The sequence below is a fragment of the Nomascus leucogenys genome, chromosome 17 (genome assembly GCF_006542625.1).
Source record: "Nomascus leucogenys isolate Asia chromosome 17, Asia_NLE_v1, whole genome shotgun sequence".
Classification (NCBI taxonomy): domain Eukaryota; kingdom Metazoa; phylum Chordata; class Mammalia; order Primates; family Hylobatidae; genus Nomascus; species Nomascus leucogenys.
In genome coordinates, this window is record NC_044397.1 from 47,549,372 (window position 1) to 47,621,128 (window position 71,757).

The window sequence follows — 71,757 nt, forward strand, 5'->3', positions numbered from 1 at the left end:
TCTTATTCAAATGGGGTGAGGGTGGAAGATTACGGAGCCAACATGTTTGAGCATCCATCATAGCCAACAGGTTTCTAAAATGCTGAGTCATAATTGAAACCATACACATCAGAGGTAGAACACTTGCACTCCAACATTTTTAACCCTGAGGATACTTCAGTGTCCATGATCCATAGAACTGTGAAAATAATGCACAGAAAAGAAAACTGATAATAATTAAAATTAAAGATGATACAATGTATTATTGCCTAAAAATTGATATGAGGAAAATATTCTCAAAAACATTTGAGTATCCACAATTTGACCCAGAAAAATTGGCTGGGTAGAAATAATGGTCCATATAGAAAAAATTTTAGCAGCAGAATCTATAATTATGATGTGAAAAGGTCAAGTAATTTTTATTTAAATGTATTGATCCTGATAAAAATAATTCAATTGAATTAAAAATTAGAACATATTAACTTGAATTACTTATGTTTTACAAAATATAAATAAAGGAGTTTAAATGTCACATGTAAGTTTGCTCTGGAAAACCCATTCTCAAATAAATAAAATCTGATTTTATTTGATTATTTGACAGTTTGATTTTATCTGTTTATAAATCCGTAATAAAATTATTTTGTGTGGTTCAAGTTCTCTAACATAACATAGTATGGTCAAAATGGAAGGGTAAAAATTGCAAGACCAACTTAACATTTGTCATCTTAAATGTACTATAAGAATGCCTTTTAAATTAATTCAGCGATTAGGTTTTTAAGTGCATGGTTTAGGTTATACTGAAGTGTCAAATACCACCCCACCCTAATTTGCAGTAGATTAACAGCATATTTTAACACACATAACAGTGCTGTTGGGAGACCAAGTTGAAAAGGAACCTCCTCTCCACGTGGCCATTTGGGAACTCAGGAACTCCTGCCTTCATAGAATTTAATATCCCATTTGTCTCAGTGTAGCCAGTGCCAAGAGTCATTTGCAGAGAGATTTCAAGTGCTTGAGAGAGACTGGCCTGTAAACTAAAAAGAGATCTCTGTCTGTACACAGGTGGAACTGTAAAACATTCACTCTGGGCCAGGCGTGGTGGCTCACACCTGTAATCCCAGAACTTTGGGACGCTGAGGAGGGCAGATCACAAGGTTAGCAGTTCGATACCATCCGAGTTAACACGATGGAACCTCGTCTCTACTAAAAATACAAAAAAATTAGCCAGGTGTGATGGTGGGTGCCTGTAGTCCCAGCTACTCGGGAGGCTGAGGCAGGAGAATGGCGTGAAACTGGGAGGCAGAGCTTGCAGTGAGCCGAGATCGCACCACGGCACTCCAGCCTGGGTGACAGAGCGAGACTCCATCTAAAAAAAAACAAAAACAAAGAGCTAATATCCAGAATCTACAATGAACTCAAACAAATTTACAAGAAAAAAACAAACAGCCCCATCAAAAAGTGGGCAAAGGACATGAACAGACACTTCTCAAAAGAAGACATTTATGCAGCCAAAAACACATGAGAAAACGCTCATCATCACTGGCCATCAGAGAAATGCAAATGAAAACCACAATGAGATACCATCTCACACCAGTTAGAATGGCCATCATTAAAAAGTCAGGAAACAACAGGTGCTGGAGAGGATGTGGAGAAATAGGAACACTTTTACACTGTTGGTGGGACTGTAAACTAGTTCAACCATTGTGGAAGTCAGTGTGGCAATTCCTCAGGGATCTCGAACTAGAAATACCATTTGACTCAACCATCCCATTACTGGGTATATACCCAAAGGACTATAAATCATGCTGCTATAAAGACACATGCACACGTATGTTTATTGCGGCACTATTCACAATAGCAAAGACTTGGAACCAACCCAAATGTCCAACAACGATAGACTGGATTAAGAAAATGTGGCACATATACACCATGGAATACTATGCAGCCATAAAAAATGATGAGTTTATGTCCTTTGTAGGGACATGGATGAAACTGGAAAACATCATTCTCAGTAAACTATCGCAAGGACAAAAAACCAAACACCGCATGTTCTCACTTATAGGTGGGAATTGAACAATGAGAACTCATGGACACAAGAAGGGGAACATCAGACTCTGGGGACTATTGTGGGGTGGGGGGGAGTGGGGAGGGTCAGCATTAGGAGATATACCTAATGCTAAATGATGAGTAAATGGGTGCAGCACACCAACATGGTACATGGATACATATATAACAAACCTGAACATTGTGCACATGTACCCTAAAACCTAAAGAATAATAATAAAATAAAAATAAAAAATAAAAAAATAAAAAAATAAAAACAAGCCTGGTCAATTGTGAAACCCCATCTCTACTAAAAATACAAAAATTAGCTGGGCATGGTGGTGCACACCTGTAGTCCCAGCTACTCAGGAGACTGAGGCAGAAGAATCGCTTGAACCTGGGAGGCATAGGTTGCAGGGAGGTGGAGGTTGAGGTGAGCTGAGATTGAGCCACTGCACTCCAGCCCGGGTGACAAAGACCCTATGTCAAAAAAAAAAAAAATCACTGTGTCCCCAGTTTATTGTCACAGAATTCTTCATATCTGTTTCTGCAAGGAAAGAAGACAAGATGAAAACTACATTACCTCTGTGAACAAAATGGAGATGCTGTCTTTACTAACGTTGCAGGTGAAAGAGCTGATCAACATCACCAAAGATAACATTATTTTACCTCCACTGTGTGGAATCATGAGAGTAATATCTGTACCTGGTGGCAAGTGCACACCTGTAGTCAGTATTGCTGCTAGTCTTGGTGCAACTTGGCCGAAATTATCTTCCTGATAGATAAATGTGTTCCAGCTCATTTATGCTTCCCTGGGTTCACTAGAAATATAAATAGATCAGGACCCAGGCCATATTTTGTAAACTTATTTAATATTAAATTAAAATTTGAACATGTTCTAAGAATTTTTTTCAATAACCTGTTTATTTTTTATGCCTATAGGAAGAATTGAAATGAACAATTAATTTCAAATTTGGACAAAATAAAACACCAAACACTGTTTTTTCATTAAAGTAGTAAAGAAAGTTTGTTTATATCTTTCAAACTTTGTCTTAAATTCACTTTTATCTTAAAATGGAAGCTTTCTTGGAAAATTACATATTCTAGTAATAGGCTTTCTGCCCACGGATGGAAAGTTATTAACTATTCCCCAGTAAGGAAGGATCTTCTAAAATGGGGCTAAAATACATGAAATAAGTGGTTTCCAATAGCTCCTGAAGCTTTGCCAAGTCCATGTCAAAAAATTACATGTATGGATTTATTTCCTGACCCTTAATTATATTCCATTAATGTGTATGTATTGATCTTGTATCCTACAACTTTGCAGAATTTGATTATTAGTGTTAACAGTTTTATGATTATTACTTAGGATTTTAATTATATGTACGAAATTATAACATCTGTATATAAAAATAAGATTTTTCTTTTCCAATTGAAGTGTTTCTTTTTTTGTATTGCCCAATTATTCTGGCCTGATTTCTGTTACAATATTGATCGGAAGTGCTGAATGCAGGTATCCTTGTCTCATTCCTGATCTTAGGGAGAAAGCATTTAGTCTTTCATCATTGCATATAGTGGTAGTTTTGAGTTTTTTACATGTACCTTTTATTATGTTGAGGAAGTATTAGTCTATATCTAGTTTACTAAGTGCTCTTATCATAACAGACTTTTGGATTATCTCAAATTTTTTCTCTATCAATTGAGATAATTGTGTTTTTCTAAAATTAATTCTATTGAGTTGGTATATTGCATTGATTGATTGCAATTTTTAAAGAGTTTCAGAAAAATTGGAGTTACAGCTTTTAATGTTTAAAACAATTTATCAGTGAAGCCATCTGGTTCTGGACTTTGTTAGTGTGTTTTTTATTACTTATGCAGTCTTTTACTTGTTACAGTTTGCATTCAAGTTATTCAGAGAAATAGAAGCAACAGAATAAATATCTACATCTATATCTTGGTATGTTTGTTCATCTATGTATATATGTTAATATATGGGACAGAGTCCTTAAGAGTTGCCATGGTGGTGTCTGGGCAGGGGACCCTCATCAGCCATCTCTGGGCTGATTTGGAAAACCCTCTGCTTCTCCATTCACCTCATTTCAATGCTGGCCCTTGTTGGCAGCAGCAAGCTTCTTCCCCTCACCAAAGGAAACAGATGGTTATCCCATTAACACCTTTTTGCCAATCTTCTGTGTGGAGCTCTGCAAAGACAGTAACTGGCAGACAGACCTGGAAGCCTCAGAGCTATTCCTGGCCATCACTGCTGCTCCTTATACCCCATGCAGCCTTCTGCTCCCCAGATCAAGCATAGACTTATGTCTTCACAGACCTTCAGCCTTGGAAGGCACCAGATAACAGCTCTAGGGCTCAGAACAATCATTGGGGTAGATGGGTACCACACCAGCACTTGCCTCCCTACTTTGCCAGCCATGACCTCATGTGTAAACATCATGAACCACCAGGACTCTAACCTCCCAACAATCTGTTCCTGCTCAGAATGGGCCAGCCCCATATGACATTCCCCTACACACAAAATTTGACGTTATATATGTATCCTTTTTTATTTTGCTTATTTTTATAATGTCTTCAAGGTTCATCCATGTTGCAGCATGTATCAGCATTGCTTTTTTTTTTTTTGAGATGGAGTCTCACTCAGGGTGGAATGCACAGCAATGCAATCATGACTCACAACTGCCTCAAACTGTCCAGGCTCAGGTGATTCTTCAGGCTTAAATGATCCTCCCCCACAGCTAGGACTACAGGCACACACCATCAAGCCCGGCAAATTTTTGTACTTTCTGTAGAGATGAGATTTTGCTATGTTGCCCAGGCGGGTTTGAAACTCCTAGGCTTAAGAGATCCTCTCATCTTTGCCTCCCAAATTTCTGGGATTATAAGCATGAGCCACTGCACTCATCAGCATTGTACTTATTTTAAGGCTAAATAATACTACATTGTGTGTATATATCATATTTTCTTTATCTGTTTATTTCTTAGAAGATGTCTGGGTTTGTTTTTACATTTTGTACTGTAAATGATGCTTCCATAAAAATTGATGTGAAAGTATCAGTGCATAAGAGAATAAAATTTAAAACCTGAACACATCTCTGCATACAGTTCTTAGATTGAATAACAGGCCAGCCATGGTGTCTCACGCCTGTAATCCCAGAATTTTGGGAGGCTGGGGCAGGCAGATCACTTAAGCTCAGGAGTTTGAGACCAGCCTAGGCAACATGGCAAAACCCTGTCTCTACTAAAAATACCAAAATTCACCAGGTGTAGTGGTGCATGCCTGTAGTCCCAGCTATTTGGGAGACTGAGGCACAAGAATTGCTTAAACCCTGGAGGCAGAGGTTGCAGCTTAAGTCCCTGCTTTTAATTATTTTGGATATACACCTGTAATGGAGTTGCTGGAACATATGGTAATTCTACATAGAACTTTCTGATAAACTGCCAGGCTATTTTTCATAGTCAATAAATCATTTTATATTCTCACCAGCAATGCACCAGGGTTCCACTTCCTCCACATCCTAGTCAATACTTGTTTTCATTTTTGTTTTATTTTGTATATGGCCACTCCAGTGGTGTAAAGTGATATCTCTTTGTGGTTTTGCATCCTAAGGGGGCAAGCTACTTGATCATGATGGATTATCTTTTTGATGTGCTGCTGAATTCGGTTTGCAAGTATTTTGTTGAGAATTTTTGCATTGATGTTCATCAAGTGGCCTAGTTTTCTATTTTTGTTGTGTCTTTGCCAGGTTTTAGTGTCAAGATGATGCTGGCCTCATAGAATGAGCTGGGGAGGAGACTCTCCTCAATTTTTTGGTATAGTTTCTGTAGGAATTGTACCAGTGCTTTGTACATTCGGTAGAATGTGGCTGTAAATCTATAAGGTCTGGGACTTTTTTTGATTGGTGAGCTATTTATTACTGATTCAATTTCAAAACTTGTTATTGGCCTGTTCAGGGAACCAATGTCTTCCTGGCTCAGTCTTGGGAGGGCTTGCGTGTCCAGGAATGTATCTATCTCTTCTAAATTTTCCAGTTTTCGTGTATAGAGGTGTTCATGAGTAGTAATACTGACCCCACAGAAATAAAACAACCATCAGAAACCACTAAAGTTTTAACACTTATTTTTATGTCTGGAATGATTTTTATTTGGTTTTTGTACATGGAATGTGATAAAAATTCAACTTTTTTTTTTTGAGATGGAGTTTTGCATCACCCAGGCTGGAGTGCAATGGTGCAATCTTGGCTCACTTCAACCTCCACCTCTGTGGTTCAAGCTATCTCCTCCTTCAACGTCCCAAGTAGCTGTGATTGCAGATGCCTGCCACCACGCACAGCTATTTTTTGTATTCTTAGTAGAGATAGGATTTCACTGTGTTGGCCAACCTCAGGTTTCACCTAACCTCAGGTGATCTGCCTGCCTCAGCCTCCCAGAGTGCTGAGATTACAAGCGTGAGCCACCATGCCCAGCCAACTTTACTGTTTTAAATGTGGACTTGTTTTCCCAGTATCACTTGTTGAACAAACTGTCCTTTCCTTTACATAATGGTTTAGGCATGCTTATCAAAAAGCAATTAGTAATTTATGCAAGGGTTTTTTCTGGGTTATCTATTCTGGGGTTTTTTTGGTCTTTATACTTGTTCTTCTGCCAGTATCAAACTGTTTTAATTATAATAGCTTTGTGTGTTCTGAAATTTAAAATTGTGAGCCCCTAACTTTTTTCTTTTTTTTAAGATTATTTCAGCATTCAGGGTACCTTCAAATTCCATATGACTTTTAGAATGGGCTATTCTGTTTATAGAGAAAAAATAGTTGGAAAAAAATAAAAATTGGGATTACATTACATCTGTACACTACTTTGGGTAGTATTGTCATCTTAACATGATTAAGTCTTCCAGTCCATGAACATGGAATTCCTTGCCACTTATTTAAGTCTTTTTCAGTTTATTTCAGAAATATTCTGATCCTGTAGTTTTCATTGCACAGTTTTTTTACCTCCTTATTAAATTTATTGCTAGACATTATATTTTTAAGATTGTTGCAAACAACTGTTTTCCTAATTTCCTTTCAAATTGCTCATTGTTGGTATATGGAAATGCAGTTGATGTTGTAGAAATAATTATTTTGTCTTTCAAATCTAGATTAGCAATTCATTCAGAATAAATATGCTGTATAAATTGGTAGTCATTTAAATTGTTCCAATAAGCTAACCAATTTCAGCATGTTCTTAATATGTAAAAACTTTAAATTGTGTTTTATTTTCACTAACTCTCACCTGTCATTCACTCACCCAGAATTACATTACTCCACACATAGAACTTCCATTTCTGTAAAGTCCCTGGTAATTCTATTTCTCCCTGTATCTTTCAATCTTTAGCAATCCCACAACACAAAACAACCAAAGTTAGTCTTCATGTCAAAAATCTTCAATGGATCTTTTTCATCAAAGGATTGTTTAGTGCAACATTTAATGGAAAAGATGCATGCTGCTGAGATATAATTCTCCAAAAGTCTCTTAGAGTTGTTGTTTTGTTATTTATTACATGACATATCTGTCCTATCCCAGGTTATTTTTCAAAGATTTTTGTACACAAATAGCCTGGAAAGAAGGGTAGTCATTTTTATCTTCAGGTAAATGACAGATAAATTACTCAACTAATGCAATAAAGACAATTTTTCTCTGTAAGGCAAAAGTTGGACAGGTTTGCATGTAACCTACTTTAAAAAGATTGGGGTTTCTTAATATTAAGATTGCTCAGCTGTGACACAAGTCTTTCCCATGTGCAATGACCTTTTTGAAATCCCTCTAAAAAAATGTAGTATGGACAAATACAAATATGAAGCTTTGGCCTTCAGTTATATAGTAAATAGTAGGGATTTTTCTCATACTTCACTGTCTCATGCCTTCTACCAGCATCCACAAAACTGGAAGGTTAAGGTGGTTTGGAGCCAAGATGGCCAAATAAGAACAGCTTCAGTCTTCAGCTCCCAGCATAAGCGATGCAGAAGATGGGTGACTTCTGCATTTCCAACTGAGGTACCGGGTTCATCTCACTGGGGAGTGTCAGACAGTGGGTGCAGTGCACCGAGAATGAGCCAAAGCAGGGTGAGGCATTGCCTTACATGGGAAGTGCAAGGGGTCAGGGAATTCCCTTTCCTAGTCAAAGAAACGGGTGACAGATTGCACCTGGAAAATCGGGTCACTCCCACCCTAATACTGCACTTTTCCAATGATCTTAGCAAACGGCACACCAGGAGATTATATCCTGTGCCTGGCTCGGAGAGTCCTATGCCCACAGAGCCTCGCTTATTGCTAGCACATCAGTCTGAGATCCAACTGCAAGGCGGTAGGGAGGCTGGCAGAGGGGCGACCACCATTGCTGAGGCTTGAGTAGGTTAACAAAGCAGCCAGGAAGCTCAAACTGGGTGGAGCCCACTGCAGCTCAAGGAGGCCTGCCTGCCTCTGTAGACTCCACCTCTGGGGGCAGGGCATAGCCAAACAAAAGGCAGCAGAAACCTCTGCAGACTTAAATGTCTCTCTCTGACAGCTTTGAAGAGAGTAGTGGTTCTCCCAGCACACAGCTTGAGATCTGAGAACAGGCAGACTGCCTCCTCAAGTGGGTCCCTGAGCTCCGAGTAGCCTAACTGGGAGGCAACCCCCAGTAGGGGCAGACTGACACCTCACACAGCCGGGTATTCCTCTGAGACAAAACTTCCAGAGGAATGATCAGGCAGCAGCATTTGCAGTTCACCAGTATCCGCTGTTCTGCAGCCACTGCTGCTGATACCCAGGAAAACAGCATCTGGAGTGGACCTCCAGCAAACTCCAACAGACCTGCAACTGAGGGTCCTGACAGAGGGAAAACTAACAAACAGAAAGGACATCCTCACCAAAGCCCCATCTGTACATCACCATCATATCTTGAAGAACAGAATCATATCCTGAAGGATCAAAGACAAAAGAATATATTAAAGTAATGCAGGTTGCATACTAAAATGAGCAGAGCAGTAGGTCATCTGCAGATCACAAGACCCTGATCTGAGAATGGGAAAACTTAGAGAGGTCCTTTGACAGTGCCTGGCCAAATAAGTGAGGACTGTATCAATATCCCTGTGGCAACACCATCCATGTTAACTGGGTTGTTTGGCCAGAGGGATCTTCGAAAACAAATAGTTATTGAGGGTCAGGATGTAATGGTATACAGAAAAACGCATCCTTTAGATCTAATACTGAGAACCATTTAGTTCCCTCAGGTATAGGGATTAGGTACCACTGCATGGATTGGAACTCCAGCTTCATTAATGAGGCAAGGTGCTGAACTAGCCTTCATTCCCTCTAGGTTTTTGCTCTCCTAATATTGGGGTGTTGCAGGAGCTGTTACAGGGTTTGAGGTGGCCCCACATTGTCAGGTTATTAATAATGGCTTCTAGCCATTTCCTATCTTCTGGCTTTAGGGGCTATTGTCTCTGTTAGGAAAAGAAGTGGGATCCTTAAGATGGATCCAAACTGGCCAGTTATAGCTTGACCAATTCTTCATTGCGTTGCCCACACTTTTGGATTAATATTAGCTTCCACCAGGAGGAGATGAAGAGTTTGTCCTGGGGCTATAAAGATGCTGGCCCCCATGTGAGCTAAAATATCTCTACCTAATAAAGGAATAGGACTTTCAGCCATGATTAAAAAGGCATGTATAAATAATAGGCCCCCCAAACTACAACTAATAAGTTGAGAAAAATATCAGGTTAGCACCTTTCCTGAGACACCCATCATGGTTATGCTACAAGGACAGGGGAGGCCTGGACTAGAGAGGAGAAGAGAAAGGCTACCTCCAGTGCCTATGAGGTCCACCCTCCTTTCTTCAATCACCTGGGGTTCTTATGCAGAAATGGCATTTTGAGCCACTGGAGCCAGGAATTTGATCCCCAGGAGCTGTCAGTCCTGTTGGACTGTGAGACTGGTTCTGAATCCAGTGACTTCCATCTCTGGGGGCAGTCCAATCTCCAGTGATTCCCACCACAAGCTGCACAAGGTCAAGATGGCTTCTTCTTGCTGCCTGGGCACTCTTCCCTAAAGTGCCCTGAGTTGCCACACCAGTAGCAACTAGTAGATGCACCTTGGGGATCCTGGGCTTTGCAAGTCTGAAACGCAGCTATATCCTTCTCTTGTGCTTTTTCTCTTTCTCTTGAGCCTTCTCCTTGTCCCTATTAGAAAAGACTGAGGTGGCTATCCTCAGGAGGTTTTCCAAGGTGCTATCTTGTCCTACAGCTTGTTTTTGCAGTTTTCTTCTAATATTGGGAACTGCCAGTGTAATAAACTTGCCCTTTAGGATAAGGATGAGCTCTGAACTGAATTAGGGGATAAGGAGGTATGTTTTATTAGTGAGTCTCTCAGCCTTTCCATAAAGCCTGAGGGATTCTCATCTGGCTTTTGGTCTATCACAAACAGTTTAGAGTGATTCAGAAGTTTGGCCCTAGTTCTTTGTAGGCTCTCCAATATGCACATTACAAAATGTTTTCTTTTCCATTCATCTATGGAGTCATTGGAGTTCCAATCAGGGTTATAAAGAGGTACTGCCTTTCTATTGGAAATGATGGTTCCCCTAACTCTTCACCTTTCCTATTTTCTCTTTTTCTTTTTGGACTACTACAGCAGGCACATTGCTCATCTCCAAAATTCTCTGCTACCTGAAGAGCTATTTTTCAGCTGTGGCTAGGGTTTGGCTTAGGCACAGCATAACCTCCCTTCGTGAGAGGTCATACACCTGAGTTAAATTTTGGAAAGCTTCAATATACCTATCGGGGTCATCAGAAAATTGGCCTAAGTCTCCCTTTATTTGCCTAAGGTCCTGGTCCTGCAATGTGAAAGGAGCTTGAATCCTAATGGCATCACCTCCATTGGGCAGTTTCTGTAAGGATAAGATTGAAGCTGGGGGAGTGGGGAGTTTTGGAAATGGTGGAGCTGGAGGAGCTGATGGTGTAGTTGGAGGGGGCCCAAAATGATGGGAACAAGAAGGGCCCAGACACTCTATAGCTGCCTCAGATGATTCCCCTGGAAGTTTATTCTCTAGTTTTGGGCCATCTCTTTTTTTGGCCTGCCTGATATGACTGCTAAAAGTGCTGAGTTGATTGTTCAATGTTTGCAAAGGTCTAGGTTGTCTTGCTGGGAAAAGAACACCTGTACATAGGGCATCTTGGACCATTTCCCCTCCCATCTACAGGAAAGATCTAACTGTTAGGTGGTATTAAAACCAAGGCTTCCCTCCATGGGCCAGGCTGGTCCAAGATGGTAAGAAGGCCAAACCCTTGCACAAAACAAAATCAGCTGGTTTAAAAACAAAAAAAAAACTCTTTGGGTCAAAGGCATCCCAATGCTTCAGAATGCACTCCAGAGTAGTGCAGATCGAGGATGATCTGTTACCCATCTAGAAAGATAAGCGAGAAAAAGTCTTCTTTTTAGTCTCCTTTCTTTTCTTTGGAATGGCCAAGTGTGGAGGGGAAGACAGTGGGGTGTCCCCCAAACTGTTTGTCCTCGTTGGTCCCCTGAGCCAAAGCACTTGATAAAGGATGCAGGTGTGACACTCAGCCATGGATCCAGAGGAACTGAGCAATGGGGTATGTCATGCTTACCCATACTATTATAGCCGTTTATTGGTGGTTTGCCTTTGACTTCCTTGGTTTATGTGATCTGTGTGGCTCCCCAATAGATAAATCTCAGGAAAGACTAGGTACCAGTTGTATTTGGGCAAGGCTCCTTTAATGGAGGAAATGTACTGGATTGAACTCTATATTCTGCTATTATGGCCTGGACTATGGTATTTATTCTTAGGCAGTGACTCTGGTTAAACTTCTGGACATAAAATCCCCTATTTAAGTACAATTTTTTTTTTTTTGAGATGGAGTCTGCTCTGTTGCCCTGGCTGGAGTGCAGTGGTGCAATCTCGGCTCACTGCAAGCTCCGTCTCCCAGGTTTATGCCATTCTGCTGCCTCAGCCTCCTGAGTAGCTGGGACTACAGGCACCCGCCACCATGCCCGGCTAAATTTTTGTATTTTTCTTAAGTAGAGACAGGGTTTCACCATGTTAGCTAGGATGGTCTCAATCTCCTGACCTCGTGATCCGCCCGCCTCGGCCTCCCAAAGTGCTAGGATTATAGGCGTGAGCCACTGTGCCCGGCCTTTAATCTCTCTTGAGTTATATTTTTTATATGGTGAGAGGTAGGGGTCCAGTTTTCTTCTTCTGAATATGACTAACCAGTTTTCCCCTGTACCATTTATTGGATAGGGGATTATTTCCCTTGGTTTATTTCTGTTGACTTTGTCACAAATATGTTGATTGTAGAAGTGTAGCTTTTTTTTCTGGGCTCTCTCCTCTGTTTCATTGGCCTATATGTATATTTTTGTACCAGAACCATGCTGTATTGGTTACTGTAGCTTGTGGTACAATCTGAAGTTAGGTAATGTGAGCCCTCCAGGATTATTGTTTTTGTTTAAACTTGCTGTGGTTATTTGGGCTCTTTTATTATTCCATATGAATTTTAAAACAGTTTACTTCTTCTAAACCTATAAAATATGGCATTGAAGGCTGAGCACAGTGGCTCATGCATGTAATCCCAGTGTTTTTGGAGGCTGAGTTGGGCAGATCACTTAAGATCAGGAGTTCAAGACCAGACCCTAGCCAACATGGTGAAACCCCATCCGTACTAAAAATACAAAAAATTAGCTAGGTGTAATAGTGTGTGCCTGTAGACTCAGCTACTCCAGAGGCTGAGACAGAAGAATTGCTTGAACCTGGGAGGTGAGAGGTTGCAATGAGCCAAGACAGAGTGTACTGTTACACAGCAAGCACTGTCATGTTTGTTTGCTGCACTTATATATAAAAACATCATCCTGGCCAGGTGCAGTGGCTCACGCATGTAATCCCAGCACTTTGGGAGGCCAAGGGGGGCAGATCACAAGGTCAGGAGTTTGAGACCAGCCTGGCCAACATAGTGAAACCCCATCTCTACTAAAAATACAAAAAAAATTAGCTGGGCTTGGTGGTGGGTGCCTGTAATCCCAGCTACTTGGGAGGCTGAGGCAGGAGAATCGCTTGAACCTGGGAGGCAGAGGTTGCAGTGAGCCGAGATCATGCCACTGCACTCCAGCCTAGGCAACAGTGCGAGACTCTGTCTCAAAAAAAAAAAAAAATCCTGACTTATGAAGCCTCCCTAGTACATACCCGAACAAACTGGCTCAACACATGAATTTACTTATGTCAATTAAAAAATCTGAAAGCAGCTGGGCACAGTGGCTCACGTCTGTAATTCCAGCATTTTGGGAGGCTGAGGCAGGTGGATCACGAGGTCAGGAGTTCGAAACCATCCTGGCCAACAAGGCAAAACCCCGTCTCTACTAAAAATACAAAAATTAGCAGGGTGTGGTGGTGGGCACCTGTAATCCCAGCTACTCAGGAGGCTGAGGTAGGAGAATTGCTTGAACCCAGGAGGTGGAGGTTACAATGAGCCAAGATCATGCCATTGCACTACAGCCTGGGTGACAAGAACAAGCCTACATCACAAAAAAAAAAAAAATCTAAAAGCAGCAATAACTAAATACAAGTAGGCTTACAGCCCAGTGCAGTGGCTCACACCTGTAATCCCAGCACTTTGGGAGACCAAGGCAGGCAAATCACCTGAGGTCGGGAGTTCGAGGCAACCTGACCAACATGAAGAAACCCTGTCTCTACTAATACAAAGTTAGACAGGCCTGGTGGCACATGCCTGTAATCCCAGCTACTCGGGAGGCTGAGGCAGGAGAATCACTTGAACCCAGGAGGCGGAGGCTGCGGTGAGCCGAGATCATGCCATTGCACTCCATCCTGGGCAACAAGAGCGAAATTCCATCTCAAAAGTTGGCTTATATAGGGTTCTCCAAGTAAAATAACAAAATGGGATGTTCTAACTAAATAAAATACACTAATTGTGCAATTACATGTAAAAATTTTGTGTGCACTAAATTTTATAAAAATAATTCTTATAATCCCTGATGAGCTCACATAATGAATACTTCAAAAGCTATAAAACAAAATAATTATAAGAAAAAAAAGCCTTCCCACCTTCCTTCCTTCCTTCCTTCCTTCCTTCCTTCCTTCCTTCCTTCCTCCCTCCCTCCCTCCCTCCCTCCTTTCTTTCTTTCTTTTTCTTCTTTTTCTTTTCTTCCCTCTGTGGCCCAGGCTGGAGTACACTCGGCTCGCTGCAGACTCCCTGCGTCCGGCTCCCGTGATTCTCCTGCCCTGGCCTGTGGGCTGCCTGGGATTGCCAGTGCGCGCCACCACCCCTCCCTGGTTTTTCTCCTTTGGCTGGAGGCACGGTTTCATCATGTCAGCCAGGCTGGTCTCCAGCTCCTGACCTCCAGTGGTCTGCCCGCCTTGGCCTCTAGAGGTGCTGGACTGCAGACAGAGGTCGCTCACTCGGTGCTCGGTGTTGCCCGGGCTGCAGTGCGGTGGCGTGGTCTTGGCTCACTGCAGCCTCCACCTCACAGCCGCCTGCCTTGGCCTCTCAGGGTGCTGGGATTGCAGCCTCTGCCCAGCCGCCGCCCCGTCTGGGAGGTGGAGAGCGTCTCTGCCTGGCCACCCATTGTCTGAGTTATGAGGAGCTCCTCTGCCCAGCCACCCCGTCTGGGAGGTGAGGAGCGCCTCTGCCCAGCCGCCACCCCGTCTAGGAAGTGAGGAACGTCTCTGCCTGGCTGCCTATCATGTGGGATGTGAGGAGCGCCTCTGCCCGGCCGCCCATCGTCTGGGATGTGAGGAGCGCCTCTCCCCGGCCGCCCATTGTCTGGGATGTGAGGAGCAATTCTGCCCGGCCGCCACCACGTCTGGGAAGTGAGGAGCGCATCTGCCCGGCCGCCCCATCTGGGAAGTGAGGAGCGCCTCTGCCCGGCCGCCCCGTCTGGGAAGAAGTGAGGAGTGCCTCTGCCCGGCCACCCATCATCTGGGAAGTGAGGAGCGCCTCTGCCCGGCCACCCATCGTCTGGGAAGTGAGGAGCGCCTCTGCCTGGCCACCCATCATCTGGGATGTGATGAGCGCCTCTGCCCGGCCACCCATCATCTGGGATGTGAGGATCGCCTCTGCCCAGCCGCCACCCCATCCGGGAAGTGAGGAGTGTCTCTGCCCGGCCGCCCCGTCTGGGAAGAAGTGAGCGCCTCTGCCCGGCCGCCCCATCTGGGAAGTGAGGAGCGCCTCTGCCCGGCCACCCCGTCTGGGAAGTGAGGAGCGCCTCTGTGCGGCCACCCCTTCTGGGAAGTGAGGAGCGCCTCTGCCCGGCCACCCATTGTCTGGGATGTGAGGAGCGCCTCTGGCCAGCTGCCCCGTCTGGGAAGAAGTGAGGAGAACCTCTGCCCGGCCGCCCCATCTGGGAAGAAGTGAGGAGCTCCTCTGCCCGGCTGCCCTGTCTGGGAAGAAGTGAGGAGCGCCTCTGCCCGGCCACCCCGTCTGGGAAGTGAGGAGCGCCTCTGCCCAGCCGCCCCGTCTGGGAAGAAGTGAGGAGCACCTCTTCCTGGCCGCCCCGTCTGGGAAGAAGTGAGGAGCGCCTCTGCGTGGCCGCCCCTTCTGGGAAGTGAGGAGCGCCTCTGCCCGGCCGCCCCGTCTGGGAAGTAGGAGCGCCTCTGCCCGGCCACCCCATCTGGGAAGTGAGGAGCGCCTCTGCCCGGCCGCCCCGTCTGGGAAGAAGTGAGGAGCGCCTCTGCCCGGCCACCCATCGTCTGGGAAGTGAGGAGCGCCTCTGCCTGGCCACCCATCATCTGGGATGTGATGAGCGCCTCTGTCCGGCCACCCATCGTCTGGGATGTGAGGAGCGCCTCTGCCCGGCTGCCACCCCATCCGGGAAGTGAGAAGCGTCTATGCCCGGCCGCCCCGTCTGGGAAGAAGTGAGGAGTGCCTCTGCCCGGCTGCCCCGTCTGGGAAGAAGTGAGGAGTGCCTCTGCCCGGCTGCCCCATCTGGGAAGTGAGGAGCGCCTCTGCCTGGCCGCCCCGTCTGGGAAGTGAGGAGCGCCTCTGCCCGGCCACCCATTGTCTGGGATGTGAGGAGCGCCTCTGCCCGGCTGCCACCCCATCCGAGAAGTGAGAAGCGTCTATGCCCGGCCGCCCCGTCTGGGAAGAAGTGAGGAGTGCCTCTGCCCGGCCGCCCCGTCTGGGAAGTGAGGAGCACCTCTGCCTGGCCGCCCCATCTGGGAAGTGAGGAGCGCCTCTGTGCGGCCGCCCCTTCTGGGAAGTGAGGAGCGCCTCTGCCCGGCTGCCCCGTCTAGGAAGTGAGGAGCACCTCTGCCTAGCCACCCATTGTCTGGGATGTGAGCGCCTCTGGCCAGCCGCCCCATCTGGGAAGTGAGGAGCCCCTCTGCCCGGCCGCCACCCCGTCTAGGAAGTGAGGAGCGTCTCTGCCCGGCCACCCTGTCTGGGAAGTGAGGAGCACCTCTGCCTGGCCGCCCCGTCTGGGATGTGGGGAGCACCTCTGCCCGGCCGCCCCGTCTGGGAGGTCTACCACAGAGGCCAGAAGCAATGTGGGGGCTGGATGTGGTGGCTCACACCTGTAGTCCCAGTACTCTGGGAGGCCGAGGTGGGTTGATCACTTGAGGCTAGGAGTTTGAGACCAGCCTGGCCAACATGGCGAAACATGAAAAATACAACTGACCAACCAACCAACCCAGCGACAACAAAACAGGTCTACCCTGGAGTCATACTCTAATATTTTCTATTTTTCTCCCTTTCTGATCCTTTATCCCACTTTCTTTTTCTTCCTCTTCCTTCTCCTTCTTCGTCAAATAGAGGATTGAGTTATTATCATTGATCCATACAAAGTCCCTCTCTCATTTATTTTCTTTAATTCCCAACCCCCATCTCTATTCCCCATCTTCCCATGTGCAACCTTCCTAATATGTTTGATATGCATCTTTTTGTTTGTATGTACTTTTAGAAAATGTTTATTGTTTTGTGTGCAAAAAAAAATAAAAAAAGAAAGAAAAAAAAAAACTATGGGTCTAGCATGAGTACCAGGCAAGTAAAACAGAGAAATTGCCTGGGGAGGTTATGAACCATAAGCCATAAGATCTTATAGTCATGAATTCAATACAAGCAGCATATAGAGTTGCCTTACACATATTTGAGGTTTTTAGTTTTCCAGTAAATTAGTCACCTTATTAAAATAATTTTTTCCTCATTTTTAGACAGAACTAGATTGTCTGTAATACAAAGAATAAATGCTAGAGGTGAAGACCTCATTTACCCTGAAGTCATTACTACATATTGTATGTCTGTATCAAAATATGGCATATATGGCAATAAATATATACATACACTATGTACCCACAAAAATTAAGAAAAATAAATTTAAAAAGATAAAAATTTAACCTATGGGAACAATAGTCTTTAATGTATTTGCAGTTTAAGCCACTGGAAAAGATTACTAGAGATGTAAGTCCACTATGTTACCAAATAATATGCTGTTACCATCTTTTACCCCACACCCTTGAGTAAGGTGGGATAAGGTTAAAGTTAGTGGCATAATAACACTTCATCAAATACACAAGTCTTAGCATGCTAAAAAAAAGTTTAATTAGAAAATTAAGTTCACACACAATCTAAATTTTTTAAAGTACTGCATTTTATTACATAAAAGCACAATCAACAAAATGATACATTAATTTTAATATAAAATGTTTTTTCTCACTATACTGCAAAAGAATGTTAGTCTGAACATGTACCTCAAGTAGCACTTAATATTCTAAGTTAATCACAAAGAGCATCTCTACATTTTCCTCATGCATCTTATATTTTAATTTTCTTACTCTTCCACAGAAAGGGGCATAAATAATGCCCACCTATAAAAAAGAATCTCTCATACCTCTGATTCAGCAACAACTGATCACTTGCTTTCAGATGTGAATACAACAGGAATGAAGAAAAACATGAATTTGAGAGTTAAACGTAATCATCAATTGCTTTTCAAAAAATCTGTAATTTTTTTCAAGAAAAAAGTATACTTTGAATGTTAATTATAAGTCTCCAAAAAATCTTCTACTTCTTTTAAAGTTATATATAAATAACTTACCTAACAATTTTAGTTTTGGATTTCCTATAGTCAACACTCTAATTTAGTGTAATGTCTGAAGTGTCAGTGCCTTATGCCTTATGATTTCTACTGTGAATTCTGATATTTACATAGACTTAATTTTGGATTAAATATTTTTCATATTTAATGCATCTGCAAAAATATATTTTAGTATGAACTCTCCGATGTTTTCCAGGCTGCAGTTTTTGAAAAAATGTTTTTCCATATTTATTACATTTGCAGGGTTTTTCTCCAATATAAATTCCCTGATGTTGAACAAAGTTTGAGCAACTAATGCTTTAGGGTTTTCCTCTGGTACAAAATGTGTACAATAAGATCTACCATAAAACTAAAGGTACGACAACCCTCTATTTGTAATGTTCCTCTTAAGAATACTCTTCCTCATATTAAAGGCTTATATTTTCTGAAAGATCTTTTGACAGTAATTGCTTCTTATTAAGTATGAACTCTCTGATGTTTTAACATGTGAGCAGATATAAATGGCTTTTCCATATTCTTTATACAATTTTTCTCAAGTATAAATGCTTTCCTGTGCAATAAGGTGTGAGGATTGGTTAAAAGTTTGCCACATTCTTCATACTTGGAGGATTTTTCTCCAGTATAAATTATCTTACCTACAGTCAAGTGTGACAACCATTTAAAGGCCTTGTCACATTCCTCACATTTCTAGGGCACCAATATGGTTTACGTTTAGAAAAGTTTGCGGTGTAGTGAAAATCTTTGTCACATCTTTCAGGTTTGTAGTTTGTCTTTAGTACAATTTGAGGATTTGTTAAAGGCTCTGCCACATTCATGTTTGCAGGGTTTCTCTCCAGTATAAATTATCTGATGTGTAATAAGGGTTGAGAAGTTGTTAAAGGCTTTGTCACATTCTTCATATTTGTACGGTTTCTCTCCAGTATAAATTATCTTATGTGCAGTAAGGTTTGAGGACTGGTTAAAAGCACTGCCACATTTTTCACATTTGTAGGATTTCCCTTCAGTGTGAATTATCTTATGTTTAGTAAAAATTGAGGACTGGTTAAAGGCTTTGCCACATTCTTCACATTTGTAGAGTTTTTCTCTAGTATGAATTATTTTATGTTTAGTAAGGGTTGAGAATACACTAAAGGCTTTGCCACATTCTTCACATTTGTATGGTTTATCTTCCATATGATTTCTCTTATGTTTAGTAAAAGCTGAGGACCAGCTAAAGGCCTTGCCACATTCTTCACATTTGTAGGGTTTCTCTCCAGTATGAATTATCTTATGTTCAGTAAGGGTTGAGGACTGTTTAAAAGCTTTGCCACATTCTTCACATTTGTAGGGTTTTTCTCCCGTATGAATCCTTTTATGTTTAGTAAGGGTTGAGGACTGGTTAAAGGCTTTGCCACATTCATCACATTTGTAGGGTTTCTCTCCAGTATGAATTATCTTATGTTTAGTAAGGTTTGAGAACTGGTTAAAGGCTTTGCCACATTCTTCACATTTGTATGGTTTTTCCCCAGTATGAATTATCTTATGTTTTTTAAGAATTGAGAATACTCTAAAGGCTTTGCCACATTCTTCACATTTGTAGGGTTTATCTTCCATATGAATTCTCTTATGTTTATTAAGAATCGAGAACTGGTTAAAGGCCTTGCCACATTCTTCACATTTGTAGGGTTTCTCTTCTGTATGAATTCTTTTATGTTTAGTAAGGGTTGAGGACCGGTTAAAAGCTTTGCCACATTCTTCACATTTGTAGGGTTTCTCTCCAGTATGAATTATTTTATGTTTAGTAAGATTTGAGGACCGGTTAAAAGCTTTGCCACATTCTTCACATTTGTAGGGTTTCTCTCCAGTATGAATTATCTTATGTTTAGTAAGTGTTGAGGACCAGTTAAAGGCTTTACCACATTCTTCACATTTGTAAGAATACTCTCTAGCATGAATTTTCTTACGTTGAGTTAATTGTGAAAGCATGCAAAATGATTTGCCATGGTTTTTACATTTGAAAGGTTTCTTTCCAGTATGTCTTATCTTATTTCTATTTACATTTGGAAATTTATGAAAGACTTTCACATATTTATCACATTGAAATATTTTGTTGTCAGTAGTTGTCAAACATTGGTTAAGCCCATTATAACCTCCTTTGTACACCTTACATGCATCCACACTTTTATGGTCTTTTCTTAGCTGTAAATTCTCATGTCCATATTTTCCGTATGTTCTCAGTATCACTTTTTGGAAAGAATCTTTTATGCTCTGCTCTGGCCAAACATCTTGGGCAAAATGAGAACACATAACTGAAAAAAATAAAAATAAGTTACTTCACTTACTGGACTCAGATGAATATACTTTACAAATTTAATCTATAAAATTGTACAAACTACAACATAAGCAAGATGGCATAGCAAAGTACTACAAGCCCTAATTCCTTATACAAATACAAATGTAACAAAAATATACTGACCAAAATACATTTGTGGAAAAGCTATAAATGAGTTAAATGTGTACAGTGCCCCAGGTGAGAACAATGCAAAGAGCTACATAGAAGGAAAAGAAAACTGTTTTACATTTACCCAACACAGCTCTTCCTGCTCCTCAATAACCTAGTGTCTTCAGCAGTAAATTGCCAACCCCTGGTTTCTTTTTAAAAGACAAGAAAAACACTGGCACATACACCTTTATTTCAGGCCTCTAGGGGCCTTTCAAGACACTGGTTTCTGTCTCCCATGCCATAAAGTGCTGAAGGAAATGGTGGTATACTTTGGAATGACAGTTTGTCTGCTGAGACCAAAGGTAAACATTACAGCAGCAGAGAGAATGCAGCAGCACCATAGACAGCAAACACGCGTAGCAACTGATTACTGACTTAACAAAAAACACAAATGAACTCCTTTAACTAAAAAGTAAACAGAATTTCAGACAAGGCACATCCTAAGAACATGTTTTAGAGACTCCCGGAATCTCTAGCCAAGACAATTGGTTTAAGACTATGCCAGGACAAGGCTACATAATAAAGATTGTAATAGGCAGCTTTTTTTTAATGCCCAAATCTCAGTCAAACATTACAATGTATACAAAATATCAGGGCAACATGGCCCTGTCAAAAAAATATAAAATTTTTTAGAAAACAACCATAAAAAATAAAGTCATAAATTAAAGAAATTGAAAATAAATTGAATAATATTCAATGAGTGAAACAGAAACACAGACGATTTTTGAAAATCAGATAAATGAGGATAACAAAAATATTCAAAATATCGACACCCCCTCAGAAATTGTGGAGGTAAAAAATACAAAAAGAAACTGAAAAATACAATAAAAAATGAAGAAGCTAGACAAACTAGGATACACACAAAGATACCTAAACACATATATAAGCACAATTTCAGAAGTTACAGACAAGAAGAGAGTCTTGGGAGCTGCAAGATAAAAGTAATGCGTCATTTATATGCATAGTCTTACGAGATAACCAGTGAACTGTCAACAAAAATTTTGCAGGCCATAAAGAAACTGTGTGATGTAGTCAAAGTCCAAAACAAAATTATAACACAGAATGTAAAACTTACTGGCCACCATCAATTAAATCAATATATTCATGGAAGAAATCTTAGAAGAATATAGAAAAAAAAGTAGTACAGAGGATACCTGAAGATAAAAAAGGCTGAGAACTTTCCAAATTTTGACGTAATAAGAGAAAAAATATTCCTAACCAATAACTTGGTTAGAAATTGTTTTACTTTAAAAACAAGAAAAAAATAGATTTTCCAAAATAAAAGGTAAGGGTGTTTATTATCCCTTGCACAGTCCTACAGGAAATGCTACATGGTGAGCAGGCACCATGGCTCATGCCTGTAATCCTACAGCTTTAGGAGGCCAAAGCAATCAATCACTTGAGACCAGGAGTTCAAGATCAGCCTGAGCAACATAGTAAGACATTGCATATACAAAAAGAGAAATGCTAAAATGACTGTATTATGTTGAAAAATAAAATAATGCTGGGCAGCATCATAAAACCATATATAAATATAAAGCTCTCTATTAAATGTAAATATAGACACACATAGAATTCTTTACCATCATAATGATGGAGCATCAAACCCTTAAAGTTCTTTTATAGAATATGAAAAACAAAATATAAATCTGAATAAATCTGTTAATAGAAACATAATATAAAATAATTTGTAATATTAGTAACAAACTAGAAAATGTTTTAACTTTAAGATGTTTTATATAATCTTCATTTTCCAAGATGATTACAAAGATAATATTTATAGAAACTGTGCAAAACAAAAAATAACGCATGTCACTATGAGATTAAACAAAAATTCAAGGAGTAAAACAGGAAATGAGAAAAAAACATATCTAAAAAATACAAGAAACAATAACAATGGAACTGGTAATAGTAACATTGTTTCTTTAAAAAAATCATTTTAAATATAAATTAAACTACTTAATAAAAAGAAATGTAATCCCAGGACTTTGAGAGGTCAAGGTGAGCTGATCACTTGATTGCAGGAGTTTGAGACCAGCCTCAGCAACATGGCAAAACCCTGTCTTTACAGAAAATACAAAAAACTAGCTGGGTATGATGGCACATGCCTGTAACCAGCTACTTGACAGGCTGAAATGATAAGATCATCTGAGTTTGGGAGGTTGAGGCTGCAGCTCATTGCCATGATCACACCACTGCAAACCAGCCTGGTTGACAGAGTGAGACCCTATCTCAAAAATAAATAAATATGTAAATAAATAAATAAATAAGAAAGCGTACAATATACTGCCTAAAAGAGATCCATTTTAGCACTAAGTCAAATAGGCTGAAAGTAACAGAATGAAAAAGATCTGTATCTATGCAAATAGCAACCACAATTGGGTAAGGCAGCCATAATTATATCAGACATATATGCTTTAAGTCAAGTACCAGCATGAGATAAAGACTGATATTATATAATTGTAAAATGGGTCAATTTACCAGGAATCTATAACTACCATAACTATCTACTCTTTTAATAAACTAGCTCTCACTTGAATTGATGGAGTGTAACCTTTTTGATTACCAAGAGGAGAGTGCCAAGCCATTCATAAGAAATTTGCCCCCATGACCCAAGCACCTTCCTCCAGGTCCCACATCAAACATTGAGGATTACATCGTAGCATGAGGTTTGGAGCATGTTCTCAATATCATAGACCAACTAGGCTTAACAGACATGTACAAAACTTTCTAGTCAAAAGCAAGGGAATACACAATATTCTTATTTGCAGCTGGTGTATTCTGTTAGGACACATACCAAGTCTTATTAATATAAGAGTAACAGCTGGGTGCAGGGCTCATGCCTATAACCCAACACTCTGGGATTTCAAGGTGGGAGGATGACTTAAAGCCAGAAGTTTGAGGCCAGCCTGGGCAACACAGTGAGAATCTGTCACTACAAACGATCAAAATATTAGCCAGGCATGGCAGTGCATGTCTGCAGTCCCAGCTGTTCAGGAGGCTGAGGAAAAGGATCACTTGAGCCCAGGAGACTGAGGCTGCAGTGAGACAAAATTATGCCACTGCACTCCAGCCTGTCTCAGAACCAGCAACAATAAATAAACTTAAGACCAAAAAAATAATAAACTGTATGTTTTCTGACCAAAACTGAAAGAAACTAGGAATTAAAAGAAATGTGAAAATAAAACACATTCTTTAACATATTTTTGCTCAAGGGTCAAAAAACTTCATTTTGGGCCGGGCACAGTGGCTCATGCCTGTAATCCCAGCATTTTGGGAGGCCAAGGCGGGTGAAGGCCGGTGGATCACCTGAGGTCAGGAGTTTGAGACCAGTCTGGCCAACATGGTGAAACCCCATCTCTACTAAAAATATTAAAAAATTAGCTGGGCGTGGAGGCAAGCACCTGTAATTGGGAGGCTGAGGCCTGAGAATCGCTTGAACCCGGGAGGCAGAGGTTACAGTGAGGCGAGATCGCACCAGCCATTGCATTCTGGCCTGGGCAACAAGAGTGAAACAACTTCTCAAAAAACAAACAAAAAAACTTCATTTTGTTAAGATGTCAATACAACCTACAGTGGTAAAGAAATTCAACATAATCTGTATAAAAATAACTATAGCACAGTTTTTAACAGAAATATTGTCTAAATTTTTAAAATTTGATTAAAATCTGTAACTATCCAAACACCCATGAAAAAGAACAAACAGCCATTATACTTCCTGATTTCACAACATATTAAAAGCTACAACAACAAAAACAATGTGGTACTGACACAAAGACAGATAAAGAGATGAAAGAACAGAGAGCCTAGAAATGAACCGTTCTGTATATGATCAAATGATCTTCCACAAAGTTGCCATGAGCATACAATAGAGGAAAGATAATCTCTTCAAAAAAATAATGGTGAAACTGGATAGTAACACTTATAAAGTTTGATCCTTTCCTTGAACCATATACAAAAAATATTTTAAATAAAATACTTAGACATAAAAAAATAACAAATCTCTTAGGAAAAATATAGAGGAAAGACATTACGTTGGTCTTGGCACCATTTACGGTATTAATGCATGAGCAACAAAGAACAGAACAGAAAAACTGAATTACGCTATACTTCAAAATTTTTACACATCAAAGAAAACATTCAAGAGAGTGACAATGTCCCCTAGGAAATAAGTGAAAATGTTTGCAAATCACATGTGATAGAAGCTAATATTCACAATATATAAACAACTCTTCAAACTGAACAATAAAGTTGAATAACTTGATGAGAAATGAAGATATGAAGAACAGAAATGAAGAAATAATTGAATTTTATCATCTAAAGTGTATCATATAAAGTATCATATAAAGTCCAATAATATTGAACTTTAAATAATTGAATCTTTATCAAGAGATATATATACATGGGAAAAAGCATTTGAAAGGACAGACAAAATTACTAATTTATAGAGAAATGCATAAAAAGCACAATGAAAAACAAAATCACCTCATACCAGTTAGAATGGCCACTATACATTTTTTAAAAGGCACCAAATCTGTTGATGCAATGAAAATAAAACCCATGTTATTTTTTGGTGAAAAACAAGGATGCAGCCATTATTTTAAAATATTATATACATGTTTCTCAAATAATTAAAGATGGAATTATTATTAAACACAGTATCCCATTTATGAATCTATATCCAAACTATGCAACATAGGATCTTAAAAATATATTTGAACATCCATGTTTATTGTACCAGTATTCACAAAAGCCAAAAGGCTAAGCAACCCAACTGTCTTCTTGATTTATAAACACATCAAAAAATGTAACATATAAATACAGTGGAATATTGTTCAGCCTTAAAAAAGAAAATTGTCACATTTTAAGATAAACTTTTTTTTTTTGAGACGGAGTCTCACTCTGTCACCCAGGCTGGAGTGCAGTGGTGCAATCTTGGCTCACTGCAAGCTCCACCTCCCGGGTTCACGCCATTCTCCTGCCTCAGCCTCTCCGAGTAGCTGGGACTACAGGCGCCCGCCACCACGCCCGGCTAATTTTTTTTTTTTTTGTATTTTTAGTAGAGACGGGGTTTCACCGTGGTCTCGATCTCCTGACCTCATGATCCGCCTGCCTCGGCCTCCCAAAGTGCTGGGATTACAAGTGTGAGCCACCGTGTAAGATAAACTTCTTTGTCACCTGACATAAGCCAGTAACAAAATGATGGATACTGTGTGATCCCACTTATATGAGATATCTTAAACAGTCACACTCATAAAAACAGTAAGTGGAAGGGTGTTTGTCAAGGGCTGGAGAGAGGGTAAAATGGGCAGTTATTGCTTAATGGGTACTGAGTTTTAGTTTTACAAGATGTAAAATTTCAAGAAGTCTTTTGTATAATGATGTCAATATAGTTAACATGCCTCAAATGTACAGCTTTTTGGAGACAGAGTCTCACTTGTCACCCAAGCTGCAGTGCAATGGCACAATTAAGGCTCACCGCAGCCTCAAACTTCCAGGCTTAAGTAATCCTCTCCCCTCAATCTCCCAAGTAGCTGGGACCACAGGTGACAACCACCATGTCTGGCTATTTTAAAAAAAAACTGTAGAGAGAGGGTCTCCATATGTTGTCCAAGCTGGCCTCAAACATTTGGGCTCTGGCCAGGCGCAGTGGCTCACTCCTGTAATCCCAGCACTTCGGAAGGCTGAGGTGGGTGGGTCACCTGAGGTCGGGAGGTAGAGAACAGCCTGACCAACAGGGAGAAACCCTGTCTCTACTAAAAATACAAAATTAGCCAGGCATGGTAGCACATGCCTGTAATCCCAGCTACTCGGGAGGCTGAGGCAGGAGAATCACTTGAACTCAGGAGGCGGAGGTTACGGTGAGCCGAGATGACGCCATTGTACTCCAGCCTGGGCAACAAAAGCAAAACTCCATCTCAAAAAAAAAAAAAAAAGTGGGCTCAAGTGATGCTCCTGTCTTGGCCTCCCAAAATCTGAGGATTACAGATGTGAGCCACCACCATGCCTGGCAATGAAATGTAAACTTAAATAGATTTAAGATGGTAAATTTTAGGTTATGTGTTTTTACAACAATTATTTTTTAAAAGAAAAACTAAAAAAAAAAAAAAATAGAATTACAAATATTTCCAAAAATTACCTTCAAATTACAAAAGTGTTTCTCTTACCCAAAGGAAATTATATAATATTTATCATTAAACACATGGTGGAAAGACTATTTGCATGACTACTCAGACAAAACAACCATTGAAAATCAGCTAAGAAAGAATATACACAAGATATGCCATAACCAAAATTAAAGTCATATTTATAGATAAAAACACACACATATATAATCAGACTATGATGGACATATGGCTGACTTATTTCTTAGTTAAACCCAACATTCACTTAAAGTGTACAAACAGAAGTGCAAATTGCTAAAACCATAAAAACAAGAAAAACTGATAAGAAACCTACATTAAACAAAAAACACTAATATGGAACTGTAAAACATTAAAAGAAATGTTTACTCATAAAACCTGGTTTGCAATATTGATGTACCATTAAAAAGAATTTGTCTAGATAACTGCAATATTTGAGTGTAACTGTAATGGAAGGCAAGTATTTGAATCACTGGCATGCACTTTATGGCAGTAAAATTTCAGAGAAAATGCAGTATAATCATACATAGAAGATTCTAATAAAAAACTTAAGTAGGCATTTTTAAAAATTGAAATAATTTTTATGTTTTAAATATATGCTATTCTTACACAAGATGAAACTGCTGCAATCCAACTATAGAAGCAAAGAATAGCCTTACGTTGCCAAATAAAGAAAAAATTTTTATTTTGCTGAATATGGTTAGTGCCTCTGATATATAAAACAAATATTTGGGGGATACATTATGTTATTACTTAGATATAGGCTAAAAAGTGGGTGAAAATACTATTCCTTTTTGCCTGAAGCAAACTTAAATTTATAAGTAACTATTTTAGTAATTATGGAGTGCCTACTAATTATCTAATTTACTTCAGGCATAACATGTAAATTCTAGCATATTGTCCCAAAGGTCTGATTCTAAAGTTACAGATAAATTTGAAATAGAAAATAGAAAGTAAAAATGTATAGGAAGAGTGACATCAGGATGATAGGACAATAAAAGGTGCCTTATTTTGTTATCCTCCAACAGCAAGAAAATTTGTCAGCCATCCCTCATAAAAACGCCTTTTGAGAGAGCCAGGCATCATGGCTCACACCGGTAATGAAAGCTTTATCATACATCGAGGTTGGAGAATTGCTTCAGGCCAGGATTTCAAGACCAGAATGGGTTATGAAGCAAGACCCCATCTCAAAAATAAGAGCCTTTAAGAGAGCTTTGAGATCCAGGGAGGGAGTTGTGAAATGCTAAACCCAAGATTGAGGAGTGTTGTTTTCAGAAGGCAGGCCCTCATGCAGGCGGCAAACTAAAGGACTCCTGTTCTTGGCTACAGACAAGAAAATGGCCCACCAAACTTGGTCCCACTGAGAATTCTGAACTTACTCTGCAACCATCCCAAACTTCTCCTAGCCACAGTCTGGAAAAGGTCCTGCCCTTCCAGCGGCCTGGAGGAAGACAACCATTTATAGCCATGCAGGCAGGCCTGCTTGCAGACCTTGGCCTTTACTGTGGTCTCTGAAGCAGTTTAATGACTCAGTTCCAACTCTCTAAGCCACAGTTTATGGCCAGTTATATCTACATAGAAACCTACATAGAGGCCTGGGGAAATCCTCTCTGGTACTCAGTGAAAGCCATACTCATCCACATCTTGATATAAGGTCCATTATACGCAGACCCAACTACAGAAACCTGCCCTAGTGTCTGCCCTACAGAGCAAAGTCCTGGAGGATATTCAGTCTGTCCAAAAATAAAATGGAAATTACAAATACCCAAGCCCCTTGTAACAAGCCAGTAAAGGTGGATCCTAGTGTAGACCCAGCAGCCTTGTGACGAAGCTACACCCCTCTCTACCACAAACCAAGAGGGTATAACATCACCCTGGGAACCCAACAAAAGATCTTTACCTACTAAAACCAGTTTATAAAAACTTGAGGGCCGCCCCTCTGCCCAGCCTCCCCATCTGGGAAGTGAGGAGCGCCTCTGCCAGGTCACCCATCGTCTGGGAGGTGAGGAGTGCCTCTCCCCGGCCACCGATCGTCTGGGAAGTGAGGAGCGCCTCTGCCCGATCACCCATCGTCTGGGAGGTGAGGAGCGCCTCTGCCCGGTCACCCATCATCTGGGAGGTGAGGAGCGCTTCTGCCCGGCCGCCCATTGTCTGGGAAGTGAGGAGCGCCTCTGCCCGGTCACCCATCGTCTGGGAGGTGAGGAGCGCCTCTGCCCGGCCACCCATCGTCTGGGAGGTGAGGAGCGCTTCAGCCCGGCCACCCATCGTCTGGGAAGTGAGGAGCGCCTCTGCCTGGCCGCCCCGTCTGGGAAGAAGTGAGGAGCGTCTCTGCCCGGCCGCCCCGTCTGGGAAGTGAGGAGCGCCTCTGCCCGGCCGCCCCATTGGGAAGAAGAAAGGAGCGACTCTGCCCGGCCGCCCCGTCTGGGAAGTGAAGAGCGCCTCTGCCCGGCCGCCCATCTGGGAAGAAGAAAGGAGCGCCTCTGACCGGCCGCCCCATCTGGGAAGTGAGAGCGCCTCTGCCGGCCGCCCCCGGAAGAAGTGAGGAGGGCCTCTGCCGGCTGCCCTGTCCGGGAAGAAGGAGGACGCCTCTGCCCGGCCGCCCGTCGGGAAGAAGTAGGAGCGCCTCTGCCCGCCGCCCCGTCTGGGAAGTGAGGAGCGCCTCTGCCCGGCGCCCCGTCTGGGAAGTGAGGAGCGCCTCTGCCCGGCCGCCCCGTCTGGGAAGTGAGGAGCGCCTCTGCCCGGCCCCCGTCTGGGAAGTGAGGAGGCCTCTGCCGGCCCCCTCGTCTGGGAAGTGAGGAGGCCTCTGCCGGCCGCCCCGTCTGGGAAGTGAGGAGCCCTCTGCCCGGCGCCCCGTCCGGGAAGAGTGAGGAGCGCCTCTGCCCGGCCGCCCTCGGGGAGTGAGGGCGCCTCTGCCCGGCCCCCCGTCTGGGAAGTGAGGAGCGCCTCTGCCTGGCCTTCCGTCGGGAAGTGAGGAGCGCCTCGCCCGCCCCCGTCTGGGAAGAAGTGAGGAGCGCCTCTGCCCGGCCGCCCCGTCTGGGAAGTGAGGAGGCCTCTCCCGGCCGCCCCTCCGGGAAGAAGTGAGGAGCGCCTCTGCCCGGGCCCCCGTCCTGGAAGAGGGAGCCCTCTGCCCGCCCCCGTCGGAAGAGGTGAGGAGCGCCTCTCCGCCACCCATCGTCTGGGAGGGAGGAGCGCTTCGCCCGGCCGCCGTCTGGGAAGTGAGAGCGCCTCTGCCGGCCACCCATCGTCTGCAAAGTGAGGAGGCGCACTCTGCCGGCCACCCATCGTCTGGGAAGTGAGCAGCGCCTCTGCCCGGCCACCCATCGTCTGGGTAGTGTGGAGCGCCTCTCCCGGCGCACCGCCTGGAAGTGAGGAGCGCCTCCTGCCCGGCCGCCCCGTCTGGGAAGTGAGGAGCGCCTCTGCCCGGCCACCCATCGTCTGGGAAGTGAGCAGCGCCTCTGCCCGGCCCCCCATCGTCTGGGAAGTGAAGGAGCGCCTCGGCCCGGCCGCCCCGTCTGCGAAGTGAAGGAGCGCCTCTGCCCGGCTCCCCATCTGGGAAGTGAGGAGAGACCTCTGCCCTGCCCACCCCCTCTGGGAAGTGAGGAGCGCCTCTGCCCGGCCGCCGCGTCTGGGAAGAGTGAGGAGCGCCTCTGCCCGGCCCACCCAGTCCAGGAAGAGCTGAGGGGCGCCTCTGCCCGGCACCCTCGTCTGGGAAGGAGGAGCGCCTCTGCCCAGCCGCCCATCGGAAGTGAGGACGCCCTGCCGGACCCCCGTCTGGGAAGTGAGGAGAGCCTCTGCCCGGCCGCCCCGCTGGGAAGTGAGGAGCGCCTCTGCCGGCCCCCCGTCTGGAAGTGAGGAGCGCCTCTGCCCGGCCGCCCCGTCTGGGAAGTGAGGAGCGCCTCTGCCCACCCCATCGTCTGGGAAGTGAGGAGCGCCTCTGCCCGGCCCCATCGTCTGGGAAGTGAGGAGCGCCTCTGCCCGGCCACCCGTCTGGGAAGGAGGAGCGCCTCTGCCCGGCCACCACCGTCTGGGAAGTGAGGAGCGCCTCTGCCCGCCGCCCCGTCGGGAGGAGGAGCTCTGCCCGGCCGCCCGTCGGGAAGTGAGGAGCGCCTCTGCCGGCCGCCCCGTCCGGAGAAGTGAGGAGCGCCTCTGCCCGGCCCCCGTCCGGGAAGAAGTGAGGAGCGCCTCTGCCCGGCCGCCCCGTCCGGGAAGAGTGAGGAGCGCCTCTGCCCGCCCCCTCGTCTGGGAAGTGAGGAGCGCCTCTGCCCGGCCCCGTCTGGGAAGTGAGGAGCGCCTCTGCCCGCCGCCCCGTCTGGGAAGAAGTGAGGAGCGCCTCTGCCCGGCCGCCCCGTCTGGGAAGTGAGGAGCCCTCTCCCCCCCCTCCGTCGGGAGAAGTGAGGAGCGCCTCTGCCCGGCCGCCCCGTCTGGAGAAGTGAGGAGCGCCTCTGCCCGGCCGCCCCGTCTGGGAAGAGTGAGGAGCGCCTCTGCCCGGCCACCCATCGTCTGGGAAGTGAGGAGCGCCTCTGCCCGGCCGCCGTCTGGGAAGTGAGGAGCGCCTCTGCCCGGCCACCCCGTCTGGGAAGTGAGGAGCGCCTCTGCCCGGCCACCCGTCTGGGAAGTGAGGAGCGCCTCTGCCCGGCCACCCCGTCTGGAAGTGAGGAGCGCCTCTGCCCGGCCGCCCGTCTGGGAAGTGAGGAGCGCCTCTGCCCGGCCACCCATCGTCTGGGAAGTGAGGAGCGCCTCTGCCCGGCCCCCGTCTGGGAAGTGAGGAGCGCCTCTGCCCGGCCACCCATCTGGGAAGTGAGGAGCGCCTCTGCCCGGCCACCCGTCTGGGAAGTGAGGAGCGCCTCTGCCCGGCCGCCCCGTCTGGGAAGTGAGGAGCGCCTCTGCCCGGCCACCCGTCTGGGAAGTGAGGAGCGCCTCTGCCCGGCCACCCCGTCTGGGCGGGACCGCCCGTCTTGTGGAAGTGAGGAAGGGGCCTCTGCCCGGCCACACGCCTGTCTGGAAGTGGAGGAGGCGCGCCTCTGCCCGGCCGACCCATCTGTCTGAGGAGTGAGGAAGCGCCTCTGCCGGCTAAGCCGCAATGCGCCTCTGAAGAAGTGAGGAGCGCCTCTGCCCCCGGCCGCCGCCGTTCAGGGCAGTGAGGAGCGCCTCTGCCCGGCCACCCATCGTCTGGGCAAGTGAGGAGCGCCTCGTGCCCGGCCGCCCGCAGGATCTGGCGAAGTCTGGGAGTGAGATGCGCTCTGCCCCGGCCACCCACCCGTCTGGGAAGTGAGGAGCGCCTCTGCCCGGCCCGCCCCGTCTGGGGAAGTGAGGAGCCCTCCTGCCCCCCGGGCCCCCGCCGCCCCGTCTGTGGAAGTGTGGGAGCGCCCTGCCCGGCCGCCCCGTTCGGAGTGAGGACGCCTCTGCCCGGCCCCCATCGTTTGGGAAGTGAGGAGGCAGCCTCTGCCCGGCCCCCCATCCTGGGAAGTGAGGAGGCCTCTGCCCGGCCCCACGTCTGGAAGTGAGGGCGCCCTCTGCCCGGCCCCCCCATCGTCGGAGAAGTGAGGAGCGCCTCGGCCCCGGGCCGCCCCGTCTGGGAGTGAGAGTGGGGACGTCCAGGAGGAGCGCCTCTGCCCGGCCGCCCCGTCCTGGGGGAAGTGAGGAGCGCCTCGGGCCCGGGGAGAGGCGCCCGTCGGGTCTGGGAAGTGAGGAGCGCCTCTGCCGCCGCCCCGTCTGGGAGGGACGCCTCCCCCCCCGTCCAGGAATGAGGAGGCTTGGGCGCCTCTGCCCCCGGCCCCCACCGTCTGGGGAAGTGAGGAGCGCCTCTGCCCGCCGCCCCTGGGAGTGAGGACGCCTGCCCACCCGTCTGGGAAGTGAGGAGCGCCTCTGCCCGGCCCGCCCCCGTCTGGGAAGTGAGGAGCGCCTCTGCCCGGCCCCCCGTCTGGGAAGTGAGGAGCGCCTCTGCCCGCCCCCCCTGGGGGCCCCCCGCCCCTCCTGGGAAGAAAGTGAGGAGCGCCTCTGCCCGGCCACCCATCGTCTGGGAAGGTGGAGGCATGCGCGCCTCTGGACCCGGCCGCCCCGTCTGGGAAGTGGGAGCGCCTCTGCCGGCCCCCCATGTCCTGGGTAAGTGAGGAGGTCCCTCTGCCCGCCCACCCATCTGGGGTGAGGAGCGCCTCTGCCCGGCCGCCCCACCCGTCTGGTGAGTGGAGCGCCTTGCCCGGCCCCCTCTGGAATGAAAGGTCGCTCTGCCCGGGCCACCCCGTCGGGAAGTGAGGAGGCCTTGCCCGGCCCCCCGGTCCGGGAGGGTGAGGGCGCCCTGCCCGGCACCCATCGTCTGGAAGGGAGGAGCGCCTCTGCCCGCCACCTCGCTGAGAGGAGCGCTCTGCCGGCCACCCATCATCTGGGAAACTTTAGGAAGCACCTCTGCCCGAGCCCGCCTCGTCCGGAAGAAGTGAGGAGCGCCTCTGCCCGACCAGGGCCACCCGTCTGGGAAGTGAGGAGCGGCCTCTCCGGCCCGGCCCCGTCTGGGAAGTGGAGGAGTCGCCTCTTGCCTCGGCCGCCCCGTCTGGAAGTGAGGAGGGCCTCGCCCGGCCCCCGTCTGGAAGTGAGGCGCCTCTGCCGGCCGCCCGTCTGGGAAGTGAGGAGCGCCTCTGCCCGGCCTACCCATCGTCTGGGAAGAAGTGAGGAGCGCCTCTGCCCGGCCGCCCCGTCGGGAAGTGAGGAGCGCCTCTGCCGGCCACCATCGTCTGGGAAGTGAGGAGCGCCTCTGCCCGGCCGCCCCTCACTGGAAGTGAGGAGCGCCTCTGCCCGGCCACCCACCGTCTGGGAAGTGAGGAGCGCCTCTGCCCGGCCCCGCCCCGTCTGGGAAGTGAGGAGCGCCTCTGCCCGGCCCCCCGTCTGGGAAGTGAGGAGCGCCTCTGCCCGGGCCACCCATCGTCTGGGAAGTGAGGAGCGCCTCTGCCCGGCCACCCCGTCTGGGAAGTGAGGAGCGCCTCTGCCGGGCCACCCATCGTCTGGGAAGTGAGGGAGCGGCCGTCTGCCCCGGCCACCCATCGTCTGGGAAGTGAGGAGCGCCTCTGCACGGCCCCAGCTTGCCCCTCAGGGAAGTGAGGAAGCACCTCTCCCGGCCCCCCGTCTGGGAATGTTTGGGGGGGGGGGGGGGGGGGGGAGCGCCCCCCGCCTCTCAAAGGGGGGCGGGCCGCCCCGTCTGGGAAGTGGGAGCGGCCTCTGCCCGGCCACCCGTTGTAAACCCCCCCCCCCCCCCCCCCCCCCCCCCCCCCCCCCCCCCCCCCCTGGAGGTGAGGAGCGCCTCTGCCCGGCCGGATCGTCTGGGAGGTGAGAGCGCCCTCTGCCGGCCCACCCATCGTCTGGGAAGTTAGGAGCACCTCTGCCCGGCCTCCCTCGTCGGTTAAGTGAGGAGCGCCTCTGGCCCGCCACCCATCGTTGGGAAGGAGCCCCCCCCCCCCCCTGAGGAGGCGAAGCGCCTGGCCGCCCCGTCTGGGAAGTGAGGAGCGCCTCTGCCCGGCCACCACCGTCTGGGAAGTGGGGAGCGCCTCTCCCCGGCCACCCATTGATCTGGGAAGTGGAGCGGATCGCCTCTGCCCGGCCACCCCCGTCTGGGGAAGTGGAGATGCCGCGCTCTGGCCCGCCACCGCCACCGTCTGGGAGTGAGGAGCGCTCTGCCCGCCAGCCACCGTCTGGGAGTGAGGAGCCGCCTCTTGGCCACCACCGGGGGGGGGGGGGCCGGCCACCGCGTCTGGGAAGGAGGAGCGCCTCTGCCCGGCCCCCCGTCTGGGAAGTGAGGAGCACCTCTGCCCGGCCCCTCGTCGAGAAGAAGTGAGAGCGGCCTCTGCCCGCCGCCCCGTTCTGGGAAGTGAGGAGCCGCCTCTGCCCGGCCACCCCGTCTGGGAAGGGAGGAGCGCCTCTGCCCGGCCCGCCCCGTCTGGGAAGTGAGAGGCCTCTGCCCGGCCGGCCCCGTCTGGGAAGTGAGGAGCGCCTCTGCCCGGGGGGGAAGGCCCCCCCCCCACCCGCGGAAGATGGGACCCCTTCCGGCTCCTGTTTGGGATGAGGAGCCCGTCCCGCCCCACGGGAGCCACGCCGGAATCGTCTGGAAAGTGAGAGCGCCTCTGCCCGGCCACCCCATCTGGGAAGTGAGGAGCGCCCTCTGCCCGGCCCCCCGTCTGGGAGGGGGGTTCTCCCCCCATGGGAAGTGAGGACGCCTCTGCCCGAACCCCGTTGGGATAACCCCGCCCGGCCGACCGGAGGTCTGGGAAAGGTGAGGAGCGCCTCTGCCCGGCCACCCCATCTCTGGGAAGTGAGGAGCGCCTCTGCCCCGGACCCACGTCTGGGAAGTGAGGACGCCTCCCGGCCACCCTTCATCTGGGAAGTGGAGGAGCGCCCCTGCCCGGCCACCATCGTCTGGGAAGTGAGGAGCACCTCGGCCCAGTCTGCCCCATAGGGAAGTGAGGAGCACCTCTGCCGCCTCCGTCGGGAAGTGAGGAGCGCCTCTGCCCGGCCCCCATCTGTGGGAAGTGAGGAGCGCCTCTGCCCGGCCCCCCGTCTGGAAAGTGAAGGAGCGCCTCTGCCCGGCCGCCCCCCGTCTGGGAAGTGAGGAAGCGCCTCTGCCCGGCTACCCATCGTTGGGAAGAAGTGAGGAGCGCCTCTGCCCGGCCGCCCCGTCAGGGAAGTGAGGAGCGCCTCTGCCTGGCCACCCATTCGTCTGGGGAAGTGAGGAGCACCTCTGCCCGGCCGCCCCTATCTGGGAAGTGAGGAGCGGGCCCTCTTGCCCGGCCGCCCCGTCTGGGGAAGTGAGCGAGCGCCTCGCCCGGGGGGGGCCGCCCCGTCTGGGAGTGAGGAGCGCCTTGGCCCGGCCAGCCCATCGTCTGGGAAGTTGAGGAGCGCCTCTGCCCCGGCCACCACCGTCTGGGAAGTGAGGAGCGCCTCTGCCCGGCCACCCATCGTCTGGGAAGTGAGGAGCCCTCTCGCCTCGGGGTAAGCCCCCGCCCCCACGTCTGGGAAGTGGGAGCGCCTCTGCCCGGCCACCCACGTCTGGGAAGTGAGGAGCGCCTCTGCCCCGGGGAGGACCCCGCCCCCGTCTGGAAGTGAGGAGCGCCTCTGCCGCCACCCATCGTCTGGGAAGTGAGGAGCGCCTCTGCCCGGCCACCCCGCGTCTGGGAAGTGAGGAGCGCCTCTGCCCGGCCCCCCGTCTGGGAAGTGAGGAGCCTCTGCCCGCCCCCCGTCTGGGAAGTAGGAGCGCCTCGGCGCCGGGGGGGGCCCTCGTCCCGTCTGGGAAGTGAGGAGCGCCTCTGCCCGGCCCACCCACCGTCTGGGAGTGAGGAGCGCCTTCTGCCCGCCCCGCCCATTCCGGTCTGGGAAGTGAGGAGCGCCTCTGCCCGGCCACCCATCGTCTGGGGAAGTGTTGAGGAGCACCTCTGCCCGGCCGCCCCGTCTGGGAAGTGAGGAGCGCCTCTGCCCGGCCCCCATCGGGGAAGTGAGGAGCGCCTCTGCCCGGTCCACCCCGGTCTGGGAAGTGAGAGCGCCTCGGGGATAGGGGGGAGCCCCTGCCCGCCCCCGTCTGGGGGGGCGCGCCTCTCCCGCCCCCTCTGGGAGGTGAGGAGCGCCTCTGCCCGGCCACCCTGTCTGGGAAGTGAGGGATCGCCCCCCCGCGCCACCCCCGTCTGGGAAGTGGGAGCGCCTCTGCCGGCCACCCACCGAAGTGAGGAGCCTCTGCCCGGGGGGTTGGGAGGGCCGCTCTGCCCGGCCACCACTCTGGAATGAGGAGGCCTCTGCCCGGCACCCACGTCGGGAAGTGAGGAGCGACCTTCTGGCCGCCTGCCGCCACAGGGGAAGTGAGGGAGCCCTCTGCCCGGCTCCCCGTCTGGGAAGTGAGGAGCGCCTCTGCCCGCCACCCATCGTCTTGGAAGTGAGGAGCGCCTTTCTGCCCCGGTACCCATGTCTGGGAAGAAGGAAGCGCCTCGCCCGCGCCCCATCAGGGAAGTGAGGAGCGCCTCCATCTTGCCCGCCAGCCCACCATCTGGGAAGTGAAGGAGCGCCTCTGCCCGGCCCGCCCCGTCTGGGAAGTGAGAGCGCCTCTGCCCGGCCGCCCCGTTGGGAAGTGAGGAGCGCTCTGCCCGGCCCCCATCTGGGAAGTGAGGAGCGCCTCTGCCCGGCCACCCATCATCTGGGAAGTTGAGGAGCGCCTCTGCCCGGCCACCGTCTGGGAAGTGAGGATCGCCTCTGCCCGGGCCCCCCGTCTGGTAAGTGAGGAGCGCCTTCTGCCCGCCACCCCATCGTCTGGGAAGTGAGGAGCGCCTCTGCCCGCCCACCCGTCTGGGAAGGTGAGGAGCGCCTCTGGCCCGGCCCACCCATGTCTGGGAAGTGCGAGGTCTTTGCCTCTGCCGGGCCACCATCTCTGGAAGTGAGGAGTCGGCCTCTGGCCCGGGCCCACCCACGTCTGGGAGTGAGGAGCGCCTCTGCCCCGGCCACCCATCGTCTGGGGAAGGTTGAGGGAAAGCGGCCTCTGCCCGGCCCCCCGTCTGGGAAGTGAGGAGCGCCTCTGCCCAGGCCACCCAACGTACTGGGAAGTGAGGAGCGCCTCTGCCCGGCCCCCCCGTCTGGGAAGTGAGGAGCGCCTCTGCCCGGCCGCCCCGTCTGGGGAAGTGAGGAGCCCTCTCCGGCACCCATCTTGGGAGAGTGAGGAGCGCCTCTGCCCGCCGCCCCGTCAGGGAAGTGAGGAGCGCCTCTGCCTGGCCACCCATCGTCTGGGAATAGAAGGTAGAGGAGCGCCTCTGCCCGGCCGCCCCGTCTGGGAAGTGAGGGAGCGGCCTCTCGTGCCAATGGACCGACCCACGTCTGGGAAGTGAGGAGCGCCTCCTGGCCACGGCCGCCCCCATCTGGGAAGTTAGGAGCGCCTCTGTCCCAGCGCCGCCACCCGTCTGGGAAGTGAGGAGCGCCTTCTGCCGGCCACCCACGTCTGGGAAGTGAGTGACGCCCTCTATGCCCGCCGGCCCCATCGTCTGGGACAAAGTGAAGGATGCGCCTCTGCCCGGCCCACCCAATCGCTCTGGGGAAGTGAGCGAGCGCCTCTGCCGGCCACCCACGTCTGGGAAGTGAGGAGCGCCTCTGCCCGCCCCCCGTCTGGGGAAGTGAGGAGCGCCTCTGCCCAGGCCTCTCCCGTCTGGGAAGTGAGGAGCGCCTCTGCCCCGGCCGCCCCGTCTGGGAAGTGAGGAGCGCCTCTGCCGGCCACCGCATCGTCTGGGAAGTGAGGAGCGCCTCTGCCGGCCCCCGTCTGGAAGGTGAGGAGCGCCTCTGCCCGGCCACCCATACGTCTGGGAAGGTGAGGAGCGCCTCTGGCCCGGCCCGCCCATCTCTGGGAAGTGAGGAGCGCCTCTGACCGGCCGCCCCGTCTGGGAAGTGAGGAGCGCCTCTGCCCGGCCACCCACCGTCTGGGAAGTGAGGGAGCGCCTCTGCCCGGCCACCCCGTCTGGGAAGTGAGGAGCGCCTCTGCCCGGCCACCCATCGTCTGGGAAGTGAGGAGCGCCTCTGCCCGGGCCACCCACGTCTGGGAAAGTGAGGAGCGCCTCTGCCGGCCCCCCGTCTGGGAAGTGAGGAGCGCCTCTGCCCGGCCACCCGTCTGGGAAGTGAGGAGCGCCTCTGCCCGGCCCCCCGTCTGGGAAGTGAGGAGCGCCTCTGCCGGCCACCCCGTCTGGAAGTGAGGAGCGCCTCTGCCCGGCCGCCCCCGTCTGGGAAGTTGAGGAGCGCCTCTGCCGGCCGCCCCGTCTGGGAAGTGAGGAGCGCCTCTGCCCGGCCACCCATCGTCTGGGAAGTGAGGAGCGCCTCTGCCCGGCCGCCCCGTCTGGGAAGGAGGAGCGCCTCTGCCCGCCCCCCGTCTGGGAAGTGAGGAGCGCCTCTGCCCGGCCCCCCGTCTGGGAAGTGAGGAGCGCCTCTGCCCGGCCACCCACCGTCTGGGAAGTGGGAGCGCCTCTGCCCCGCCACCGTCTGGGAAGTGAGGAGCGCCTCTGCCCGGCCGCCCCGTCTGGGAAGTGAGGAGGCCTCTGCCCGGCCACCCATCGTCTGGGAAGTGAGGAGCGCCTCTGCCCGGCCCCCTCGTCTGGGAAGTGAGGAGCGCCTCTGCCCGGCCACCCACCGTCTGGGAAGTGAGGAGCGCCTCTGCCCGGCCACCCGACTCGGTCTGGGAAGTGAGGAGCGCCTCTGCCCGGCCACACCCATATTCTGGGGAAGTGAGGAGCGCCTCGGCCCGGCGCCCCATCGCGAAGTGAGAGCGCCTCTGTCCGGCCCCCCTCTGGGAAGTTAGGAGCACCTCTGCCGGCCACCCACCGTCTGGGAAGGGAGCGCCTCTGCCCGCCACCCTCGTCTGGGAAGTGAGGAGCGCCTCCTGCCCGGCCACCCATCGCTGGGAAGTGGAGCAGCGCCTCTGCCCGCCACCCCATCGTCTGGGAGTGAGGAGCGCCTCGGCCCGGCCGCCCCCGTCTGGGAAGTGGGAGCCCCACCTCTGCTGCCCGGCCCCCCCCATCTGGGAAGTGAGGAGCGCCTCTGCCCGGCCACCCACCGTCTGGGAAGTGAGGAGCGCCTCTGCCCGGACCACCCACCGTCTGGGAAGTGAGGAGCGCCTCTGCCCGGGCCACCCATCGTCTGGGAAGTGACGAGCGCCTCTGCCCGGCCGCCGCGTCTGGGAAGTGAGGAGCGCCTCTGCCCGGCCACCCATCGTCTGGGAAGTGAGGAGCACCTGTGCCCGGCCACCCATCGTCTGGGAAGTGAGGAGCGCCTCTGCCCGGCCGCCCCATCTGGGAAGTGAGGAGCGCCTCTGCCCGGCCACCCATCGTCTGGGAAGTGAGGAGCGCCTCTGCCCTGGCCACCCCTTCTGGGAAGTGAGGAGCGCCTCTGCCCGGCCGCCCCGTCTGGGAAGTGTGGAGCGCCTCTGCCCGGCCACCCATTGTCTGGGAAGTGAGGTTCGCCTCTGCCCGGCCACCCCGTCTGGGAAGTGAGGAGCGCCTCTGCCCGGCCACCCACCGTCTGGGAGGTGAGGAGCGCCTCTGCCCGGCCGCCTCGTCCGAAAAGAAGTGAGGAGCGCCTCTGCCCGACCACCCACCGTCTGGTAAGTGAGGAGCGCCTCTGCCCGGCCACCGATCGTCTGGGAAGTGAGGAGCGCCTCTGCCCAGCCACCCATCATCTGGGAAGAAGTGAGGAGCACCTCTGCCCGGCCACCCATCGTCTGGGAAGAAGTGAGAAGCGCCTCCGCCCGGCCGCCCCATCAGAGAAGTGAGGAGCGCCTCGGCCCGGCCACCCATCATCTGGGAAGTGAGTAGCGCCTCGGCCCGGCCGCCCTGTCTGGGAAGTGAGGAGCCCCTCTGCCCAGCCGCCCTGTCTGGGAAGTGAGGAGCACCTCTGCCTGGCCACCCATCGTCTGGGAAATGAGGAGCGCCTCTGCCCGGCCACCCAACGTCTGGGAAGAAGTGAGGATCGTCTCTGCCTGGCTGCCGCGTCTGGGAAGTGAGGAGCGCCTCTGCCCGGCCGCCCCGTGGCTGGGAAGAAGTGAGGAGCGCCTCTGCCCAGCCGCTCCGTCTGTGAGGTCTACCACGGAGGCCAGAAGCAATGTGGGGGCTGGACGTGGTGGCTTACGCCTGTGGTCCCGGCACTCTGGGGGGTGAGGCGGGTTGATCACTTCATGCTAGGAGTTCGAGACCAGTCTGGCCAACTTGGCGAAACATGAAAAATACTACAGACAAACCAACCAACCAACTCAGTGACAACAAAAAAGGTCTACCCTGGAGTCATACTCTAATTTTTTCTATTTTCCTCCCTTTCTGATCCTTTATCCCACTTTCTTTTTCTTCCTCTTCCTTTTCCCTCTTCTTTGTCAAATAGAGGATTGAGTTATTATCACTGATCCATATAAAGTCCCTCTCTCATTTATTTTAACTCCCACCCCCATTTCTATTCCCCGACTTCCCATGTGTAACCTTCCTAATATGTTTGATACGCATCTTTTTGTCTGTATGTATTTTTAGAAAATGTTTATTGTTTTTGTGTGCAAAAAAAATTAATAAAAAAAAAGGAAAAAAAAAACTTGAAGAGCTGTTTGCTCCTTCAAATTTACAGACACCAATGCAAAACTATATTGTGCCAATGTCAATGCTTCTATTTTAACATAGCACTGGAATTATGTGGCAAAAAAAATCTAAAAAATTTAAAAAGCCATTGAAATTTAAGACAGTCAAGTAAAAAGTTGCTGTTTGTAGATCACATAATCTTATATAGAGAAAATCATTAACATTTAAACCTGTGTAAACTAATAGTAAATCAGCACAATATGAAATTAACATACAAGTTATGGTTCCATACACTTAAAATAAGCTACATGATATAAAAGAGGAAAAAAAATCTTATTTGTAATACCATTAAAATAATACATTTCTCCATCCTGGCTAACATGGTGAAACCCCATCTCTACTAAAAATACAAAAAATTAGCCGTGGATGGTGGTTCGTGCCTTGTAGTCCCAGCTACTCAGGAGGCTGAGGCAGGAGAATGCTGTGAACTCGGGAGGCGGAGCTTGCAGTGAGCCGAGATTGTGCCACTGATCTCCAGCCTGAGCAACAGAGTAAGGCTCCACCTCAGAAAAATAATAATAATATTAATAATACATTTCTGGGCTAAGCACAGTAGCTCACACCTGTAATCCCAGCACTTTGGGAGGCCAAGGCGGGCGGATCACGAGGTCAAGAGATCAAGACCATCCTGGCTGTGGAGAAACCCCATCTCTACTAAAAATACAAAACTAGCTGGACGTGGTGGTGCATGCCTATAGTCCCAGCTACTCGGGAGGCTGAGGCAGGAGAATTGCTCGAACCCAGGAGGCAGAAGTTGCTGTGAGCCGAGCTCGCGCCACTGCACTCTAGCCTGGCGACAGAGCAAGACTCCGTCTCAAAAAAACAAAAAGAAAAGTAGTTTAACAGAGTTTCTCAAAATTATGCAGTTATTTGTGTGTCCTCAAAAGCAATGGAAAAGTAGTCAGATTGTGCAGTCTCTTACTGCCACGAAAAGGACTTCGGCTCTCACTATAAACTTGAAGAAGATCACCTTAGAAAATTTAAAAGCATTAGACAGAAGATGCCCCTATGTGAGAGCAAAATAAAAGTTTCAGGCTTCCCAGAAACTATTAATTTTGGAAACAGCTTCCCAAATTACATTTTAAAGACTGAGGCCAGGCGCAGTGGCTCACGCCTGTAATCCCAGCACTTCTGGAAGGCTGAGGCAGGCACATCACCTGAAGTCGAGAGTTCGAGACTAGCCTGACCAACATGGAGACACCCCGTCTCTACTAAAAATACAAAATTAGCCAGACATGGTGGTGGGTGCCTGTAATCCCAGCTACTCGGGAGGCTGAAGCAGGAGAATCGCTTGAACCTGGGAGGCAGAGGTTGCAGTAAGCCGAGATCATACCCTTGCACTCCAGCCTGGACAAGGTCAAATCTCTGTCTCAAAAAAAAAGACTGGCCTTCTCTTTGACTTTTGGACCTCTCATTTGTGTTGTCTGTTGTATTAACTGTCACCTACCTGCGGTTTTGTCTACCATCTCATGTCTCTTCATATTCCAGGGCTCTTTTCCTTGCTCCAGCCAGGTGATCAGGTCTGGCTTAGAGACAGCAATGCCTGTTTCATTAAAAATAAATAACATAAATCTTGCTCATATTCTCCAATTACCAACATAGTAATACGCTCAGTAAAGAGGATGTAATAGATTAATCTAGTAAATGAATCCCCAAATACTAATTTATGACAAATATCTAAATATTTTAAATTTGTAGATTTTTTTTTTTTTTAAGACAGAGCCTCACTCTGTCACCCAGGCTGGAGTGCAATGGCACGATCTCAGCTCACTGCAACCTCCGCCTCCCGGGTTCAAGCGATTCTCCTGCCTCAGCCTCCTGAGTAGTTGGATTACAGGCGCCCACCACCACGCCTGGCTAATTTTTTTATTTTTAGTAGAGACAGGGTTTCACCATGTTGACCAGGCTGCTCTCGAACTCCTGACCTCAGGTAATCCACCCACCTCAGCCTCCCAAAGTGCTGGGATTACAGGCATGAGCCACCACGCCCGGCCTACATTTGTAGATCTTTAATTTTATTCAATACTGCCCAGTACTACTAAATGAAAAATTGGTGGTAGCAACAATATTTTATGCCAATAAATTTCTGGAATTACCACTAATTTAGAGTGAAGGATATAGATCAGCTCAGGAATGTGGAGAATACAGGTCAAAATGAAACATCTTGAAGAAGTTCTTTTCTACACTGACAAATCTCTGTTTTCTTGAAAACTGGGATCTGAAACTCATTTATGCAAAGCATAAATTACCAAAAAACATTTTAAAAAGAGGAGAAATGAAACTTTTAGAGTATTGTGTATTGAAGTTATCCTCACCAAGGAAGACCAGGTTTCTGTAGTTCTCTAACATCACATCTCTATATAAATTCCGCTGCGCAGTGTCCAGGCATTGCCATTCTTCTAGAGAGAATTCTATTTTCACATCCCTAAATGTCAGTGGTCCCTGAAAAACACACACACACACAAACACACATATGTTTACTAAGTGGCCATGGGCAGAATTTTTTATTTGACTTAAGGTGAAATGAAAGAGTAAAGAGAACAAGTTCTGACTTACAGGAGTGACTGAAATGATCCAATAAAATAATTTTCAATACAGAAATATTTTCCAATGTATTCTCTAACTCTGAGAAAAGAGAATGACTTAAGATCCATAACACCAGTGTATATGATACTCTTCTGGATGATAAAGTATAAAATTAAGGGCATGAACACAAACGTACATTTTTGAGTGTATATGTTTCAGATGGAAAAGACATGGAGTTAGAAGGGACCTCTCAAATTTTAATGTGTATGATAAACTGAAGATCTTGTTATGCACATATTTTTTCAGAACATCTGGAATAAAGTCTGAGTTTCTTAATTTCTAAGAAGATCACCAATAATGCCAATGATTTTTGCCCAAGATTATTTTGTCAAGCATCCAGTAAGTGGGAGGAGTATGGGTTTTCCCAGTTTTTCTGACCCATAAACAAAGATGAGAGCCTTCGTTTTCCAAAGACAGATATATGCAAAGAAAACCTAATAAAGAAGGGCAGCTGCCAGATTAACTGTAATGGTTTATGCACATTAGCTGCATAAAGATACTTAATAACTGGCTGGGCCCAGTGGCTCATACCTATAATCCCAGCAGTTTGGGAGGCTGAGGTGGACGGATCACCCGAAGTCAGGAGTTCAGAGACCAGCCTGGCTAACATGGTGAAACCCCGTTTCTACTAAAAATACAAAAAATTAGCCGGGCATGGTGGCACGCGCCTGTAATCCCAGCTACTCAGGAGGCTGAGGCAGGAGAATTGCTTGAACCCGGGAGGCAGAGGCTGCAGTGAGCCGAGAATGTGCCATTGCACTCTAACCTGGGGAACACGAGTGAAACTCCGTCTCAAAAAAAAAAAAGAAGAAAGAAAACAGATACTTAATAATCAAGAGAAAAATTACTAACTCTATAGTGAAAATATCTGTCAGAGAGCTCTTTAACCAAGTGGATCATTAATATCAACTGAACTAGGACAAATTTTTATAATGTGCTGATGAACAGAAGGACAGACACAGCATCACTGCTGGGATATTACTTCCCCAAAAAGTAAATTATAGCCTGAATTTAACCATAAAGAAACATCCATTTTATGCAAAGTTTGAGATACAGATATCTCCCATGTCCTGTAATTTTTAATAGTAATTTTAAATAGCCTTTCTTTAGCACCCTAGACAACATATATCTCCGAATAATTTTCTTCAGAACTTTCTGGGTAGTAAATGCTATCCTGTTTCAAAAAGCATTTTCTTAATCCTGTTCTGCATAGAGCTAATGGAGAAGACAGATGAAACCTCAATATTACATGTTCTCCTTGACTAAAGACCCCAGCTTTTCCCCAATAGGAATCTTGAGTATATTCATCCTCCCATATTCAATAGTCACAAAGGGAACACTTTTAAGATCATAAATTCATGGTGAGAATTCTACATGGCATATAAGAAGCCATGATGTAGAGAAGGCTCCAGTATATAGGAAGAAATATTTGCCCAGGTGCGGTGGCTCATGCCTGTAATCCCAGCACTTTTGGGAGGCCAAGACAGGCGGATCACAAGGTCAGGAGTTCGAGACCAGCCTGGCCAACACGGTGAAACCCCGTCTCTACTAAAAATACAAAAATTAGCCAGGCATGGTGGCACGCACCTGTAATCCCAGCTAGTTAGGAGGCTGAGGCAGGAGAATTGCTTGAACCCAGGAGGCAGAGGTTGCAGTGAGCCAAGATCACGCTGCTGCACTCCAGCCTGGGTGACAGAGTGAGATTCCGTCTCAAAAATAAATTTAAAAAATTTTTTTCAGACACTTGACTATAATGAAAAATTTTTTACAGTAGTTAAAACAAACTCATTAGGGAGGAAAAGCACAAGTAGAGAAGGTTTGTAAGTACTAAACACATGGCATTCCAGGAGGCACAGTGGACACAGCTCTTGATCTGAGACACTTTTAGCAGAAAAATAGCTATTTTTTTCCTCTTTCTCTTCCTGCTCTGGGATTCTTTCTCAGATGAGATTCTCTGGAGAAATTACACCCGAATCTTAAGAATATGCCTTTAAAGGTGTCGGCACCACCTGTTTACCTGCTACCACCACACCCACAGGCAGAAGGTCCAAGACCTGCAGAAAAAGTACACCCATTTCTGTCCTTTATAACAGAAGAGAGGAAAAATAAGCTGCTCTATGGAGATAATAAGTTTCTCCTTTCCTGTCCTCAGGTGCCCTCTCCTACCACAGACACCAACAATTTTTGCCAAAGTAATGGAAATATGGGCCACTCTGCCCTGTCCCTACCAAACCCAAAGAAAACAGGCCTTGTGACCACCCTTTAGTGCGAAGATAGAACTTAACACTCATGAATGTATCTTGAATCCCTCATACTTGATTCTGGTCTCACCTTAGAGTCACATGAGGCCCTTAAAGTAATATGGATGCTTCCAGAACAATAGAACAGAACCTGTGGGGAGGGCACAAATAGAGATTTCTGCAAACTGACTATGTAATCTTAATTAGAAGCCTGAGCTGATAAACGCTTAGCTAATTATTATCTCTCAAGCACTGATAAGCTTATAAATCACTTGGTGATTTTGGCCCCACTCTATGTAATGTGATTCTGCAGGTTTGAAAATGGTCCATGAATGGGTATTTTAAACAAGTCCTCTATAGATGCTGATGTTGCTCCCCCTGCGCTCATTATTAGCACTAGAGAAAGCAGGCACATCACAGAATCCCTTACACTCAGCACTCTTGTCACAATACAAATACTTCTGGTACAAATAAAGACAACCAATCTTCATCCTAGAGTATATTCTTTGTTGGCTCTTTAAAGTTTACAGAGGAAACAGAGGCCAGCAATGTCCAAATAAGTCTGCATTTGGAAAACAACATTTACACATGCACTAATGCAATGTTTATTAAACAGGTACTATGTCCTCAAGAGTATGTTACAGAGCACTGCTAGGAATAAAACATTACGTTATTTAATCCTCATAACACCCTGGGAGTTGGTTTTGTTTAATAATTGCCAGAATTTAGATAAAGGGCCCAGCATTTTTATTTCTTTTTTTTTGAAAAATGTACAGAATAAAAGTTACATATAGACAGATGAGAGGAATAAAGAAAAGAGTTTAACGTAGTTTGGAGAAATTTTTACTGTGTTTATATTTACTTGTTTGTGGCTTGTGGAGCAACTACTGGGTCTTCAGGAATAGAATAAGTTGCTAAATGGCATGTTTCTGCATGCACTGCTTTTAATACAAAATTAAGAAATTAAGGCCCTAAAATATTACTTTATTTTTCTCATTTATCTGCTTTTAGATTTCAGGAAATTCTGAGCAACAGCTCTAGAAAAGCAGCCGAATTCATCACCCAAAACACTTCTCTTTCAATCAGTTCTGTGAGGCTAGACTCTAAGGTGAAGCCAGACCTCAATAAGGCCTCCAAAAAGGGTGAATCCGAACAGAATTGGGGCAGGGAGAGGACACTACATAGAATTCTGCTCTCTATGCCACTGGGGTATTTCCTGTTCTGTTTTTCCTAAGCTTACGTAAGAGAAATTTAAATCCCACAGTTTGTGTAATTTTAATCTTTTTTAGCCACTGCCCTGTCAATTTTATAACATATACTAATAAGCAATTTAAACAAATCTCTTAGGGTTTTCTAGGATAACTGTATTAGAAGATAAATATGTACTCTTAACAAGGTAAAAGAAACAGAAATAATAATAACAACTCTTCTGTCCATAAACATCCATTCAAATGATGACCTCAGAAGTCACAACAATATAAAGAAGCGGCCCAAATGAAGCCCCCATTTTTTGGCGCGACTCATTTCTCTTACACTGAGACAAAAGCAGAATGAACCACTCTTGTCGGCCTAACACAGTTTTACTCTGGACATCCTCAAATGTTTCAAAGATGCCTAGGTGATTGTGAGAGGGTTCTCAGTGATCCTGGGCTGATGGCCCAATGGTAAGCCAGGCAGTAGAGACTTAGGCTGATTCTAAATAGAAAACAGAACCAGGCCGGGCGTGGTGGCTCACGCTTGTAATCCCAGCACTTTGGGAGGCCGAGGCGGGCGGATCACGAGGTCAGGAGATCCAGACCACAGTGAAACCCCGTCTCTACTAAAAATACAAAAAAATTAGCCGGGCGTGGTGGCGGGCGCCTGTAGTCCCAGCTACTTGGAGAGGCTGAGGCAGGAGAATGGCGTGAACCCGGGAGGGGGAGCTTGCAGTGAGCCGAGATTGCGCCACTGCACTCCAGCCTGGGTGACAGAGCGAGACTCCGTCTCAAAAAAAAAATAAAAAAAGGAAAACAGAACGGCCCTGGTGGAGCTCCAGAACCTGGATCACCTGTCCTGATCAGGCAGTCTTTGGGTAAGAGGAAGGACAAGAATACTCTACTCCAGTATCACATTTTTTACAGGTAGGTATAGTTGTAGTCATGACTCTGGATACTTTGTGGCCTTGATCTCTCACTCCTAAGATGCTTTGTTTACATTTACAGATTCTGCCATCAGATTCTATTTATACCTGGCACCTCTCACATAACAGTAACAGGTCACTGAACAAGATCTGAAAAGCTCAAATAGCCACACTCTCAAAGGAGGCAGCTTTAAGATGTCTATATTGACATCTCACAATGCAGAGAATGCCTCCTCTTGGTTTTCTGTACATTTTCAGTCCAAAGTCTGCTCCTGTCTTGTAACTCCCAGGCAGAGGCCAGACCTTATGTGCAGATTCTAGGTGGGGTCAACCTGGCTCTGCATTCTTGGGTGTTACAGCAAGAAAAGTACAACCAAAGGAGAGATCCCCTCATAAAGGCTGCTCTGGCACATTCTCAAAATGTCCTTAATTTCCTCCTTAATAGGAAAAAGCTGCGGAACCACGAATATAAGTAGATAGTTCATTTGGGCCAAGCTTGAAGATTGTAAACTGGGAGCAAAGATTCAAGTTGCCTGGAATCTAGAAGCATTTACAAGTGGATTTTTAAAGGCAAAAAGAGATAGACAGTGGGCTGATACAAAATTGTCAGGAACTCTTATTTATTTACTAAAAATAACCTTGATTACTGATTCACATACATTGCTAAGCGGTATAGGCTGTGGCTTATAGTGTTCAGTGTAGCATTATTAGTTTAATTTATAGCTACTCGTGGCAACAGCAAGCAGTTTCAAGAGATAAATACATCGCTCAAAGGAGAGAGAAAGACATAATTGTGGTCTCGTTTTAATGTCTCTTTGAGCCTTATAACTAAAAGGATTTGCATTTCTCAGATAAAAGGTTTACTGCAAGACCCAGATTCAGAATGTGGAGCCGCTAGTTTAGGTCCTGGATGGGTAGAATAGCAGTAAGTGTTACCTGCATATTTGTGGGCATTTTAAAAAGAGGAGGAAGGGGAAAGTGGAGATTCTCATGCCTACATGTCTACTCAATGCATGCATGTTACTCTAACGGGCCCCACAGTCTCAATCAGTTTCAGGTCTAAAGATACAAGAGTCATTGAAAGAGGTAAAATGGTTAATTGCTGTTCTGTGAAGTATTTAGAAATTGCGTCTAGCCTCTCTAGATGTGATTATACAGGACTAGATACCAAATAGGCAGAGGCACGATTCTGCCTGCATATTCAGGGGACAGCATGCATTTTGCAGCACAATCGTGAGTTGACTGGAAGCCTGAGACGAAAAGGCCCATCTAGATTAAAGCTTGGTTGGCACCTTATATGTTTATATCATGTGTTGTAAGTTTAAACAGTGTTTGGAAAATATAATTAAAAGAAAAGTTTTCTCCAGCCCCAGAGTAACTCCACAATGATAAAACAGAAAGAAGGCCGGGTGCGGTGGCTCACGCTTGTAATCCCAGCACTTTGGTAGGCCGAGGCGGGCGGATCACGAGGTCAGGAGATCGAGACCACGTTGAAACCCAGTCTCTACTAAAAATACAAAAAATTAGCCGGGCGTGGTGGCGGGCGCCTGTAGTCCCAGCTACTCGGAGAGGCTGAGGCAGGAGAATGGCGTGAACCTGGGAGGCGGAGCTTGCAGTGAGCCAAGATTGCGCCACTGCACTCCAGCCTGGGTGACAGAGCAAGACTCCGTCTCAAAAAAAAAAAAAGAAAGAAAACTGTTTTATTACACAATTAAACCAGAACGTGACACGCATCACAATCTGCTTAAGAGACTGCAAAGACAGAAAGACGATCACAATAATTAGTCCATAAGTAGAAGAATTTACAGTACCATGTTATACATAGTTCATCCTAAATTCACCTGGCAACTGGGGAGGCCATCTGTGTAAGCTAATTGGCTATATTCAATGACAAAATAAACTTTTCACATCTTCATGACAGGAGTTAGTTTTGCAATTTGAAGCCAGGTGCCTGCTGAAGGTAGGCTCTCACTCTCCTACAGAAATGGTTGAATATAGTGCTCTCTTTTTGGCTATTTGCAATTTAAAGCAATAGCTCTCTACTCTGAGCACTGCCACAGCAACATGATACCAGTACAAAAACAGGCTCAGAGACCAATGCAACAGAATAGAGAGCCCAGAAATAATGTGGCACACCTACAATCATCTTATTTTTGACAAAGCTGACAAGAGAAATGTAGGGGAGATTCCCTGTTTAATAAATGGTGTTGTAATAACTAGCTAGCACTATGTAAAAGATTAAAACTGGACTCCCTGCTTACACTATATCCAAAAATAAACACAAGATAAATTAAGGACTTAAATGTAAAACTTAAAAATTATAAAATACCCTGGAAGACAACCTAGGAAATACAATTCCAGACATAGAAACTGCCAACAATATTATGATGAAGATACCAAAAGCAATCGCCACAAAAGCAAAAATCGATAAATGGGACCAAATTAAACTAAAGAGCATCTTCACAGAAAACAAAAACAAAACCCACAAGAAACTATCAACAGAGTAAACAGACAACCTAGAGAATAAAGAAAAATATTTGCAAACTATGCTTCTGACAAAGGTCTAATATCCAGAATCCATAAGGAACTTTTTACAAGAAAAAAAACCTTATTAAAAAGTAGGCAAAGGACATAAACGCACGCTTTTCAAGAGAAAGCAGGTGGGTGCGGTGCCTCACGCCTGTAATCCTAGCACTCTGGGAGGCTGAGGCGGGTGGATCACAAGGTCAAGAGTTCGAGACCAGCCTGGCCAATATGGTGAAACCCTCATCTCTACTAAAAAAAATACAAAAATTAGTCAGGCATGGTGGGGCGTGCCTGTAATCCCAGCTACTTGGGAGGCTGAGGGAGAATTGCTTGAACCCAGGAGATGGAGGTTGCAGTGAGCTGAGATCGTGCCACTGCACTCCAGCCTGGGTAACAGAGCAAGACTCCGTCTCCAAAAAAAAAAAAGAAAAGAAAAAAAGAAAAAAGAGAAAGCATACATGTGGCTAACAAGCGTATTAAAAAAGTGCTCATCACTAATCATTACAGAGATGCAAACAAACAAACAAAAAAAACACCACAATGAGATACCATCTCACACCAGTAAGAATGGCAACTACTAAAAAAGTCAAAAAATAATAGACATGCTGGCAAAATTGCAGGGTAAAGAGAACGCTTATACTCTGCTGGTGAGTGTAAATTAGTTCAACCATTGTGAAAAACAGTGTGACAATTCCTCACAAAACTAAAAACAGAATTACCATTTGACCCACCTCCTAATTAGGTATATACCCAAAGAATGTAAATTATTCTATCATAAAGACCCATGCACATGCATCTTCATTGCAGCACTAGTGACAGTACCAAAGACATGGAATTAACCTAAATACCCTCAATGGTAGGCTAGATAAAGAAAATACATTATGGTTGGGCATAGTGATTCACACCTGTAATCCCAGCACTTTGGCAGGGTGAGGCAGGTGGATTGCATGAGCTCAGGAGTTGGAGACCAGCCTGGGAAACATGGCAAAACCCTGTCTGTACAAAAAATACAAAAAGAAAAATTAGCCAGGCGTGGTGGTGCATGCTGTAGTCCCAGCTACCTGGGGGGCTTAGGTAGGAGGATTGCTTGAGCACAGGAGATTGAGATTGAGGCTGCAGTGAGCCAAGATCACGCCACTGCACTCCAGCCTGGGCGACAGAGTGAGACCCTGTCTTCAGAAATAAATAAAATAAAGATTTAACAAAAACAAAAGATGGTACATAAAAATAATGGAATATTGTGTGGCCATAAAACAAGAACAAGATCATTTTCTTTGCAGCAACATGGATGGAGCTGGAGACCATTATCCTTAGAAAACTAACGCAGAAACAGAAAGCCAAATGCATGCTATCACTTATAACAGCTAAATAACAACAACACATGGAGACAATAAGAAGAAAAACAGACACTGAGGCCTAGTTGAGGGTAGAGGGTGGGAGGACAAAGAGGATTGGGAAAAAAATACCCATTTTGTTCTATGCTTAGTACCTCAGAGACAAAATAGTCTACACCAAACACCCACAACACAATTTTACCTATAGAACAATCCTGCATGTGTACCCCCAAACCAAAAACAAAACAGAAAAGATCAATGGGTGGGGGAGAGTGCAATGTAGGTGGAAAGACTGGTTTGTGCTACAGATAGTAGCCCAGGTGGGACTGTCCTGTCATTTATTTGTGTCCATGCAGGCAGATGAGATTATGAACAGGTGGTGCAGAACCCTAGGTTGGTGGAGAAAGCAGGTTGATGCTGCAGATTCAGTGTCTGGAGGTAGGGATATGCCAGGAGACTTGTAGACAATTTTGTGAGCAAGAAACAGGTTCAAAAATGCTGCGGTGAAATTCCTGAGGGTGGTGCCTAGTCCTGGGAGGAGTGTGTGCACATCAATGTCTAGTGAGTATGTGTGTAAGTGGGTGGAAATCATGTGCTGCCAGCTGTGGGGAAAGGATGTCTGTTATCAGAGCTTCTTTCCTCTAAGTTTTCAGTCCTCTCTCACCATGGCAGGAGACCTGGAATCCTAGGACAACGGGCAGTGTGACAGCCTGTGTACAGGAGAGCAGAGCCTCCCATTCCCAGACACCCAGAGTTCCATTCCAGGCCAAACCTCCGTGATATCTTTCTTCTGTCCCCAGATCTGTAGATTAGTGAACACCAAGCAATTCTCCAACACCAATTCATTTTCTAACATTTGAATTCTGACACCATCCAGAGTCAGCACGGACCCTGATTCAGGGCTCAGTCCCACAACATTGTCCTCACTGCCGATGTCAGTCAAAAACCTCATGGGTCCATCTATTCTTCTTACCTACTGCTTAAAAACTGGGGATTCCCATAACCTCCCTCCAGTTCAATAATTTGATAGAGCTGCTCACAGAACTCAGCAAAACCCTGTAGTTATGTTGACCAGTTTATTATAAATGATACAACCCGGGAAAAGTCAAATGGAAAAAATGTATAGGACAAAAAAAAAGATGTAAGGAAAAATGAAGCACATAGATAATCCTGGTAAATAGCTGTGATTAACAAAAGTCTCCATCCTTCCTGTTCTCCAGGAACAGTTTAGGGAAAGAACCACCCTTACCATTATGACTTAGATGGTGCTCTCTTTTCCTACCTATCACATAGTCAGATAAAGACTGCACATTTTATTTTTCTCATTAAAAAAACCAGCTGAATTTGGCTTCAGTGGTCAAAAGAAAAATACTTTTTTTTTTTTTTTTGAGATGGAGTCTTGCTCTGTTGCCCAGGCTGGAGTGCAGTGGCACGATCTCAGCTCACTGCAAGCTCTGCCTCCCGGGTTCACACCATTCTCCTGCCTCAGCCTCCCAAGTAGGTGGGACTACAGGCACCCACCACCACACCCGGCTAATTTTTTGTATTTTTAGTAGAGATGGAGTTTCACCATGTTAGCCAAGATGGTCTTGGTCTTCTGACCTGGTGATCCGCTCACCTCGGCCTCCCAAAGTGCTGGGATTACAGGTGTGAGCCACCACGCCCAGCCAAAAATACTTCTTAATCAGACTTTACTTATCTCCTTCCCACCAACTCCTGTGCTTTGAGCTACCTTCAGTCTGAGCCAACATACAACCTCACTTTCTGTCCCTTCTAAGAATATACTGACTTCAAGGTAAAACACTCTCTCATCTAAAATCTGATTTTTTTTTTTTTTTTTTGAGACAGACTCTCACTCTGTTGCCCAGGCTGGAGTGCAGTAACGCTCAGTTCACTGCAACCTCCATCTCCCGGGTTCAAGGGATTCTCCTGCCTCAGCCTCCTGAGTAACTGGGATTACAGTCGCCTGCCACCACACCCAGCTGATTTTTGTACTTTTAGTAGATCCGCCCACCTCAGTCTGCCAAAGTGCTGGGATTACAGGCATAAGCCACCATGCCAGGCCTAAAGTTTGATTCCCTCCATTTGCAGTTCCCCCGCCCACCTTCTTTCTAATCTTGTTTGCTCCTATGAAAGAAAGCCCTTGTCTGCCTAAACTTTGCAATCCTTAAAGATCTTATAGTTGGTACTTCCTCCTGTTGAACTCCTTTGGAATTCAAATGTTTTTACATAATTCTAACTTTGTTTTATTTTAGAAAGTAACTGCCAGGCTGGGCGCAGTGGCTCACACCTGTATCCCAACACTTTGGGAGGCTGAGGCGGGTGGATCATGAGGTCAAGAGATGGACACCATCCTGACCAACATGCTGAAACCCCGTCTCTACCAAAAATACAAAAATTAGCTGGGTGTGGTGGCACGCGCCTGTAGTCCCAGCTACTCAAGAGGCTGAGGCAGGAGAATCGCTTGAACCCGGGAGGCAGAGGCTGCAGTGAGTCTAGATCGCGCCACTGCATTCCAGCCTGGCAACAAAGCAAGACGCCATCTCAAAAAAAAAAGGAAAAAAAAGAAAGTGCCTCAAAACAAACTGCCTCTAGAAACTGCCTCAAAACAATGACAGCTTTATCTTCAGTAAGACCCTCCCAATCCCCTTCCATCTTAATGTTAACTCCATCTGCCTGTGGGTCCCCAGCTTTCCAGGGCTCTGTAGCTTCTCTCAGTATAAAGCCTTCTTCTATGGCTGGGGTGAGCAGGCTGGGACAACTTCAGGGGAGGCTCCCCAAAAAGAACCTAACTGGGCCTTTAATAACCTCCTTTTGCAGGCTCAATAATAGCCATAGCTTGGAGTCATTGGGCTGAAGCTTTAATTTCCATGTTAGAGTCACTCTCTTGGTTTTTGAAACTAAGGGTTTGAAAAATCCAGCAAAATTATTCAAACACAGTATAAATATGAGGGAAGGAAATTTTAAGGTGCTTACGTTTCACACCTCAATAAGAAATGCAAAAGTATCTATTACCTTCAGACAACAGATTTATTATTTTATTATTTCCATTAAAAATCATGTCATACAGGAACACTTTTAGTAGGTACCAAGTTTAATCTCGTAAAATTTAGCGTGAAACTCAGAAATCAAGATAACATGGTATAGAACAGACATATTCACTGTCTGTTCTAAAATTTGCAAAGTGAATCTATGTAACTCACCAATTATCTACCATATTTTCTTGTGGAAATGTATTCATTTTCTACAGCCAAAATGGAAGAGAGATTATCCCTATTCTTTTCCTCGGTAGCATTCTAAAAGCTAAGTCTTAGAATTATGTTTGTAATTACCCAGCCATAAAAAACGCAAGTGGGCTAGGCGCGGTGGCTCACGCCTGTAATCCCAGCATTTTGGGAAGCCAAGGTGGGCAGATCACGAGGTCAGGAGTTCAAGACCAGCCTGACCAACATGGTGAAACCCTGTCTCTACCAAAAATACAAAAATTACCCAGGCATGGTGGCACGCACCTGTAATGTCAGCTACTCAGGAGGCTAAGGCAGCAGAATCGCTTGAACCCGGGAGGCAGAGGTCACAGTGAGCCGAGATCATACCACTGCACTCCAGCCTGGGTGACAGAGCAAGAGTCTGTCTCAAAAAACAACAACAAGAAGTGAGAAAATTCCTAAACTCATTCTGGGAAAAAAGAAAAAGGTAAAAGAGTTTTTAACAAATGGAATATGTGATTAGATATTAATTTTTTCCTGAAACTCACCTCTTTTATGCCCTTTGTAAATATGTCTTACCTTTCAAGCCCTAATAAAATGAAAGTAAAAATAAGTAAAAAAAATCTTTTCAAGGTGACAAACCCAGAAAGTGGCAGTGCTGATCAGAAAACAGATTTGTCAGCAGGCGTGGTATCTCACGCCTGTAATCCTAGCACTTTGGGAGGCCAAGGCAGGTGGACTGCCTGAGCTCAGGAGTTCGAGACCAGCCTGGGCAACATAGTGAAACCCAGTCTCTACTAAAATACAAAAAACTAGCCGGGTGTGGTTGTGCGTGCCTGTAATTCCAGCTACTCGGGAGGCTGAGGCAGCAGAATCTCTTGAACCCGGAAGGCAGAGGTTGCAGTGAGCCGAGACCACACTACTGCGCTCCAGCCTGGGCAACAGAGGGATACTCAATAACCACCCTCTCAGAAGACACTATACCTCAGGTGTATTTTACTTTGCAAGTTCTTGTACCATCTCACTGTGGTCAGGTTGTTTTTGTTTGTTTGTTTGTTTGAGACGGAGTCTCGAGGCTGGAGTGCAGTGGCATGATCTTGGCTCACTGCAATCTCCCTCTCCTGGGTTCAAGCGATTCCCCTACCTCAGCCTCCCGAGCAGCTGGGATTACAGGCATGCACCACCATGCCTGGCTAATTTTTTGTATTTTAGTAGAAATGTGCTTTCACCATATTGGCCAGGATGGTCTCGATCTCCAGGTCAGGTTTGGTTGTATCTTTTGGAATACTTTTTTTTTTTCCACAAATCTTAGAGAATCCTGGGGACAGAAATAATTTTGGTGTTTTCCTCCCTATACCAGCATCTGATTGGCTGACCAGCAATGTTTCTCCAAGAAATGAAAGCTGGGTTGAGTGAAGACAATCTTAATATCTCAAGGGGTAAGCTTTTCAAAGGAAGAGTAGCCCAGGAGATGCTTCTCAGCCCCAGGGAATCCACCTGCTCCCTTGAGAAGCTACATTCCATACTTCAGGTTATTCTACGAGAGAAAATGACCCAGGAGCTGATATTTACTAGACACTCTAGCAACACCGCCATGGTAGGTATCTTGCCCCAGACAGTACTGAAACCCAGGACCAGAAAAAGAACTGAAGGGTGACTGAGAACACATCACCCCATAAAGTTTCCAAAGGGAAAGCAACCATGACCCAAAAACATTCTGATAAGATCTCTGTGCCTAAGGAAGATGAAAAGAGGCACAGAGATTCACAATACAATGTCAGGGGATTATTCTTTGCTTTCTTCTCATAGGAAATATTTACAAACAGGAAACAAATCTTTTAAAACGTGCCATCCAATGCTTTGTCAAAAATGATTAATTAAAATATGGCATCGAAAACGTACACTAAAAGAAACACAGTTGATAATGCGAATTAGGGAGGGTAAGTTGGCATTTGGGAATGTCAGAAGGAACTGGAAATTTAGTATTTTATTGCAAGCCAGAGTTAAGCTGGAGGAATGGGGGATGGGGGGTAGACTTGAGACCCTGCTTGGGACACATGTGAAAACTGCAGGGGAAAATCAGTCCCCTGTGGATGTGAAAATAATTAAGTGGTAGGCAATTAGACTGAGGTGGCTCTAGTCCCTGGGTTCCTACTTTAAAAAAATCTAACTCAAATGCATTTTTGGCGGGGGGAGGGGAGGGTAAATAACACCGAGGGAACAAAATTCAGGCTTAACCAACTATAAACTGACAACCTCTGATTACATGACCAGGAAATTTCTACCTTAATCATACAAATTAAAAAACGACGTAACTGTACCTAACCAATTATTAAACTTGTTTTTTTTCATTATGCATCTTATAAAAGTGTTTCCTTCAAGCCCCTCCCACGGACCACAAACTGCAAACCATAGCTGGGTGCTCTAAAATTCCTGAATCGCTCTTTGATTAAATTCTTCAATATTTTTACCTTGACTCCCATAAATTTTTAATAGGAAAAAAGAAGACCTGGGAACCACACGGACCAGAGCTCTTCCCATTCATAAACCCCGCACCCCGAGTGAGGATTCTTCTCTGAGGATTCTCCCGTCGTCCCTGCACACTCGGCGAGAGATGCGACGCTGCGGGTGCAGAGCTGCCCACCGAGAGCTCCAGGCCAAAGCACAGTCACTGCGCAGGGAGGAGACAGGACGCCCGGGGTCCCGGCTGTCAGCCCAGCCGCCATCTTACGGCTGAAGGAGACTGAGGGCCGAGCTGCGCCAAGGAGAACTTGGGCCGCGGATCTCGGAGCCGACTGCGGGAAGGCCCGAGGCCGACCACAGCCACTTCCAATTGGTTCCAACCAGACCCTCCCCCTCTCTCGGGATGTCGGACACAGCAGGCTCACCATTTCTAGGCTTCCAGGGGGTCCTGGCGTCTTAGCTGTGAACCTCCAAGTTCTTGCAGGTAACAGGGTCACAGAGGCGAGCCTTTATCAGCAGAGGACGCAGAGCGGTGAAGACCAGACGTGAAGCGCCGGCTGCAGCGAGAGACAAAGGCCCCGCCAAATCCCGGAAGCTGTGCTGTCCGCTCCAGCTGCGTGCCTGATTGGATGATTCCCAGCCCAGCGTTCCTGATTGGATAACGTTTAAGGCCCCGCCCCCTCAGGCCCTGAGTGACAGGAGATGTGATCAGATGCTGGACTGAAGGAAGAGTGACAGCCTAAGCTGCAGCCTTTTCAGACAGGGCTTCCTCCCTGAGCTGAGTCAGGCCCACCCCAGACAGTATTTGCATTTAACCTTGTGAATAAGGCCATATGCATTTATAAATAATATATGTCTATTCACAAATGCAAAGAATATAATACCAGTTATTCAAAATTTTCGGATTTTATGAGCTTCCTGGCTTCTGGTTTTTTTGTTTTGTTTTGTTTTTGTTTTTTGTTTTTTGAGACAGAGTCTAGCTCTGTCGCCAGGCTGGAGTGCAGTGGCACGAGCTCAACTCACTGCAACCTCCGCCTCCCAGGTTCAAGCGATTCTCCTGTCTCAGCCTCCCGAGGAACTGGGACTACAGGCGCACACCACCACACCCAGCTAATTTTTGCATTTTTAGTAGAGACGGGGTTTCACCATGTTGGCCAGGATGGTCTCGATCTCTTGACCTCGTGATCCAACCGCCTCGGCCTCCCAAAGTGCTGGGATTACAGGCATGAGCCACAGAGCCCAGCCAGCTTCTGTTTTTTTAAGCAGGCAGCCCGAAATTTTAAAAAGAAGGCAATCCTCTGAAATAAAATGTGGGCGACGCGTGAATTGTACATTTTTTAGCAGCCAAACTTTAAAAAGAAACAAGAAACACGTGGAATTGATTGTAACAATTTAACCCAATATATCTAAAACCTTATTCTAACATGTGAGCAATATGTAATTATTAATAAAGTATATATATTTATTTGGAACTGAATCTTTGAAATTAACTCTATTTTACCTTTCTAGCACATTGCAGTTCAGACCAGCCATATTCCAGGCAGCCAGTAGCTACACATGGCCAATAGCTGCCACATTGAAATGCAGCCCTGACATCAGGAGGGTGAAGGGCCTGAACACCCCTTTTCTGCCAGAAGTGAGGGGACAGCCTCTCTTTACCAGCATCTTTCTACAGTTTTGAGGGTGGAACAGATAGTCACCATAGAAAGAGCAGAGGGCAGCAAGAATAAAATAACCACAGGTACACCACCGCTGGCCACCTGTTGCCCACCTTTCTTCCAGAGATCAGACAGTAAACAAAAGATGATGGGGCCACAGGAGATTAAACTCTATGTCTTCAGATCTCTCCACAGTCATCACTTCCAGTGTTTAGATATAGAGAACACAGATTAAAGGTAAACTTATTTTGCTATTTGGCCTGGCCCTAGTGGCCAGGGTGTGTTTATCTGTTTTCTCCTGTGGTGTGGGGATTATGTGAGTACAAGTACCAATCACATGCAAACATGCTTACATATTTTTCTGCATTACTCAATATTATCTTACAAAACATCCAACTTTAGAGCAGAAAAAAAAATCAGTACTTTTAGGGTGCCAACTGTTGGAAGGTAACTATAACAACCAGTAATCAACCTGTCATTAAATGCTGGCATCCTATCTGCACTGGGTGCACGTATTAGTTAGGTATTGCAGCATAACAAACCAACCAAGCCTTTTTTTTTTTTAATACAGAGTTTCGCTGTTGTTGCCCAGGCTAGAGTGCAATGGCACAATCTCAGCTCACTGCAACCTCCGCCTCCCAGGTTCAAGTGATTCTCCTGCCTCAGCCTCCCGAGTAGCTGAGATTACAGGTATGCGCCACCACGCCTGGCTAATTTTGTATTTTTAGTAGAGATGGGGTTTCTCCTTGTTGGTCAGGCTGGTCTCAGACTGCTGACCTCAGGTAATCTGCCCACCCAGGCTTCCCAAAGTGCTAGGATTACAGGCATGAGCCACTGCACCCAACCCAGCCAAGGCTTCTTAGCTCACAATTGAGATGGTCAGTCATTTAAGCTGGGCTCAGTGGAGCAATTCTTCTGATCTCAGCTGAGCTCCTTCAGACATGTGTTATCAGCTGCTTGTTAACTAGGCAGCTGTGCTTCTGGATGGGCACTTCTGCTTCTGTAGCTGTCAACAGGGACACCTTGCTTCTCCTCCCCATAGTATGTTATCCTCCAGCTGCCTAGCGTGGGCTTTTTTTCATGGAGATGGCAGCATTGTGAAAGAAAAACAGAGGCATTCAAGACTGCTAGGCCCCAAACTAGCACGCTATCATGTTCACATGTTTTTACTGCCTTGAGCAAACAAGGGCAGCCAGATCTGGGTTTCGGAAAACAGATTCTGGATCTCAGTGGGAACAGCTGTAAAAATCCCTGGCAACAGGCGTGGATATAGAAGGGATAAAAAATTGCTACCATTTTTGCAATCAGTATCATTCTGCCTTTTTTTGCATATGTGGTTTATAGAACTCTTGTACATCAAGAAACTTGTCCAAAGACCCACAGCTACTAAGTGGCTGGGCTGAGATTCAGGATCAACTCTGTCTGACCCCAAAGCCCAAGCACCTCCATAAATAACACTACTAAAGTAACTGCCTTAGACCCTTGAAATCCTGGTGAGTGACGCTTCTAGAATAGATGCCAGATTCCTTTCAAATTTATGCCCATATAGTACTGTTTAATTATTGGTAATACTCTCAAGAACTGCAGATGCACATGGTGGCTCACATCTGTAATTTTAGCACTTTGGGAGGCTGAGATGGGAGACTCACTTGAGCTCAGGAGTTCAAGTGCAGCCTGGGCAACATAGTAAGATCCTGTCTTCATGAAAAAGGTTAAAAAAATTAGCCAGGCATAATGGCATAATGGTGCATGCCTGTAGTCCCAGCTACTCGGGGAGCTGGGGCAGGAGGATTGCTTGAGCATGGAAGGTCAAGGCTGCAGTGAGCCATAATTGGTTACACCACTGCACTCTAGTCTGGGTGATACAGTGAGACCCTATCTCGAAAATTGTTAAAAAAAAAAAAAAAGAAATTGCAGAAGCATTTTGAAAGAACATAGAATAATTTGGGAAAATCGCTGAGGGATGAGTTTAGAAAATCAAAGCCCAACACATTATTTTTTATTGTAAAAAATTTGAAAACTTAAACACAACCAACTTTAGAGATATTAGATTTATCAGAGTTTAATTGAGCAAAAAGTAATTTGCAAATCAGGCAGCCTGTGGATCCAGAGTAGGCTCAGAGAGACTTCAGCACAGTCACCTGGTGGAAAAAGATTTATGGACAAAAAAAGCAAAGTGACACACAGAAAATGAAAGTGAGGTACTGAAACAGCCAGATTGATTACAGCTTGGGATTTGCCTTATTTGAACATTGTTTGAACAGTTAACTTTTTTATTGGCAAAAACACAGTGGTTGGTACAAGAATGTGTTACAGTCTACTTACCTATCTAGTTAGGTTTCAGTTTACTATCTTGAAAAACACCTATTGACCAAACTTATACAGGAAAGGGGCCAGGTTTAGGCTATAATTAATTTAACAATTTCTCCCTTTTGGTTACCTTCTCAATTTTCAGATGTAGACCAAAACTTTAGACATTGATATCAATCTGTCACCATTAAAAATGTACTTATTTAGTTTCAAATCCCACTGTGAAGTAACAGAACTGTGGGTTTTGTAAAGTGGAAATAAGTCCTTCAGGTTATTATTTTTTTAAAGGCTTACAGTAAGAGGACCTCCTTGTGTTGAAATCTACTGTTTACACATGAAAAACAAAACCTGGCCTATAGATCTTAAGGATCTACCTCTTTCCTTAAATTTTCAGTTTATGTGACATTTAGCATGAGTGACTCCATTTTGGTTTGGTTTGGTCTGTTTGGGCCTAGTGCACAAGCTCAGTCAGGAATAGTGGCCTCCAATAATTTTGTTTTAAAAATTCCCTCCATTTGGTTAAGTTCTCATGTGGGTCAGATTTTGTCCAAACCTCAGGGCATTAGTGCCACTTAGTTTCCATTGTTTTGGGTTTTTGTCCTTATCTATTATGTTATTCATAGGTCATGGTGTCCTCATGGTCACATATGTCTTTGAGTTTTTGTCATTCCAGTTAATGAGAAACCATTTGACATTCTAGAGATGACTGCATGCAAACATTTATAACTTTTGAGAGAATACAGTGCAGTAGGGAGACTACTATTTTGACATCAGGAGGGTAATACCAAGAGATTGAAGTATGCTTTTTAGCCAGGTTCCCATGAACAAACCAACTACAATTAAATAAATCAAATAATTAGCTAGATAAATGATCTATTCATTTCAACCAAGCATCCTGTTCATTAATCTCCTATAACTGAATCCCTGTAATATCCAATGTATTTCTCTAGGCAAATACAAGTATTAGCAACTGCACAGATACTTCTCTGTTTATTCAGTCAGTAATCTAGAGAAATTCATTATTAACACAACTTTAATAAGAAAGTTTAAAGTCTATCATGTGACCATAGCCTTTACAGTAGAATCTGCTATAGACCCAATTATAGGGGATAAATTTCTAACAATTGCCTCATTTACTCTAAACCATGGAAAAAAAGACCTAAAAATTATGCCCATTCAGAGGAGTAATGGCTTCCTGGCAATGCTCCCTAACCAATTCTGAATAAGTTCTCTATAACTTATTAGGTTAAGAGCAGTGGACCAATATTCTGTTTCCGGTATTATGAGGCAACAAATGTCCCATTAAAATTTCTCACCTACATTGGCCCTTCATCTTTTACCTATCAAGGCATAAGTTTATTCATATATAAGGTTTGGTGCAAAATTCTCTACATATAAAAGTATACCCCATAAGTGCACACAAGAGACCCCTTTTTTATTTTTGTTATTTATAGAGCCATAAAAAAATCTGTGAACTAAGAGTGTCATGATAGCAGAGATGTCTTGATTTTTGATCTTGTGTAAACAGCTATTTACATCAAGGTTGCCATCTTCTTTTGAGGAGAATCTTCCCTGTTTGGTTTACCTTAAAATCTCCAATGGGTATACAATTGCAAGAGATTGGAGGGCCCCTTCTGAGTTATAAGATTATGAAATCAAGGTTCAAGGTCCTCAAGTCTTGCTGCAGTGCAGATGGCAACCAGACTCAGTCTCTGGGTTCTAGAGTATAAAGCGTTTTGCTATCCTTAATCAGTAGACTATTAGCTTTCTTTACCTGGTGAAAATATGCTTGGCCATAATGCCCTAAAGCCTTGCTGAATTTAGTGATAATTAGACTTCAGTAGCAGAAGATGCATGAGGTTCTATTATTAGGTGCATAGGACTTCCAATGACTATTTTATAAGGGTCCACATCTTTTTTCCACTCTAAGTGGATCTGATTGTCATCAATCTGCAACTACAAAAGCAATCCAATCAATTTACTTAGCTTTGCTCAATACTAGTGGATCTATAACATCTTATGTAACCGTTTTACAACTATTCTAATGAAATAAGTATCCTTATCATTGGAGACTTTTTCAGAAATGTCCCATGAAGAAAACATGTTTCCTAATATCCTTTAAGCTACTGTTATAACATCAGCCTTCTCGCATAAGAAAGCTTTTATAATACCAGAAAACATGCATTAAAAATTACAGTAAAATATCTGTACAAACGTTTAACTGGCCCACCATGTAGCAAAAATGTACACGAAGTTTCAGTTTTCTTCTCAGGATTGTATGTTTTGTTTGTTTGTTAGTTTTTTTGAGACGGTGTAACATATATAATCTGCATTTGCTTCTTGGGGGCATACTAAGCACATCTGCTAGGTCTAGTTGTTTTTACCTTTTTAACTTTTTGTATTTCTGGTAGAGATGGGGTTTCGCCATGTGGCCAGGCTGGTCTCAAACTCCTGATCTTGTGATCTGCCTGCCTCGGCCTCCCAAAGTGCTGGGATTACAGGCATGAGCCACTGCACACACAAATGACTCAGAAATGTTATGATGATTATTGAATTACCATAATATGATTTTAATATTTTAAATTATAGAAAAGGATTTTGAAACTATGAAACAGGCATTATTCTCATTGTATTTCCCAGTCATCTTGGCTCTTAAGTAAGCATGTGGCATACAAGATAGGTATGAAAGTCAGGTTTTGAGTAAGTCGTGAATTTATATACCAGGTGTGGAGCACAGGGCAGAAGAAAAATCCATCCTCTTTTTTTGCAGTGGCGTGATCTCGGCTAACTGCAAGCTCTGCCTCCCGGGTTTATGCCATTCTCGTGCCTCAGCCTCCCAAATAGCTGGGACTACAGGCGCCTGCCACCGCGCCCGGCTAATTTTTTTGTATTTTTAGTAGAGATGGGGTTTCACCATGTTGGCTAAGTCTGTCTCAAACTCCTGACCTCAAGTGATTCGGCCTCCCAAAGTGCTGAGATTACAAGTGTGAGCCACTGCACCGGGCCTACAAAGCCATTTCTATTTAACCAACAATTCAAAAACTACCTTTATTTACCAAGTATGATCACATACACATAACACATACAGACATAAGGACAAACATATAGAAGCAGATCTTATAGCTTTTCTAAACAATTTTCATCTGCTGGCTTTTAAATACTTTTCATTTTTCCCATTTAGCCTATCAAACTTCCAGTTACCTGTTTCATTGCTCTAAGCAATTTTTATCTAGGCAACAAGCTTGCGTTTCTAATGGGACAACTTAGGTGAAACAAGAAATGTATATTTCTAAAGCACGGAGCTAACAATTTAGGCTAAAATGTTGTATTATTTTTTCAGCCGAGGAAAATATAGTGTAAGTAAAAGTTTAGTTAAGAGAAGGTGGTCAGAAAAGCATATTAAATGTATGACTTGTGTGAATTTAAAACAATACTATTTTTTTTTTTTCTGTCACCCAGGCTGGAGTGCAATGGCCTGATCTTGGCTCACTACAACCTCTGCCTCCTGGGTTCAAGCAATTCTATTGCTTCGGCCTCCAAAGTAGCTGAGATTACAGGCGCCTGTCACCACACCTGGCTAACTTTTTATTTTTTTGTATTTTTAGTAGGGATGGAGTTTCACCATGTTGGCCAGGCTTGTCTCAAACTCCTGAGCTCAACTGATCAACCCTCCTCGGCTTCCTAAAGTGCTGGGATTACAAGCATGAGCCACAACGTTCAACCAAATTTTTTTTTTTTTTTTTTTTTTTTTTGAGACGGAGTCTCGCTCTGTCGCCCAGGCTGGAGTGCAGTGGTGCAAGCTCGGCTCACTGCAAGCTCCGCCTCCTGGGTTCACGCCATTCTCCTGCCTCAGCCTCTCCTAGTAGCTGGTACTACAGGTGCCCACCACCACGCCCGGCTAATTTTTTGTATTTTTAGTAGAGACGGGGTTTCACCGTGGTCTCGATCTCCTGACCTCATGATCTGCCCGCCTCGGCCTCCCAAAGTGCTGGGATTACAAGCATGAGCCACCGCGCCCGGCCTCAACCAAATATTTTTAATGTATTGCAGACACCTTACAAATAGAGATTTCCTTTACAGACATAGATATTTTTTTTTTAACAAAAGGATTAAGATAAATTTCAGGAAGTCGTAATTTAGTTCAAAAGGTGGTCTTTCTAACTTTGCTACTGTTCCTTGGCTATAATTACTGAGTTCAGCATGGAGCCTATTAAGAAATAGAGCAAAGAAAAAATTCTCTAAGGCTGGACTAAGCATGGATACATCTGACAAAGAAGCAAGCCTGCTTTACCTGAGGGTGTACTTTTACAAACACTTTATTTAGGATAATTTTCTTTTCACCTTCAAGGAGAAATGTCTACATATCTGTACAGATTTATAGCTATCATCAGTTTCTAATTTTCTTTTACTATGGTTAGAGAACACACATTGCATTTGTTAAGTATTTAAATTGCATTTTTTATTTTTATGGCATTGAGTATATTCTCTCCTAGAGAAGATTCCACATGCATTTAAGAATATATAATCTGCAGTTGCTTCTTGGGGGCATACTAAGCATGTCTGCTAGGTCTAGTTATTTTTACCTTTTCTTTTCAAGTGCTTCATTTTCTTGCTGATCTTCTTACCGCTTCTTAAATGATTATTAAAAGATATGTATGTCTTCAATTATTATCGTTGAATTCTCTGTTTTTTCTTCATTTTTCTCGGTTTTGACTTTATGTATTTTGCTGATTATTTCTTAGGTGTATATATGGTTATAATTGTCATGCCATCCTTTTTATTATCTTTCTTATTATCCATTTTGTCTCTATCAAATGTCCTACTTTATATCTATTAAATTTTTTTGTTTTAAATTCTACTTATTCTAATTTTAAAATAACAACTACAACTTTCTTTTTTCTTTTTTTTTTTTTGAGACAGAGTCTCGCTCTGTCACCCAAGCTGGAGTGAAATGGCATGATCTCAGCTCACTGCAACCTCTGCTTCCTGGGTTCCAGCGATTCTCCTGCTTCAGCCTCCTGCGTAGCTGAGACTACAGGCATATGCCACCAACCCTGATTAATTTTTTTGTATTTTTGGTAGAGACGGGGTTTCACCATGTTGGCCAGGCTGGTCTCAAACTCCTGGCCTCAAATGATCCGCCAGCTTCGGCCTCCCAAAGTGCTGGGATTACAGGCATAAGCCACCATGCCCGGCCAACAAATACAACTTTCTTATGGTAGCTATTTGCATGCTTCCGCCTTTTCACTTTCATAGTATTTGTTCTTTTGCATCCAAAGTGCATGTATTGTGAACATTATTCAATTAGATTTTTCTCTATTTAATTTTTTAAATCTCAGCTTTCCTTAATTGTTTAATCTTTTTTTTTTTTTTTTTTTTGACGCAGTTTCACTCTGTCGCCCAGGCTGAAGTGCACTGGTGTGGTCTTGGGTCACTGCAACTCCACCTCCCGGGTTCAAGAGATTCTCGTGCCTCAGCCTCCCGAGTAGCTGGGACTACAGGCATGCAGCACCACACCCAAGTAATTTTTGTATTATTAGTAGAGATGGGGTTTCACCATGTTGGCCAGGCTGGTCTTGAACTCCTGACCTCAAGTGATCTGCCTGCCTTGGCCTCCCAAAGTGCTGGGATTACAGGCGTGAGCCACTGCACCTGGCCCTGTTTAATCTTTTTATATGTAATGTTATTATTTATATAGCTGTGCTTATATTTGTTATATTATTTTCTTTTCTATATATCTCATGCATTTTTTATATTTTTCTACTTCTACTGCTTTGTTTTGCATTAAGAGAATAATTATTGTGTAACATTCTAATTTCTTTCATAATTTTCTTCACATATTTTTGGAATTATACCCTTAGTTGTTTCTCTAATTCTTACAATTAGAATTAGAGATGGAGTCTCACTCTGTCGCCAGGCTGGAGTGCAGTGGCACGATCTCAGCTCACTGCAACCTCAGCCTGCGGGGTCCAAGTGATTCTCCTGCCACAGCCTCTGGAGTAGCTGGAACTACAGGCGCGGGCCACCATGCCCAGCTAATTTTTGTATTTTTAGTACAGACAGGGTTTCACCATGTTGGCCAGGATGGTCTCGATGTGTTGACCTCGTGATCCACCTGCCTCAGTCTCCCAAAGTGCTGGAATTACAGGTCTGAGCCACCGTGCCCAGCCTACAACATACATTTTTTTTTTTTTTTGAGACAGTCTCACTCTGTCTCCTAGGCTGGAGTGCAATGGTGCGATCTTGGCTCACTGCAACCTCTGCCTCCTGGGTTCAAGCGATTCTCCTGCCTCAGCCTCCCGAGTAGCTGGGATTACAGGCACCCAACACTACGCCCAGCTAATTTTTGTATTTTTAGTACAGACGGGTTTCACCATGTTGGTCAGTCTGGTCTTGAACTCCTGATCTCAGGTGATCCACCCACCTCAGCCTCCCAAAGTGCTGGAATTACAGGCATGAGCTACCGTGCCTGGCCCCACAACATACATCTTATGTCATTAGAATGTGTATACAAACTTAATACTAATGAAATACAAAACATGTTGGTTCTATATGTATTTGTTCCTCTTTCTCATTTTTCTTGTATTAATTTTACACTTATTATATCCATATATGTTATAAATTTGACACATTTTTACACTTATTTTATATTTTTATTTATTTTAAGGAAAATAATATCTACAACTTTTTTGATAATCATCTTTTTATTAGTTGTTTTATTTACTTATTCCAGTGGAATCAACTTATTATCAAGAGATTTTCTTTTTTTGAGACAGAGTCTTGCTTTATCCCCCACGCTGGAGTGCAGTGGCGTGATCTCAGCTCACTGTAACCTCAGCCTCCCAGGTTCAAGTGATTCTCCTGCCTCAGCCTGCCAAGTAGCTGGGATTACAGGCACGCACCACCACGCCCAGCTAATTTTTGTATTTTTAGGAGAGGCGGGGTTTCACCGTGTTAATCAGGCTGGTCTCGAACTCCTGACCTCGTGATCTGCCCGCCTTGGCCTCCCAAAGTGCTGGATTACAGGCATGAGCCACCACACCCGGCCTATATTCATATTTTTATACAATTGTTTGTTCGAAATGAACTAAGATAATAAAGAAAAAGTAATATTCTTTTATACTTTCTTTTGTAATAACAATTACTTTTACCAACACTCTGTCATTTTATGTGAATTCAAATTATTATCTGTGGTCAGTTGATTTTAGCCTTATCTTCAATTAATATTTTCTATAAGATGGGTTGGCTAGCACCAAATTTTCTCAGTTTTTTTGCTCTGGAATGTGTTTATTTTACATTTAGTTTTAATAAATATATTTTCTCAATATAGGATTTTTACATAATAATTTTTCTTTGAGGAATAAAAAAATTTCAATTGAACATGAAAGGCTTTCAAGAGTTATTAGTCTTTATAATTAAAGCCTTAATAACTGAGGCTTATATAGTTTACTAACTAAAGCCTTTTAGTTTTAATAACTAAGAGCTTAGTTATTAAAGGCTTTAGTTTTAATAAATATATTTTCTTAGTACAGGATTTTTACATGACAGTTTTTCTTTGAAAAATAGAAACAAATTTCAATTAAACTTGAAAGGCCTTTCAAGAGGACAAATCAATACCTAAAAACGCCAGCTGGGTTAACATAGGAAAGCCTATCAATGGCAGAAGATAATATATTAAATTGGGTTGGAGAGAGCAGTGAGAATAAAACTTGTGGACAATAAAAGTATATAAGGTGAGCCAGGCGCGATAGTTCATGCTTGTAATCCCAGCACTTTGGGAGGCCGAGGCAGGTGGATCACCTGAGGTCAGGAGTTTAAGACCAGCCTGGCCAACATGGTGAAACCTCATCTCTACTAAAAATACAAAAACATAGCGAGGCGTGGTGGCGGGCGCCTGTAATCCCAGCTACTCTGGAGGCTGAGGCAGGAGAACCACTTGAACTCGGGAGGCGGGATTTGCAGTGAGTCGAGGTCACGCCACTATACTCCAGCCTGGACAACAAGAGCGAAATTCCATCTTAAAAAAAAAACAAAGAAAAAGAAAAAGTATATAAGGTGAGTAGTTCTGACTGAGGTCAAATGAGGAGCAATTATTATTATTATTATTATTTTTTTGAGACGGAGTCTAGCTCTGTTGCCCAGGCTGGAGTGCAGTGGCGCGATCTCGGCTCACTGCAACCTCCGCCTTCTGGGTTCCAGTGATTCTCCTGCCTCAGCCTCCCGAGTAGCTGGGATTACAGGCGCCCACCACCACGCCCAGCTAATTTTTATATTTTTAGTAGAGACTAAAAGGTTAACTTTTAGGTTCAACATAGGTTTCACTATGTTGGCCAGGCTGGTCTTGAACTCCTGACCTCAGGTGATCTGCCCACCTCAGCCTCCCAAAGTCCTGGGATTACAGGCGTGAGCCACAGCGCCCAGCCAAGATCTCTTGAAGAAGACAGGTTATCTCAAAACTCAAGGAGCTCAAAATGGAGGCATTCTGCTCTTCTTAGTAAATGCACCTCAACAAGTTAGTTGAGAGAAGAGGTGAAAAGCAGCCTGTATTTCGCTCCCAGGTCTGGTCCTCTGGCTCACAGATGTGTTGTCTGCAAGACAGAGGACTTTGCATATGTAAGTCTGATAGAGGTAGCATTTTTCTAATTCCCACAGAGGTGCTTTTGGTCTAATTCTGACTGTGAAAAAACTAGAGACCACTGGAGAATATATGTAGAGGACACCCTGAATCACTTCAACCGCGGGCATACATTGGGAAATCTGGCATTGTGTTCTATTTATTTTAATGTTTTGGTTATTGGGAGGTATTGGTTTTGCTGCCAAAGACTAAGACCACACAATCTACCAGGCCAAAGTTATCGGGAAAAGTGAGCTCACACAGAATTTAAAACCCAGTTATTCCTATTGTGTTTTCTAGTAATTCTGTTCAGTTTTTCCTTTTGTGGCTCCATTTCTAATCATCAGAAAGCTAGGACTTGTCATTCTTATAGAGTTTACATTAAAATTATGGGTCTGGAGGGGGATGAGCTAATGGCATTGCTTCCTTGTAAGTATATATTGGGGGCCTCATCCCTCATGCATAGACTCACTTCAGGACTCATTTGGGTAAATGTCTATTTGACAGCATTATTAAAAGTGAGAGTTCAAGACTCAGGTAAGTGATTGAATGAGGTAGAATTTTCTCAATAAAATGCTAAAATAATTCCCTTCTAATAATTTCAGTAATATATCTTAGTGAGTAATAGCTAAATGCAGTAGAAGTTCCCAAATTAAAAGATCAATTTCATGAATTTTATTAGGTTATATTTTAAGGATTTTAAAAATTTTGAAAGAATTTGTAATATTACCTTTGAATTAGAATTGCATTTTACATTTTCTCATTTTTCTAATTTTAATTTACAGTATATATAAAACTAAAATTTTGAATGTTATTATAAAAGATAGCAGAACTTGTTTGGAATTTAGTCATTCTTTCTTCTTCTTTTTTTTTTTTCTTTTTTTTGAGACAGAGTTTCGCTCTTGTCGCCCAGGCTGGAGTACAATGGGGTGATCTCAGCTCACTGCAACCTCCGCCTCCCTGGTTCAAGCGGTTCTCCTGCCTCAGCCTCCTGGGTAGCTGGGATTACAGGCACTTGCCACCATGCCCGGCTAATTTTTGTATTTTTTAACTCCTGACCTCAGGTGATCCACCTGCCTCGGCCTCCCAAAGTGCTAGGATTACAAGCGTGAGCCACAGCACCCACCCATTTTTTTTCAGAATTGGAAATTCTTTAGTATATTTATACTCTTTACAACCATCTAAAATTGAAATGTAGTAAACCATAAGATTATTATTCAACCTTTCTCATTTATTAGCTTGTAGCAGATAACCATAAAAATGTTTAATTCTGTTATAGCAATTGCTAATACAAAAATGTTCTAATTTTTATAAACTAGAAATATCTGCATTTGGCATTTATTGAATTTTTGTGGAGTTACTAAATAACAGATATAGAAGCTTTTAATAGTAAGCATAATTATAAACATAAATTCAGTTATAGTATTTCATATCTCATCACAAAACTAAGTTATAAAATATTATTCATGTTAATCGGCTGGGTAACACTTTTTAGCAATAAAAGAATAATAATCTGCAAAAATTGAAGAAGATAGCATCCCCTTTTTATTAAAAAAAACTCTGGGCCAAGCGTGGTGGCTCATGCCTGTAATCTCAGCACTTTGGGAGGCTGCGGTGGGCGGATCACCTGAGGTCAACAGTTCGAGACCAGCCTGACCAACATGGTGAAACCCCCTCTCTACTAAAAATACAAAAATTAGCCAGACATGGTGGTGCACACCTGCAATCCCAGCTACTAAAGAAGCTGAAGCAGGAGAATCACTGGAACCGGGAGGCAGAGGCTGCAGTGAGCTGAGATGGCACCACTGCACTCCAGCCTGTGCGACAGAGTGAGTCTCTGTCTAAAAAAAAAAAAAAACC

At 45.9% G+C, this 71,757-nt stretch overlaps 1 protein-coding gene across 2 annotated transcripts; it reads right to left on the reverse strand.

The window, feature by feature from the left end:
* Positions 1-17,639: 17,639 nt before the first annotated feature.
* On the reverse strand, positions 17,640-57,942 carry LOC100606622 (zinc finger protein 92). Of its 2 annotated transcripts, XM_003279269.3 has the most exons (4): positions 57,741-57,942; positions 43,157-43,283; positions 42,289-42,384; positions 17,640-20,396 (listed from the first exon to the last, which is right to left on the reverse strand). In XM_003279269.3, the coding sequence occupies exons 1-4, from the start codon at positions 57,741-57,743 to the stop codon at positions 18,862-18,864; spliced, it is 1,761 nt and encodes a 586-aa protein (XP_003279317.1). In that variant the 5' UTR covers positions 57,744-57,942; the 3' UTR covers positions 17,640-18,861. The 2 variants fall into 2 exon arrangements, with proteins under 2 accessions (XP_003279317.1, XP_003279319.1); XM_003279271.4 differs by lacking the exons at positions 42,289-42,384; positions 43,157-43,283 and having other exon boundaries at positions 57,741-57,902.
* Positions 57,943-71,757: the final 13,815 nt, after the last annotated feature.

Excerpts from the sequence above, each read along its gene's own strand:
- LOC100606622 (XM_003279269.3), bottom strand. Across the intron at positions 42,385-43,156 it reads CAGAAACCTGGTCTTCCTTG|GCATTGCTGTCTCTAAGCCA; the intron begins GTGAGGATAACT and ends TTAATGAAACAG. Across the intron at positions 20,397-42,288 it reads GATGGTAGACAAAACCGCAG|TTATGTGTTCTCATTTTGCC; the intron begins GTAGGTGACAGT and ends TATTTTTTTCAG.